We start from the raw sequence: 72,089 nt of genomic DNA, 5'->3' as shown, positions 1-72,089 counted from the left end.
CAAATAAACACATCATCCATCCAGTCAGCATTAACGGAACAACTCTGTTCAAATGTTGTTTTTTATACACTGATGTAATTTGTAATGTGTTTATTTGAAATCCTAACACAGACAGCACAAGTTATGTGGTATCTATTTAGCTTATAGTTAATAATACAATGGGAACACTCACGACTATTTTAGTTATATTATAATTAAATTCTTTTTCTGGTTAAAAAATAAATATGGCCATATTTTTAATATTTTTGATGTTTATTTATTTTTGAGAGAGAGAGACAGACAGAGCGTGAGCAGGGGAGGGGCAGGGAGAAAGAGACTCCAAAGCAGGCTCCAGGCTCCGAGCTGTCAGCACAGAGGTCGACAGGGAGCTTGAACTCATGAACCACATCATGACCTGAGCCGAAATCGGACCCTTAACCAACTGAGCCACTGGGTACCCCATTATGGCCATATTTTTAAAATTTAAATGATTTTATATTTAAATGATTTTATATTACTGATGTAGAATCAAGAACTGGCAGAAGCTAGCACTCTGTCTGGAACAGTGTGTGTGTGTGTGTGTGTGTGAGAGAGAGAGAGAGAGAGAGAGAGAGAGAAGCTACAGGGAAGTATATCATGAATCTCCCAATGAATGACAATTACAGTTTGTCCCAGCAGAACAAGAGGAGATGCTGTTTGTTGCGTAAAAGAGTTTTAAAGATAAAAACGTGGATAGTATGAAAAGACATTTTCAGCAGATATATGGTGAATTTGCTAATAACTGTCCTCTCAACAGGGAAAAGCTGAAAAAGAACCAACAAAACTAGTCACCTAAAATCAGAATTAATATTCTGATTCCAACCCCAAAAAACTAACAGTTTAACAGAATCTGAGCCTGTTAACTCTGGGCTATTAAAGAAGCTATGAAATGGCTTGTATTTTTGTATAAAAGAAAAAAAAAACAATTTTGAATGGAAATATATAAGAGGAGTTATTATTTCAGATGTGTAGATTTCATTAGGAAATCTTGAAGAAAAACCTTAAAAAGATATTTTATGAAAAGTGAAATATATTATGGCAGCAAACAGCCATAATATAAGAGGTTTCTAACAGCATCAGTGATCAATTGGACCTAAACTGGATGTCTTTTTCTTTCCCTTTATTTTATATTGTATTATAATGAAAGGGACACGGTTTAATTAGCCCTGTGGGTATCTTTTGTCTAAAGACTTCCAAAGATGGGAAGAACTGTTGATTCACAGCTGAATGGAATAGATATTTTTGAATCTTCTGTATTTCCAAAGAAGAATTTAAGCTATTTATGAAAGCTATATATGAAAAAAATTAATTTCTATTATGATGAAAGTGCTCTAATATATTGGAATTTTACAAGATATTTTCTTTCCTTATTCCTTGATTTCATTCTATGACTCTACAAAATGTTTCATGAGTACACTTGCTCAGTGTATGTGGGGGTATATACTATGAATCACTGCCAGTTTGGGAAACTATTGAAGAAATACAAGACGAGGAAATCTAATGATCCTGAGTTCTTTGCCAATGGTGGTGAGTTGAATTATGGAGAGTTTTAAAAAGATTTATTGTTCGGTTAATTCCAATTTAAGATTTTTTTGAAACTAAGAAATTCTTGCCAAATATTTAATAATTAAAGATAAAAATGGCAGTATGGTTTATATTCTTTCACTGATATTACACTATAAGTGAATAATATAAATTTGAAGCTCCCAGGAAAAGAAAAGCTTATTTGTGACTAGGTAGACATGTACGATAATATATGTTAAAATCAAAACTGTACATTATACAAATCAACAATATTTTATCCATTTTTATTAACTAGTGCCAAAATATTTGACTTTTAATTGACAATGTTATACAAATTGACTGCAGAAACTACCAGAAGAATTTGAAGGATGCTTTTTGATATTAACCTAGAGTTGATTTTTTATTTATGCAATAAGTCCTTGAATTTAATGTTAACAATACCGAGTTGACATAGAGTTAGTGAATGTGCTTAACGAATAGACTTTGCTTCAAAGTCAAACTAATTTATTTATTTTTATTTTTAAAAATATTTATTTATTTATTTATTTATTTACTTACTTACTTATTTTGACAGAGAGAGAGAGAGAGAGAGAGAGAGAGCGCGCAAGCATATTAGGAGCAAATAGAGAGAGAATCCCAAGCAAGCTCTGAGCAGTCACTGCAGAGCCCCAGGCAGGCCTTGATCTCACAAACCATGACATCATAACCTGAACCGAAGTCAAGAGTTGGACACTTAACTGACAGCCACCCAGGCACCCCTAAACTAATTTTTTTAAAAAAGATAAACCAGTTTTGTTAATGTGGATATTAATATTAAAGGAAAATAATTTTTTGGTACTCAATTCAATTATTGGAAAATTTACATGTATTTATGAACAACTTAAGTATGTGAATCTCATTTTTCAACTGTGTTATGAAATCTAAATGCAGGTTAAGTATTTCTGATGAAAATTTAGCATATTTATTGAGAATGTCTTATAGGCATAAAATACACATTGGGTTTTGAAAAAAAAGCATGTAAAAATACCTCATAATAGATATTTTATATTGATCACAGGTTGAAATGATAATATTTTGGAAATATTGGGTTAAGTAAATATATTGTCAAAATTAATTCCACTAGTTTCCTTTTAGGTTTTTAATGTGGCTACTAAAAAATCTTAATTACCTTATTTCTACTGGACAATATTGTTATAGACAACTCATATTACGATATTGTATTACTGTTAACTCCTTAGTGTTATTTAACTTTTTAAGGTGCCTGACTCATATTCCCTACCAGACTACGTTCTACTTGAGATTAGGGATCGAGTTTTTCTTTTTCATTTATGTACCTTTTACTGGGAACTTTGCCCAGAGGATAGAAGATACAACTAATACCCATTTCTGCACACCTGTGCACATGGGACTTATTGTCAAATGGGAAAACATATATACATAAATCATCAAAATATGGAAACGAAAGAGCTAAAAGATATAGGTTCAAAGGACTATGGCTCTATAGAAGAGGGAATGACCAAAATACCCACTCCAGCATCCAGCAAGCACAGAAAATCCTTACTTAGATGGCTTTGAGGCTAAAGTCATAGTGGAATTTAAACTTTTGAATGTAGAATGGAGTCAGAGCAGTGGGGAAAATGCTAGTAAGAAAGAATACTAATAATGGAATTGAAGATGAAGGAAGAACTATGTGAGAAAATGAATTAAATTTTGTCCAGTGGTTTGGATGGAAGTCTTAGTGTCATGGAAGTTCATGTTGAGAATGAAGGATGTGATGGCAAAGACTCCTATATTTGTTGAAGAATTTGGAAGTAACCAAATATAGTAACATGAAAGCATTCATCTCATCATATCTGCTTTTTTAAAAAGATATTCTTTACCTTGCTATGGTGTTTGAAGCAAGGACCATCTCTTTTATATAGAGGTGTAGAGAAAGCGGGTCTCAGAAGTGCTAGGTTGAGGACGCTCTTTGCTTCTGCATTGGCGCCCTCAAGCGGTCATTTGAAAACAGTAATTTAAGACTATTATCCTTGTGAGGAACACTGGATGTTTTTTAAAAAAGAAAAAAAAAAACTATTATCTATGCAATACGCTTTACAATTATGTACCATTCTTGAAATAATTAGTTTTTTCCAAATATGTCACTAAGATTTCCCCTTTGAAGCTTTTGGTAAATTAATCCAGAGAATCTGTCTTTCTAAACAAAGGGAGGGAACTACCACTTTATAAGTAGATTTTTTTTTTTTAAGGCATTGCAAGATCTACAAGCAGTGATAAAGTGCTGGACTTGGGTGTATTAAGACAAAGATAGACGTGAATCATTAGTCTTTTGACTAATCTCTACATCTCTACAGATGTTTCTGGGCCAAAAGAGGAAACTTGAAATTTTCCATTGTTCAAGGAGCATCCCTTAAATGGCCAAGGTTGACTGTTGGGATAAAGGGCCATCATCTATATCTTTATCTGCATAACGTACTTCCTTAAACTTCTTGTGGGTTGTAGAGATGGGCATCATGGGTCATTGGTAAAGTCTGTCCAAAAGCCAACCTTAGACCTGAGCATATGTTTTTGAATGCATGATACTTCATTTAGTTACATAGACCTAGAAGTCTCTGTTATGATACATGCTAATATCTTACATCACCAAAGGAAAATTTTCAGTTGTTAAAACTTGCACAGTATGTGACTCTATCCCAGTCGTAAGAAATTAACTCAATTCTCATTCTTTTCAGATCAACCAAGTGGATTTCTTGAGGAAATTTTATACCATATTTTTATTTCTGACAAAGTGCAAAATAATGCCACTTTGGTGTGATGAATACAATTTTGCATTTATTATTTCACTTTATTATGAAAGTTCAAAACATTTCAGAGTCTATTACTTCATTAGTCTTGACACAATGACTTTAAGGTGGTGTAATTGTAATTCCTTCTGTAGGTTTTCAGATTTTTCAATTTAGTAGGAGAAGAGCTGCCAGGACTGGGAAATCAAGAGGCTTTAGTAATTGATATTTGGCAGAAGCAGAAAGAATTCTGAGTAACCAACTGGGAATTAACAGATACAGAACATTAAGAATAAAAATCCTAGAAAATTAACTATATAGCTAGGTGATATTTTATACATTGTCTAATATAATTCCAATTTTCTAAAACAACATTATGATACCAAAGTTCCTCTCATTATAGATTACAAAGGAGAAAGGAGAAACAATGGTATGGCAGGGTCCTGTTGTGTGATAATGGTGATGAGCAATTTCCATAAATATTTATGTATTTTTGTGATAGTGAGGTGAATCTAATTATGATTTTTTCATGAGACATTAATTTAATCTGGACTTAACACATCTTAAAAATTTTCCCTGTTGATATCTTGACACTCTGTTGTACCTGATTTGCCCTACTTTTTATTGGTTGCGGATGAAAAACCTTTCAACTAGGCAGACCTCAGTAAGCATTTTGGATCTGGATGAAATTGTGGCATCAAATATCAAAAGCATATTATGCATTCAATGTATGTTTCTTAAGTGTGTTAAGTATGTACCATGTATAACTATCAGCTCCCATATAATCTCTTGGAATAAAATGATTTGGGGGCTTATATTTGTATCAAACAAGTAATATTGGCCTCTGCGACTAACATTTTTCTCACTAGAAAAGCATGTAGAAGATTTGTTTTCTTTAACTTATAATAGTTTACGAAGAACAACTGAAATAATTCATTTGAAAGACGTTTCTGAAATTCTAAAATTCTAAATTCTAGTTGTAATTCACTCCATTTATTGTGTATTACTAGATCAATAAGACCAGTGAATTCAGATAGTTGTCTCTGTTTATAGATTTCCATGTGATAATAAACAACAATCATTTACTAGGTCTGTAGCAAAAAAGAAGAAATGATTAAGTTGATAATCATTGGTTAGTTCACATAATTATTTAAGAAAAGCCTTTTTGGGGTGCCTGGGTGGCGCAGTCGGTTAAGCGTCCGACTTCAGCCAGGTCAGGATCTCGCGGTCCGGGAGTTCGAGCCCCGCGTCAGGCTCTGGGCTGATGGCTCAGAGCCTGGAGCCTGTTTCCAATTCTGTGTCTCCCTCTCTCTCTGCCCCTCCCCTGTTCATGCTCTGTCTCTCTCTGTCCCAAAAATAAATAAACGTTGAAAAAAAAATTTAAAATAAAAAGAAAAGCCTTTTTGTCTTACTGTATTTATGGCTCGGTAAATATTTGTGGCTTCTTTACTTTTGAATTCCTTGGGTCTAACCAACTGCTTGGCACCAAGTAAGTGCTCAATATGTTATTTTAAGGTTGTTAACATATTCATAAACTCTCAGCAATAACCCAAAGTGTTCCAGTAAAGGCTAATGTGACCATAATAGTAGTCAAAGCTATTAGTATTCATAAAAACTGCAATAATGATTTTGTAACAGTAATTATTTTCATAGTATGTCAAAGTTGGTTCAGTCTTAATAATTAAATTACAAAATTATTGGAATGCAGACCAATTAACTGGTGTAATAAGTATGTACAGGAAGTTACCAAAAAGCCAAAGAAAGCTGAAGAGTAGAATGCCACTTCATGTACCTCGAGAATGATATCCTACCATCAATAAAGAAATGGAGAACTCCAACAAGATGAGACTAGATGGTAGAAACCAAGATAAATGCACTCCAGGGAAGTGAATTCATATGTACACCTGGAAAGTAAAACACATTCTTCAATGGACAAGCTAATAATACACTGAAAATGCAGAGGCAGGATGTTATGTATCTTCATATGAATTTTCCATAAAAAGCCCAATAAAATGAAATTCTGAGATGTTCAAGGATATGACAGTGGCAGCTCTGAGTGTTCTACCATACCCAAACTTTATGTGTGAATATGCATATGAAAAAGTAGTGTTTCTGTGGGCTGTGTATGTACAAATACATGAGCAAGCTAAATTTTGTAATTGATAAACCTTTTGAAAATCAGAAACTCTGTGTTTATTGTTCATGTGTCTTAAATCCTGAGGTTTCATTTTTCTGAATACTTTGACTCCAAGTTCTCTGGAGTAAAATGATGAGTTTTCAAATAGAAATATCTATCTATATAGATATAGATATAGATATAGATATAGATATAGATATAGATATAGATATAGATATAGATATGGATATTTATAGGTATATATATAGGTAATAATCTATAAATATAAAAATATAATAATTACTATTAAATGTTTTACATAATAGCTTCTGACTTACATTTTTATGACATATATATGTAGAAATAAGTCCAAATTCTGTAGCATGCCTTTCAACATCCTGTACAACATGTGCCAAGTACATATTCCCAGCTTGTTTCCAAACATTTGCTTTGGAATTTTTGCTTTCCCATTTTTTTCCGTCACCCATAACTAGCTCACAGTTCAACAGCTTTAATCAAAGCTTTCTCCTCTCCCCCAATAAAAACAAGAAAAACTCAAACAAGCAACAACAATAACCTGGGTCTGACACACAGCACAGGCTATGTGAATTCCTTGACGTTTGACATTTTGATTTATGGTTGCACCTGTGTTGGCTCCATGTTTCACTTTCTGGTTTCATTCTGAGTTTTAACCAGCCATATTCATAGGTAACCAAGCTGGAGTTAATGAGATATTAAGAACTTTCCCTTGGGGGAATTCTTTGTGAGACAAAAAAAAAAAAAAAAAAAAAAAGAAGAAGAAGAAGAAGAAGAAAGTAAAAGAAAAAGAAAAAAGCCAAAGCAGGGATTAATGCCTTGGTAACAGGAACCCAGTGAAATGTGATGTTTTGTAAAGGACAAGAGGGTTACATGCAGGAATCAGATGGACATGGTTTGAGAGATGTTGTGGTGGTAGAAATAAGAGAAATCAGACATTTGCTGGATATGGCTAGACTCAGATGTCTAAGCCTGAGTGACAAGGATGATGTCATTCCTATTGATGTAAATAAGAAAATGAGGAAGACAACATTCAGTGGAACGGATTATTTGATCTTATGTCTGGACACCCAGGAGAAAAGGATAATAGAATTCTAGAAATGTAGAGATGGAGTTTGGGACAGACAATGCAATTGTGCATTCCTAAATCAAAGAGGTTAATCTTCTAAGGGAGTAGGAGTTAGGATCTAAAATCCAAAACACTGTTTTGGGTAAAAATAACAACAAAACAAGAATGCTTTCTGTAGGACCCACATTATAAAATATTCACATTAGTGTTAATAATTGAGAATGGAAGAAACCATATATCTTAAGAAAAATACTATGGTTAATAATTTCAGCCTATTCCTACAAGATTATTAAGAACACAATATAATAATCTCCATTTTTTTTTTAAATTTTTTAATGTTTATTTATTTTTGAGACAGAGAGACAGAGCATGAACAGGGGAGGGTCAGAGAGAGAGGGAGACACAGAATCTGAAGCAGGCTCCAGGCTCTGAGCTGTCAGCACAGAGCCCGACGCGGGGCTCGAACTCACAGACCGTGAGGTCATGACCTGAGCCAAAGTCGGATGCGTAACCGACTGAGCCACCCAGGCGCCCCAATAATCTCCATTTATATGAAGACTGAAACTCATCTGAGAAATGTTACTCTTTTTTTTTTTTAATGTTTATTTACTTTGAAAGAGAAAGTGCACACTGGGGAGGAGCAGAGAGAGAAGGAAAGAGAAAATTGCAAGCAGGCGCTACACTCAGTGGGGAGCCCAGTGGGGGACTTGATCCCACAACCATGAGGTCATGACCTGAGCCAAAATCGAGTCAGATGCCTAACCAACTGAGTCACCCCGTTGCCCCATATCAGTTAGTTTTTAAGTGCCTTTTGCTCTTTCAAGCACTGGAACTCTAGGGTGGGTCCGGGAGATTGAAGGAAGTAGTGTGTTGTAAAGGTTAACATGTGGGCTTCAGCCTGGAATTACACTGGATTTGACCTGTGGTCCTGCTTTGCCTTTACCGGCTGCTGGGGGTGTGGCAGAGCAGAGCCTTCTCATTTGCAAAGTGGAAATTGTTAATACTTCCTGGAGTTGTGAATTAATAAGGAACACATGTTGGAAACTGTCTAACATGCTTAGTAAGAATGAAATAAAGAATTTTTTTCTTGGACCAAGGATTAAGGGCATCTGTCCATTTGGGAAGGTTTCAAAATATCTTTTCAGCTTTCCAAGAGAGAGTGACCTAAACTGAAGTTTCTTTTTTTTTTTTATAATTTTTTTTTTTCAACGTTTATTTATTTTTGGGACAGAGAGAGACAGAGCATGAACGGGGGAGGGGCAGAGAGAGAGGGAGACACAGAATCGGAAACAGGCTCCAGGCTCCGAGCCATCAGCCCAGAGCCCGACGCGGGGCTCGAACTCCCGGACCGCGAGATCGTGACCTGGCTGAAGTCGGACGCTTAACCGACTGTGCCACCCAGGCGCCCCAACTGAAGTTTCTTTTTACATGATGGCCCACATACGTTGCAGGGGTCTTTTCTTCATTCTCTTCTGAATTATTCCTGTTTGCGGTATGGGATTTTTTCTTCTGTACAAATACTATCTCATGCTTAAGTGAAGTTTTTAAACTGTCTCAAGACTATTTTACGTAGACCATTAGGCTTTAATGTTCTGACAACACAAAATAATTTAGCTGACATAGTAAACTTGTAATGAGAATATTTGGATATATTCAAAAAAACCAGATTTACTGAGGTATAGTTTACATACCATAAAATTCACCCAATGTAAGTGGGCAGCTTAATGATTTTGGCATATTTACAGTTGTACGATCATTACCACAATTGTGTTTTAAAACCTTTCCATCACCCCCACAAGTCTGCTAATGTCCTTTTGCAGTTAAAGTCAGTTCCTACAACCAGCCCCCACATCCACCGATCTATCTTGTCTCTAAAATTTACCTTCTAACATTTTATATAAATGGGATTATACAACATGTAGACTATTGCACCGGCTTCTTTCACTGAGCATACTGTTTGGGGGATTCATCCATGTTGTGAAATGTATCAGTACCCCTCTTCTGTTTTATTGCTGTGTAGACGTCATTGTATGCAGACAGCATACATATTTTTTGTTTATTCATATACCAGCTGATGGACATCACTTTGGGGCTAGATGAATGATGCTTCTATAAACATAGTGTACATGTCTTTGTGTGAAAATATGTTTTCATTTCTTTGATAGATTCTAGGAGCAGAATATCTGGGTTAGATGGTAATTTATGTTTCATTTTTTAAGAAACAGCCAAATTATTTTCCGAAGTGGCTATGCCAGTTCAGTTCCTATTAGTAATGTAATAGAACTCCAGTTTTCCATATGCTCACCAACACATGGTATTTTCTATCTTTTTAATTATAGCCATTCTAATAGATGAGAATTCATTAGTGATTTTTGCAATTTCATTGTGATTTGGTTTTGCATTTTCCTAATTACTAATGAGGTTCAACATCTTCTTATGTTCTTCTGTGGTTATTAGCAATTTGCACATCTTTTTCTTTCCTTTTGTGGAGACAGTCTATTTAAATCTTTTGTCCATGTTTTATTTGAGTTCTTTGTCTTATAAGTGAGTGGTAAGTAAACACATTTTTAAATGGTAAATACTAAAAATATTTGCATCCTACTGAGCTACCATTCAAGAAGAATAATAAAAACATTGTTATGTGGAGAATTGTAGCAAAATTAAATTAGAAAAGGTTTGTATTTCTCAGGTACAGGATGCATGGGGGAACTCTGCTGAGGGCTAGTTCAAGGACATTCATCGTCAAGGATTGATACGTTCCTTATGGTATGGCTTCTTTCTGCAGGCTTGCAAGCTGGCCTTGCATCTCTAGGAATCATATTCATACTCCAAACAGAGATAAAGGAGAAAGGAAAAGACAGAAGGCCTGTGATGTCTGATTTGGTTTGTTTTTATTTGGATGCACTACTTAGTACACTTCTCCTTATTTCTTTCTTTTTCTTTTTTTTTTTTTTTAATTTATTTTTGGGACAGAGAGAGACAGAGCATGAACGGGGGAGGGGCAGAGAGAGAGGGAGACACAGAATCGGAAACAGGCTCCAGGCTCTGAGCCATCAGCCCGGAGCCCGACGCGGGGCTCGAACCCACGGACCGCGAGATCGTGACCTGGCTGAAGTCGGATGCTTAACCGACTGCGCCACCCAGGCGCCCCTCTCCTTATTTCTTATTGGCCAGTGTTGAGTCAAATGACCATCCCGAACCACTACAGAACTGAGGTAGGGTGGGGAGTGATATCTAAAAGATATTCATCATAGAGTAATTTTTAATAGAAAATTTAATAAACATTAGTTAGAAAGTGGAATTAGCTAATTATTCAATACCCATCACATAGCATTTTATGCTATTAAAATTACATCTAGAAGATTACTTGATGTAATAAATATATTATGTGCAGATATGATATACTAAATAACATTTAAAATGACCATGTTTTTGTTTGAAAAATCCTACTTTTTAAGGTTTACAAGTAAATGTATCAAAATTTTAATGGTATTTATGAGTTTATAGGAAAATTAGGTAGAATAGTCATTTTCCCCCTAATTTTGTTAATTTTCCATTTTTCTCTGATGAATTTGAAATACTTATATTTGTCAGAAAAAAATGCTGCCGTATCTCAACTAAATAAACTTAAAGGAGTGACAGACCTAATATTGGCAGAGTAGAGTATACTCTCTGATGCCATCATAGGTATTAAGAAGAGAAAAGTTGGAAAAAGTTTTAGATGTGTATCTTTCCCAGAAAGTGGGTGTACTTGAGTGAACATGCTGTGGTTAGTAATAAAACACATAAAGACACTGGGAATCTATGTAAGAGGAAGGAAAACTAGATATCAGGAACTAAGATTAAGAATAGAAAAGAAAATGAGAGAAAAAGCCATGCTTGGCTACCTTTACTGCTTCAATGGGTTATTCTTGTCTACTAGACAACCTCGATCATGAAGTCATTATTCTTGTTATTAGTCTCTTGGATTTTCATTCCTTCCAAAAGGTTACACATTCCCAGGGAATAACTAATGAACGAATGAGCATATGTTCAATTTGGCTCCAATTTCTATTGACATCCATCATTAAAGGGCTTTAGGACAGAAAGGGTCTGCTTTGCAGAAGGAGAAGTAGGAGTTTGGGATGGGTATCAGCTAGGCAGGGCACAGTGGGTCTTGTCATAGGAGAATGCCAAAAAGGGGTAACGTCATCTGAGGTGTTAGAATTACTTATTTAGACTTCTATCAGTTAGACACCTCTTCATCTTTCTATTGTAGCAAATAGCCTAGCATCTGGCACATATTAAGCACTGAAAATGTTTATTGAATGAATCAATAAACAAATTAATGAATATGAGAGTTCCCCTCTAGGAGACAAGACAGGATCCTGAGACACAGGCTTAGGTACAGAACACCAAACTGGGGGATCAGCTAGGAGGCACGCGATCAGGTCTGCAGGAGCAGTTACTGTGCTCGGATGCCAGGTCACTCATCACAGCTCCTGAGATATCGCCCCGCCTTCTGTCTTTTCTCCCATCCAGGATCAGTCTTGGATCTCAAAAGAGGAGTAGAGAGGGCGTTCATGAGCACCAGCCAGTGTCTACTGAGCATTAAAAAGCCAGCACTGTGCAGATTCTGGATATGTGTCTTCAACCTGCTTTGAGGTAAATAAATATTTAAGATAAATTTAATACTGTTTCAACTTTGGAAGCAAGTTTTTTCTCTTAATGTTCTTTTAATTAAGTTATGTAACCTTCTGTATACACTTTGTTATAAGTACTTAGTGGGGTGATACCCTTCAACATATGAAGACACAAGTGGATTTTTTTCAAGAAAAAAGAATGGTGGGGTGCCTGGGTGCCTCTGTCGGTTAAGTGTCCGACTTCCATTCAGGTCATGATCTCACGATTGGTGGGTTTGAGCCCATATCAGCTCACTGCTATCAGCACAGAGCCTGCTTTGGATCATGTGCCTTCCTCTCTCTGCCCCTCCCCTGCTCTTTCTCTCTCTAAAAAATAATTTAAAACATTTTTTAAAAAGGAAAAAGGAAAAAAAATCACAAGATATCATAATGGCAAAGGGCTACTGGATGGTTTTCAATATTTTTCCAAAGAGATTTGTTGAAAAATCAAAGAAAACAGAAACCCTTGAGAACAAGGACGACTAAGCTTCCCTGAAGGCCATACTCTAAACACTAACTCCTTAGACCAGACCCTAACCTCAAACAAGTTTTGCTCTCCTTTCTAAGACAAACTTCCAATACATAAGTACTCATAGCTTTACTTACAAGTCAGAAACATCTGGGCATAAGCCTTTCAACTACATTCTTTATTTTATAGCCACTAAAAATTTCATTTGTAGGCAGATGTCATTATAAGCACAGTATGATGAGATAGTAGGTGTAGGTTATAAACATCACGATGTTTTTATTTCTAGGGATAGTCACAGGGTTGTCTTTTTTATGTATTTATTTAGTTTGAGGGAGAGAGAGCATGAGTGGGGGAGGGGCAGGGAGAGAGGGAGATCAAGAATTCCAAGCAGGCCCCTCCCTGTCAGGTAGAGCTCAATGTGGGGCTCAGTCCCATGAACCATGAGATCATGACCGGAGCCAAAATCAAGAGTCGGATGCTTAACCGACTGAGCCACCCAGGCATCCCCACAGAGTTTGCATTATTATGGAGAAGTGATCTATTTTATGAATATTTTATTCATATTTTTGGACTTGATAAACTAAAGAGATATAATAAAACATAAATAACTGCAAAGGGGAAAAGAATAGACTGAATTGTTCTCATAACAGATGTGGCTAAAAGATCCCATTATAGAATGCAATATAATTTTGGTGTAACAGTGACGTTAACCTTTGCTCCAAAGGCAACAAATTCTGCCTCAGGAAATGGTGATGCTGAATTTACCTAAGACCTAGCTGCTCAGTGATACAGATTCAACTAGGTATTAAATTAAAGCCTATTTTGTCTGTTAAAGCAACCTTAAGAGAGATCCAGTTTATCTTATAAACTTTACTTGACTCCAAACTGCTTATTATATTTTAAACTAATTTTGTCTTTCACTTCGTCTTTAAGCTGAATTTCACAAATCTATAAATTCACAAGGGATTCACTAATTATTTCACTTGTATATTACACAAAAACGTATTGGAATCTATTTACTAAAGAATTTTTTTGGTGGCTCTTATTAATGCTCTTCTTTCCCCACACATTTAAAATTGTGTGTTAAATAAACCTTTTGATTCTCATCAATCTTCTTTTTTTAGCTATATTTGCTAGACCTCAGGATGGTTTTCTCTGTCTTGATACAGGGAAATAGATATAGACAGATATATATCGGTTTCATGAAACTGAAAGGTATTTAATTATAGATATGCGCCAATCAACTTTACAGGTACCTACTTCTCATTCCAACTATAAATGGTAGCAAGTAGAAGATAATAGTAAACAGAGCACTAGACCCAGATGGGGAAACTAGAATTCAAGTTCAGAAATTTCCGTGATACTTTACTTGGTTGCCACAGAGAGAAGCTAAGCATGAGCAGAATGGAATAGAAATTAAAATGGGGCTTAGTAGAAAGGAAGAGGTAAAGGCAGTGAGGGGTGGTCAGAGAGCTAGGAAGACAAGCCATAAAGCCAAGGATCACAGTATTTTGAAGGAGGCTGAAGAAGAGGAAGACTGTTAAAAGACCACTGGACAGCTTCAAGCTCCTGGACCTACTAGGACATTTCTGGTTGCCTTTGAGTTCATTTTCAATTGAGTGGAAACAACCAAATTCTGATTGAAAGGCTTTAAAGAGTAGTTGGGGTGATCGGAAAATGAGATCAGGTGAGTGTCGGTGGTGAGGAAAAAAGAGCATTGCTTTGAGGGGACAACCAAGTCAAAGTTTGTTTTTTGTTTTTGTTTTTGTTTTAGTTATGGGAAAATATCTAAGATTATTAGGCAAAGGGTCAGATGTAGAGACTGAGAGACCAAAGAGTAGAAAGAAAAGGAGGATTGGGGCGCCTGGGTGGCTCAGTGGGTTAAGCGTCCGACTTCTGCTCAGGTCATGATCTCGCGGTCCATGAGTTCGAGCCCCGCGCTGGGCTCTGTGCTGACCACTCAGAGCCTGGAGCCTGTTTCGGATTCTGTGTCTCCCTCTCTCTCTCTGACCTTCCCCCATCCATGCTCTGTCTCTCTCTGTCTCAAAAATAAATAAACGTTAAAAAAAATAAAAAAAAATAAAAGAAAAAGAAAAGGAGGATTGAGGCCAAGAAAAGGAGAAGGAGAAGTTTGGGGACTATGGAATCCAGAGTGAACATGTATACTTGAAGAGAGAAGAAACATCCTTGTCAGAGAGGTGGGAAGAAGCAATGGGAGCAAATGTGTAATGGGAAGCAATGGGAGCAAAATTAGTCAGTCTAATTTCACTTAGCATAATTGTGGAATTAGTCAGAGAAAGACAAAAATCATATGACTTCACTCATATGAGGATTTTAAGAGATAAAACAGATGAACATAAGGGAAGGAAAACAAAAATAATATCAAAACAGGGAGGAGGACCAAACAGAAGAGACTCATAAATATGGAGAACAAACTGAGGCTTGCTAGAGGGGTTGTGGGAGGGGGGGGATGGGCTAAATGGGTAAGGGGCATTAAGGAATCTACTCCTGAAATCATTGTTGCACTAGATGCTAATTTGGATGTAAATTTTAAAAAATAAAAAATAAAATTAAAAAAACCATAAAACCAAGAGAAGAACTAATAAAAAAAATTAAAATAAAATGGGAGGGGAAAGGAAAGGAATGTGTGAAATAAAAGGATTGTGTAAAGTTTAAATGGTCAAACATTAGTCATTAAGATAGTATTCTCACTAAAGGGTTGATGGTATTGGAAAACGCTTTGGCAGAAAAGAAACAAAATGTGTGCACAGCAGAATATGATCAGTATCAATTTGATCAATATCAATTTGATAGAAAGAAAGAAATACAGAGAGAAAGGGAGGGATAGAAGAAAGAAGGAAGAAGGGAAGGAGGGAGGAAAGGAAGAAAGGGAGGAAGGAGAGACCGAAGAGAGCTTGCACTTCATAGACAGAAGGCTGGAAGGAGAAAATGGGAAATGGAATGGAAGCATCTCAGCTACCAGGGACCCTTGTGAACACACTTGATTTAGAAGTGACAGTGACTGTAGAAACTCTTCAATTCTGTCAGAGATGTTTTGGGGGATGGTGAATTTTTCTACTTCTGCTAGCTTAGGTTAAGGTAGGGTAGTATTCCTGTAGAACTGAGAAGAGTCCCAGGAGGTTAGTGTTTGTGCAAGATATGCCTTAAGGATTAGATGAATTAATAGTTTGATTTAACTCAAGACAAATGAAACAAAGATACAGAAAGGAGGTGGGGAAAGATGTATTTGTCTTCAAGAGATTGTTGCTCAAATTATAATTTGTTTAACATCCAGTACCAAAAGCATAAACTAAAATATAGTATAGCAACTCTCCCTTCCTTCCTTCCTTCCTTCCTTCCTTCCTTCCTTCCTTCCTTCCTTCCTTCCTTCCTTTTCTTTCTTTCTTTCTTTCTTTCTTTCTTTCTTTCTTTCTTTCTTTCTCTTTATTTCTTTCTTTCCTTCTTCCTTTCTTTTTTTCCTTCCTTCCTTCCTTCCTTCTTTTCCCTCCTTCCTTCCTTCCTTCCTTCCTTCCTTCCTTCCTTCCTTCCTTCCTTCCTTCCTTCCTTCCTCTTTCTCTCTCCCTCCCTCCCTTCCTTTTTCTTTCTCTCTTTCTTTCTTTCTTCTCTTAATTTCTTTCTTTCTCTTTCTTTCCTTCCTTCTTCCCTCCCTTCCTTCCTTCCTTCCTTCCTTCCTTCCTTCCTTCCTTCCTTCCTCTTTCTCTCTCCCTCCCTCCCTTCCTTTTTCTTTCTCTTTCTTTCTTTCTTCTCTTAATTTCTTTCTTTCTCTTTCCTTCCTTCCTTCCTTCCTTCCTTCCTTCCTTCCTTCCTTCCTCTTTCTGTCTCCCTCCCTCCCTTCCTTTTTCTTTCTTTCTTTCTTTCTTTCTTTCTTTCTTTCTTTCCTTCCTTCTTTCTCTCTTTCTTTCTTTCTTCTCTTAATTTCTTTCTTTCTCCTTCCTTCCTTCCTTCCTTCCTTCCTTCCTTCCTTCCTTCCATCTTTCCTTCCTTCCTTCCCTCTGTCCCTCCCTCTCTCCTTGCTTGCTTGCTTTCTAGCAGTTCACCCTTTATTACTGTTAGGCCTGGGTCGCTTGGAGCTGGTGTACTTGGGGACAGCCTTGGCACCCTCACATACGCATGCTTGGCCAGCTCCTCAGGCGGCAGCAGATGCACAGCCAGCTGGACTCCTGCAGTGTCAGTGTGGTTGGGCCTGAGTGCTAGGCCAGCCCGGCGGCCTCAGCAGCCAGCCACTCCATAGGGAGGAGGCTAAATTCAGAGGTAAGCGAATTTTCAAAGGGGTTGAAAACTCCTAACGTGAAAGTAGAAGCAACTCTATAAGCTAAGCCTCACATCCCACAGGAATCTAAGACTCCTAAAAACCTGGGTGATTTTATTTCCACTTAGATACAGTGGAACTTGATGAACTCCAAGGAGATCTTCAGTCTTCAAATTCTCTCCTTCCTCATAATTTGACTTTCAGATATTCAGAATTTTGACATTTAAAACAGATTTCCTGGGGGCACCTAGGGGGCTTAGTTGGTTAAGCGTCTGACTCTTGGTTTTGGCTCATGTCATGACCTCACAGTTCATGAGTTCGAGCCTCTCATGGCGGCGGGAGAGGGGGTTGCTCTGTGCTGACAGCCTGCTTGGGATTCTCTCTCTCCCTCTCTCTCTCTCTCTGTTGGAATAAACTTAAAAAAATAAAACAGATTTCTCTTGTTTAGATATTTTCCATTAAAAATTAGCAGAACTTCTAGATAACATTGGTGGATCCAATGGGCAGATATATTATTAACAGCTTTTGCCCATAGGAACAAAAAGACTAGAAGAGAAGGTGACAGAAACAAAATTCTAGAAGCTGGAAAGTAGACAGACACATGGTCATCAACTCCGCAAGCCACAGAAAGCTCCAAGCTAAGCTGGCGGGGGCTAGAGCCCAGAAGCCAGTTCACTTGTGCTGCAAAAACCTCAGAAAGTGCAGGAATTGGATACATCTGGTCACTCTACACCTGAGGTTCATGTGAGGCTGGAACCAGAGGACTGTAGCTGTGTGCAGAAGAAAAACTGAGATTTCTGTCTCTGAGAGTCCAAGCAACGTATACAGAAAGATTTAGGAATAAACATAAGTCACCCAAGGAAGTTTCTGCATACTGGATTTCCAAATAGGTTTGACTTTTGATAAAATTCAGAAAAACTGTTGTTTCAGATCTTTGGAAGTTTGCATGCATACCCATAACACATGCAAACCCAGCATGGTCCCCACCCCTCCCCACCTTTATATATTGGCAGCTCTCATTATAAAACAGGAGCTAAAGTTTCTAGCTTGAGTCATCCCTCAAAATAGGCAGCTGCCCTCTTCTACCAGCTGATATTTCATATTAAATTGTCCCCCAGATATTTCATCAAAATGGCTTGCAGCATACACCCTACATTTACCTCATGTTCCTTTTGTGGCTCATTGTCAATATGCACAATGGGAAAGTCTGGGCGGCAGCTGCAAATTTTCTGGTTTTCAATACACACAGTGTATTTGTCAGCAATTACATCTCAGTCTTTCTGCACTTGTATTCTCAGTTCAGAGTAGCGACGGCAAATTAATTATTACAATGATCAGGACTGTGCCCTCCCTTCCCTCTAAAGCACACTGAAGCCCGTCCAGCTCACGGATGATTCTGTCTACCAAGAAGCAGAGACGGAGAAACTATAGCTTCCATGTTTTAAAATTCTTCTAAAACTTTATATTCCAACGACCTTTTAAATTTCAGAATTCCAATGAACTATTTTAAGTATGTAAGTATATATTTACCATAGTTCTTAGGTATGTATGCTTGAAAGTCAGGTGATTTGGGTTTGAAACCTGGCTTCTTTATTTTTTTGACAAGTGAATTTGAGCTTCTTAACTGCTCTATTCCTTAGTTTTCTCACCTATAAAATAGAGGTGAATGTAATAACTACCTTCTGGGGTTATTATAAAAATTACATGAAATACTATAAGTGAGATGCTTAGAATAGTACCTGGAAATAGCACAAATTATCAAGATTGTTAGCTGTCTTTTAGATAAGAAAATTGAGGCCAGAAGGGAAGAAGTTCTTTTAACAAAAAAATTTTTTTAATGTTTGTTTATTTTTGAGATGGAGACAGAGGGGTGGTGCAGAGAGAAAAGGAGACACAGAATCTGAAGCAGGCTCCAGGCTCTGAGCTGTCAGCACAGAGCCCGATGTGGGGCTTGAACCCACAGACCATGAGACCATGACCTGAGCTGAAGTTAACCGACTGAGCCACCCAGGAGCCCCTAGAAGGGGAGAAGTTCTAATTACAATGAAGCTTTTAGTAATTTCCAAAAATTACAACCATACATATTTAGAACTATCCCATTAAGATATAGTGACTATTAAGAGTGCCTGGGTGACTCAGTCGGTTAAGCGTCTGACTTTGGCTCAAGTCATGATCTTGTGGTCTGTGAATTTGAGCCCCAGGTTGGGTTTTGTGCTGACAGCTCAGAGCCTGGATCCTGCTTCGGATTCTGTGTCTCCTTCTCTCTCTGGCCCTCCCCTGCTTGTGGTCTGTCTCTGTCTCTCTCTGTCTCAAAACCACCACCACAACAAAAACATTATGGCACAAAACAGACACTCAGATCAATGGAACAGAATAGAGAACCCAGAAATGGACCCACAAACGTATGGCCAACTTTGACAAAGCAGGAAGGAATATCCAATGGAATAAAGTCTCTTCAGCAAGTGGTGCTGGGAAAACTGGACAGCGACACGCAGAAGAATGAACCTGGACCACTTTCTTACACCAGACACAAAAATAAACTCAAAATGGATGAAAGACCTAGATGTAGACAGGAAGCCATCAAAATCCTCAAGGAGAAAAATAAACATTAAAAAAAAAAAGAGTGACTATTAAAAAAAAGGAAGGGGTCACCTGGGTGTCTCATTTGGTTAAACATCAGACTCTTGGTTTTGGCTAGGTCATGTTCTCATGGTTCATGAGTTCAAGCCCCACAATGGGCCCAGCACTGACAGAGCCTACTTGGGATTCTCTCTCTCCTCCTCTCCCTGCCCCTCCCTCCCCCCTCAAATAAATAAATAAACTTACAAAAACCCCAAAGAAATAGTGACTATTTTTCTCCAGATGGCCACCAATTCTGCAAAATGTTGGCATATCTTTCTATGCACCGTTCTCAACAAAAAGCCAAAACAATAGGCTATTGTGGTCATCTTGATAATGAACTCTGAGAGAGAGAACACAACATATATAATACATATATTTATTCATTCATTTTCTCCTTCACTCATTCCACACACGTGCACTGAGTACCTGCAGTGGTTGTTCACATAAACTGAATGCCCCTGAAGGTTCACACCTGTCTCCATTTTACTACAAGCAACGTGGTAACCCCTAATCCAGAGTTCGGCTTTCTGTTTCTATATTTGGGTCCAGGTATAAGAGCTAAGGGTTCAAATTGCAACACTGTCCTGAATGGTTTGAGTCATGCTTTGCAGGCTTAGCTGGACCCTTTCTACTGCTGGAAAAGGTTTCTCTGGGAGTCTGTTGCATCACCTATAGCAACTTCTCTAAACTTGCCTTTGTTTGTTTGTTTGTTTGTTTGTTTCCAAACCCCTCAATTCCACCACTATGCCTCTCACTTCTTGTCAGTCACCTACAGAGATGTTAAGAAATTCAAGGTTATTCACAGAAAACTGCCTCAGGTCTTTCCTGTCCTTCTCAAAACTCCTATCTAGGAACACCTCCCCTTAACCTCCTCTCAGAGAAGCAGATACCCGTCTTTGCAAGGCTCATCCTTTCCCCTAAGTTGTTGATCCTATTCAAGTTCTGTGCTTTATCAATTCCTGTTACTCTCTCCTTCTCACCTGTTCCTTTCTTGGCAGGATCTAAGCAGCACCTTCTTCCCATTTCCAGTGGACCACTAACCCCCATTGTCATCAGCATGTCGTGTCGGCACTTCTGTCGTCCAACCTAATCATGTGTTTTCCACCAAATGATCTAACATCTGCAAGTAAAAGGTATGAGAATTATTTTCAAAACAGAGTTCGCTCAGAATTTCACTGTGCATTACAAGGAAATAATTTAACCTATTTACTCATAATTAGATTTAGCTGCATGTAGATTTAGAATATTATGAGTAAAATAAAATGGGCTGCAAAATAATCTCAGAAAATCAAACATTTTTTAAAAAATTTTGTAAAGTTTACTTGTTCTGAGGGGGAGGAGGGGCAGAGAGAGAGAGAGAGAGAATCCTGCACTGACAGTGCAGACCATGACGCGGAACTCTAACTCACAAACCCGTGAGATCATGATCCAATGCTTAACCGACTGAGTCACCCACACCCCTCAGAAAATCACAGTGTTTTAACAACGTAGTCCACATGGAAAATAAGGACTAGCTTATAAAGTTTTCATGTTAAAGTATTTACTGTGTACCTTTCTGGGATTTGCATGTATTGGACATTCATGTGAAGAAACCATCTCTGTCCTTTAAGAGTTGACCTTCAAAGGATGTTATCTGCTCCTCAACAGGCCAGTGAACCATCATGAAAAATGTACAAGAAATGAGGTTGTATTATGAGCTTATGTTATCATCTTCCAATACTTTTAGGCAGGAAGATAACAGGTATTAGATTCTCCAACACTTCAGCCTGGAAAAAAAAAAAAACCCAAAACTGGTATACAGATGCTGAAGTTACCTGCTTTTAAATATTTATGTAACGAAATCTCAACGGGATGCTAGATGACTCATTAAGATTTATTTGTTTCACTTAAGTTGTGATGATTAGATTTCTGAGTCTCTGACCAGCAACTACAGATCCATAGTTCTCTTTTTCTATTTCATTACTCACTGATAATTGTATTTTGTGCTGCTTTGGAATTCATCTCATAAAATGCTATATGTCCTCACATTGTGCTGTGTTCCTGTTGTTTGCTCCTTCATGACGTAGAAAAATAAAGGTTCATAGGAAAAAAACCAATCTGCTCTTTCTTTAGGACCATTTAAAATCAACTGACATTTGAGAATGAAGCAAAGAGAGAAAATGGTCATGTTTTAATAAAACTGTATCTAGAAAACTTTGCTCTTAAATGACAAAATCCTTTATAATATAAAGGTTTAGAAAATAACTCTTGCTTTCTAAATAGTTTATTTACAACAAATAAATTTAGAAGTCAGCTAAAAGCAAGTTTTGAATTTGAGAAAACTTTTTTTGTATGTATTTATTAAAAAAAAAAAAAACAACAGCTTTTTTCCATACCCAGACATGAAGAGGTCACCAGAGCCGACTTGGCTCCGGTCTGGGCAGCGTGGAGCGCCCGAACTGCCATTATCGACCTCTCCTGTTGACAGTCAAGCCACTGGAGACAGTAGCCTGTGTCTATAGTACCTTCTCCATCACAGCCACACACTCCTTAATCCACTGTAGTTTGGCTCCTGACCAAAAACATTTACAGAAGCTTTTCTCTAAAACCAAGAATTGCTTCTGTGTTGTCAAATCCAGCGAGCGCAGTTTTGTTATAATTTTATTTGACTCGCAGCATCGTTGACACCCTTCTCTTCTTCTGTGTTTTGAAACTCACTCTTGGCTTTTGAGATTCCATCCTCCTGGTTTTCTTCTTTTGTTGTTGCTGCTCCTGCCAGTCACCTGCTTGGCTCCTTTCTTTGACTCGGTGCTCAGCATGTCGGGACTCTGGAACAAACTTTCTTGGATATGACTTGACTCCAGCTGTGAATAGAGGAATGGACAAGTGAACAAACAAATTAAACCATTCACTGATTGTTTTGATTTCATACCACCAAGGGAGACCCTCTGTACCTACAAAATGACTCTCCCCCCAACCTACCAAACGATGCCTGAAATACACTGAGTGGGAAACAAAGTTTTGCAGGCTGATTTGACACATAAAAGGAACTTGGAGTCAGGAGGCTTGGGCAGGCACTGTGTAGAGTGTGACGTTGGTCAGTTCACTTAACCTCCTCAAGTTTGTTTTATCACTATTGTCAATAATAATAACTGTAATAACTTATAGAGTTATGATAGTCATTTGCGATACAGGGTTGTATAAAAATCACGTTTAAGTCATAATGCCCAAAACTTGGGTGTAAGGGTATAATTGTTCCTGGGCAGGTAATAAATACACTGACCACAATTCACTCTAAAATACAAATAAAGTTTCTGTCTGTTAAGGTCCTGGACCTTAGAACAGTACACGTTATCAGTCAATTGCCATCCAATACAGGTAAACTGTAGAACTACTCTGAGTCATTTTCTGGGTCTTCCCTGTCTGTTCCTGATTTGATTTCACTCTTTCTCCAACACAGAGAGAACCCTAGTGCCTGTGTTACTCAGTCCCGCCATGTTCCCAGTATATCTTGGCTTCATCGTGTACTCCTCTGAATCCCAGAACTGCCTTTGATGAGAATTCTCTGCCTTGTCCTTGGTTTCTCAGATGAGGAATAATTCTGACCATTTTTTTTTCATGTCCATGCACTTCGACTCTGACAGCGATAGAACTGAAACATAAGGATGAGGCATTCAAACACCTGGAATGAAAGGGAAGCCCAAATGATATGGCGTGTGCCAGAAGCATAGAATTCACTATGTGCAGAGGAGTGATGTGTGATGCTCTTGCTGAAATATGAAAAAGGTCAGGCTCACAATTCACTTCAGGCTTACTTTTTGATTCTTCTTTTCTGTTTTCCTTTGGAGGAGTCCTATTCTTGTCTCTTGAATTCTGAAAGAGTAAAGGGAATTCTTGTAGATTCTGAAGTGTAGGGTCAGCTGAGAGTTTGGAAGAGAATTTGCCGGGTGGGAAGGAAGTCGCACAGAGATGAACGAGACGAAGCACTGAACATAAACTCCTTCCCTGAGAATTTATCTGAAGGTCAGCTCTACTTTAAAGACCTTCTTTAATCTCTCTGATACACCTGCACACACCTGGGCACTAAATTCTTTTTAACAGAAGTGAATTAAATCTTAACTCTTTCAGATGGATGTTATAACATGGAAATGACTATAAGAAGGATATTTTGGTGCCCAGTTTGTGAGCTTAAAACTTCCATGAAACTTAAATAATTTCTTGACTAATTACATACTTATGATTATGCCCTCATCAAATATGGGGAATCCCTTCAGGTTATCCAGTACAATTATAAAAGGTCTATTTAATAAAACTAATGTGAGATAACAGTGTAATTTTTAATTATATCACTAGAAAGGATAGAAACTTTATCACTAGAAAGGATACGTGCTTAAAATCACTGCTTAACTGTACTAAGGAGATACAGCCTGAAAACCATGCTAGGGCAAAAAAAACTATGTGATTAATTCTTCCTTAGAACAATTTAAATTAAAAAAAAGTTACTCAACATCTAAGACATGCAAAAAAATGTGCAAACAATGGAATTTATACCCACAATTCAACAAACTTAGAAAATAAAATCTTTTATTAATATTTCTGAAGTCAGTGCTAATAATATAATATATATTATATATATAATACTTATTAATATTTCTGGGTCACAGTACATCACTCTGTCACCAAATGTAACCACTGTCCTGAATTTGTTTTTCATTCCTTTGCATTTAATATTTAAATATGTATCATTACCAATACATAGTATTATTTCCCTGTTTTTAACTGTATATAAATGTTTTATACTGTGTGTATTTTTGGAAACTATTCTCTTACTCAACATTATGTTGGAGTCATTGATGCATACAGGCACACATAGCCCTAGTTAATTTATGAGAATGTACATGTATACTGTAAACCCAATTGTACTGTATATGTGCATTTGTTCGATCATCAATAATTCATCGAAACATTGCACTGTTTGAGGTGCTGGGGATATAACACCTAGCTTTTATAAACTTTACATTCTATTTGGAAGAGTCAGTAACGAATAGAATAAACAAGGAAATACATGGTGTATTAGATGGAGGTAGCAATATGAAGAAAAAGCCGGAGGGGGAAAGAAATGGCAGAGAAGTGGACTGCCATTTTAAATAGGAATGCAAGGTCACTTAGATGGTGACGGTTGAGTAAAGATCTGAAAGAGGTGAGGAAGCAAGTCATGTACATGTCTGTAGGAAGAATGTTATGGACAGAAGAAGCAGAAAGTATAAGTATCCTGAGTCAAGGGCATAGCAGGTGTATTCCTGTAACAGTAAAAAGGTTTGGTGGCTGGAATAACATTGGGACAATTGGTAGCTAGTTCATTTATCTCTGCTTTAACCTTTATGATTTCCTTCCTCTGCTTACTTTGGGTTTAGTTTGCTCTGTTTTTAATTTCTTAAGATGCAAGTTTAGGTTGTCTATTTGAGATTTTTCTTCTTTTTGACATAGGTATTTACTTCTATAAATTTTCCTCTAGCACTGCACTTACTACATCCCAGAAGTTTTGGTATATTGTTCTTGTGTTTTCATTCAACTCAAAGTATTTACTAATTTCTTTTGTGATTTCAGTTTGATCCATTGTTATTCAGGAACCTGTTGCTTCATTTACATTTGTCTCTAAATTTCCTAGATTTCACTTTGTTACTGATTTCTTTGTGATTGCATTTCCTTATGAACAGAAAATACATGCTATTTGATTCCAATCTTTATAGTTTTATTAAAACTTTTTAACTGGCCTGCCATATCATCTATCCTGGAAGATATTTCATGTGCTTTTATAGAATGTTTTTTCTGCTATGGGTGAGTGGAATTTTCTATGAACATCTGTTAGGTTTCATTGGCTTACAGTCTCATTCAAGTCTGTACTTTGTGGTCGACCTTCTGTCTAGATGTTCTACCCATTATTGAAAGTAGGATATTGAAATTTCCAACTATTTTGTTTTGTTACCTATTTCTTATTTCAGTTCTGCCAGTTTTGCTTCATACTATCTCTTCCTTTTGATAAGAGCCTTTGCTCCATTTAATTTAATTACTGATATGAGAATTTGTCTGTTATCTGGCCATTTTCTATATCTCTTAATTAGTAGCCTATTGCTGTTAAAACAAATGGCCACAAACTTTGGTGGCTTAAAATAATGCAAATTTATTATCCTGTGGTTTGTGGATCAGAAACATGAAATGGGTGTCACTGGGCTAAAATCAAGGGATTGACAGACCTTCATTTGTTCTGGGGGCTCCAGAGAAGAATCCATTCCTTGCCTTTTTCCATCTTGTCTAGGTTTTTCATGTTTTTTGGCTCATGGCCTCAGTCTCTCTTCAAAGCCGGCAATGACCATCTGAGTCCTTGTCATATCAAATCACTCTGACTTCTGTTACTGTCGTCATATACACTTTCCTGATTCTTCTACTTCTTTCTTCCAACTTTCAAGGACCCTTGTGATTATATTTGGCTCACCGGATAGGATAATTTTCTTATTTAAAGGTCACCTGATTACCAACCTTAATTCCACTTGGAATCATAATTTCTCCATACCTTATGTTACAGAACATACTCAAAGACCGTGGGCCTTAGGACATGGACATCTTTAGCGGGACATTATTCTGCCTACCACAGTGTCTAAAACTTTTTTCTTCCTCTATTCCTTCATTATCTTATCTTTTGTATTTAATAGATAAGATATTCTCTAGTATACCATTTTAGTCTCCGTATAATTCTTTTCATTATATTTTAAAGTTTATTTTCTTAGTGTTTGCCCTGGAGATCACAATGAACATTTTAATATATAGTAGTCTGGCTCAGATTAATACTAAATAAGTTTCACTATCTTCATGATATTATTGTTGTACAAATTACACCTTACCCATTATAAGCATATCAACATACTTTTATGATCACTTTATGCACTCTTTTATTTGTATTTATTTATTTTTAATATAATTTATTATATTAAATAATATAATATTATTTATAATATTTTAATGTATAATATAATATAATATAATATAATATAATATAATATAATAATATATATTGGGGGTATAATATAATAATATATATATTGGGGGTAGATTACTGTGATTCATTGCTTGTAGACAATACCCAGTGCTGGTCCCAACAAGTGCCCTCCTCAATGCCCGTCACCCATTTTCCCCTCTCCAACCACCCCCCACCCCCCATCAACCCTCAGTTTTTTCTCCGGATTTAAGAGTCTCTTATGATTTGGCTCCCTACCTCTCTGTTTGTAACTATTTTTTTTCCCTTCCTTTCCCTCATGATCTTCTGTTAAGTTTCTCAAGTTCCACATGAGTGAAAACATATATCTGTCTTTGTCTGACTGACTTATTTCACTTAGCATAATACCCTCCAGTTCTACCCACGTTGCTGCAAATGGCAGGATTTCATTTTTCTCATTGCCAGGTAGTATTCCATTGCATATATAAACCACATATCCCTTATCTATTCATCAGTTGATGGACATTTCCATAATCTGGTTATTGTTGAAAGTGATGCTATAAACATTAGGGTACTTGTGCCCCTATGAATCAGCACTCCTGTATCCTTTGGATAAATTCCTAGCAGTGCTATTGCTGGGTCGTACAGTAGTTCTATTTTTAATTTTTTGAGGAACCTCCGCACTGTTTTCCAGAGCAGCTGTACCAGTTTGCATTCCCATCAAGAGTGCACTGTCTTTTAAAAATTTTTTTTTAAACTTTTTTTTTAATGTTTATTTACTTTTGACAGAGAGAGACAGAGCATGAGTGGGGCAGGGGCAGAGAGAGAGGGAGACAAAGAACCCGAAGCAGGCTCCAGGCTCTGAGCTCTCAGCACAGAGCCCAACGCGGGGCTCGAACTCACAAACTGTGAGATCATGACCTGAGCCGAAGTCGGATGCTCAACCAACTGAGCCACCCAGGTGCCCCTAAAAAATTTTTTTAATGTTTATTTATTTTTGAGAGAGAAAGCGATACAGAGTGTGAGTGGGGGAAGGGCAGAGAGAGAGAAAGGGAGACACAGAATCAGAAGCACGCTCCTGTGCTGACAGCCCAGAGCCTGATGTGGGGCTCAAACTCAAGAACCTTAAGATCATGACCTGAGCTGAAGTCAGATGCTTAACTGACTGAGCCACCTAGGTGCCCCAGTGCACTGTCTTTTAAATTAGAAGAGATACAAAGAAAAACACATGCTTACTTTCATTTATATTTTCCTATATGGTTACCTTTACCTTTATTACTTTATATGGATTTGATTTATTATCTCGTGCCCTTTCATGTTACCTCACTGGTTCCCTCTAGTATTTCTTGTAAGGCAGGTCTCCTGCTAACAAATTCCCCACTTCTGTTTGTCTGTGTATGCCCAATTTCTCTTTCCGTATCGAAGTTATTTCACTGCCTGTGGCCTTCCTGTCTTCTGCTGAAAAATCAGCTGTTAATCTTTTTTTTTTTAAAGTTTGTTTATTTATTTTGAGAGAGTGAGGGGTAGGGACAGAGAGCGAGAGAGAATCCCAAGCACTGACAATGTGAAGCCTGATGTGGGGCTTGAACCCACAAACTATGGGACAATGCCCTGAGCCAAAATCAAGAGTCAGATGCTTAAACGACTGAGCCACCCAGGCTTCCCAATCAGCTGTTAATCTTATTGAGGATCTCTTGTACATGACAAATTGCCTTTAGCTGCTTCAAGATGCTCTTTTTGTCTTTGACAGTTTGATTATAATGTTTAGATGTTTATCTCTGAGTTATTTGGAATTTGTTCAGCTTTTTACATGTGTAGATTAATCTTTTTTCATTGTATCTGGCCAGCTTTGAGTGATTCTATCTTGAAATATGCTTTCTGCCCCTTCTTCCTTTTCCTCTGGTATTCTTATGTCCATGTTGCTCTATTTGCTTATGTTCCACGGGTCTCTGATGCTTCGTTCATTTTTCCTCCTTTTTTCTTCATATCACTACTGAATAATTTCGACTGGCCTCTATTGAAGTTTGCTGATTTCTCCTGCCAGCTCAGATCTGCTGCTGAGAGCCTCTGGTGAATTTCTTATTTCAATACTTTTTAATTCCAAAATTTCTACTTTTTTTTTTTTCCAGATTCTGTCTCTTTATTGATATTCTGTTTGGTGAGACAGTAATTTCATACCTCCTTCAGTTATTTAGACATGGTTTACTTTACATCTTCGGACATATTTATAGTAGCTAATTAAAGACATTGCCTAGTAAATCCATTGTCTGGTCTTCTAATGAAGAAGTTTCTAAAGACAGCTTTTCTTCTTTGTATATGGGCGATATGTTTCTGTTTCTCTGCATGTCTCTCTCTGTCTTTTTTTTTTTTTTTTGGTTAAAACTGGTTATTTAAAATAATATAATGTGGCAACTCCGAAAATCAGATTTCTTCCCTACCCAAGGTTTGTTTTTGATGTCTGGTTAGTAACTTTTCTTTTTTAAAATTAATTTTGTTAATAGTTTTATTTTTCTTTTTTTTCTTTTCTTTTCTTTTCTTTTCTTTTCTTTTCTTTTTTTTTTTTTTTTGAGAGAGAGAGACAGACAGACAGACAGAGCATGAGCAGGGGAGGGGCAGAGGGAGACACAGAATCTGAAGCAGCTCCAGGTTCCAAGCTGTCAGCAGAGCCCAACGCGGGGCTCAAACCCACAGACAGTGAGATCATGACCTGAGCCAAAGTCGGATGCTTAACCGACTGAGCCACCCAGGCGCCCCAGTTTAATAACTTTTCTAATGAATTCTGTAAAGTATGTATTCTTTGCCACTTGTGGTCACTGAAACCTCTGTTCAGTTAACCTAGTGGTCAGTTAATGATTACACAGAGATTTCTTTAAATGCTAGAACCAGTAAGTCTCCCAGGATTTACCAAGGGGTTCTGTGTGTTTGTGCTGGGCATGTCTTTATTCCTAAGGCAGCTTACTCTACCCCAGCCTCCAATTCCTGCTTGGGCAGAGCCTCAAGGAGATGAATTTTTCTCTGAGTCTGTGCATAGCCTTGACATGCATGTGACTTATAAATTCTCAGAAATCTTTGAGGATTTTCAAAACCCTCTATAAATATTCACTTCTTTCCAATGTTTCCTTTTAAGTTTTTTGGCCACCTTTTTTTTGTCCCAGCTCTTGGGACCACCTCAGACTGCTGTAATATTAAGCAATTGCTACCGATTGTCTTGGAAAATGGGCAAAGTGGGAAAAGCTGTTCACACTGGCTGAGCTCTGAATCAGGCCAAATAAAAACAAACCCTACAAGTAGGTGGTTCTTAAGAACGGCCAGTCAAATATTGGTGATTCTCCAGGGATGGGCCCTGAAAAGAACTTCAAACCTGTTCTGTTTGCTCTAGTGGCTGCTAAGCTGTTCATTTTTACTGCAATTTTTAAAAAGAAATATGCTAATTTTAATTGTGACTTGTGACTATTGTATTTGTTTTGAAATGTTTAATAATACCACCCCATGTTTTACTTACAAAACTTCAGTCCACCTTTTGCTACAAACCTCATATGTTTTGTATGAGATTTACTGTTTATTCATATGAATCAATAAGGAAGCAAAGCCACCTTCCCCCTACCCATCTCCCACAGACACACCTTTCCAGTTTTAAAATGTATTTTATAAAAGCTCTTTGTGTTTTTTTTCCTGGGAAAGAGATCCATATCCAGTTAACCCACCAATAGGTTTTCAGGGCTATTGTAGAACTTGGGGGGGGGGGGGGGTGAAACTGGATGAGAGCAAGTTAAAAAGCCCCAAAGTTCACTACTCTTACTAAGATTCAGCCACTTTTTGAATAAATCTGCAGACTCTTGCAAGCTTTGGGTGAATTTTCAAAGTTCTGAAAGTGTTGATTTTTAACACTTTTGGCCAATGTTCTCATTGTTTTTATGGAGAAACAGATTTTCAGAGGTCCTTACCTTGCCATTCTGGAAGTCAAAACTTGGCCCATGTAAAAAAATTTTTGCTTCCTTGTTTTTGAGTTGTAAGTGGTCTTCCCATGTTCCGACACAAGCCCAGTGTCTGATATATGCATTTCATACATTTTGTCCCAGTCTGTATTTTGCTATTTTACTAATCATGTTCTTCCATGAGCAAAAATTGTAACATTGATGTAGTCCAAGTTATCTTTGGTTAATTTTCTTTTATGATTCTGGCTTTTTGGGGGTGGAGTTATCTAAGAAAACTTTTGCTACTCCAAGTTTGCCAGGATTTTCTCCTGTTTCTTTTTTGAATTTTTTTTTTAGTTTTTTTTTTTATTTTACATTTAAGCTCATCATCCATTTCACGTTAATTTTTGTGCATTATGTTAAGGTAAGGATTTGTGTTTTATTTCTTTCTGTATGGGTATCTCCTTTTTTGTTTTACAAAAAAATTGACCGTTAAGATACGTGCAGAATCACTACAAATGAGAACAAATTTCTGCTTCTTTCGTATCCTTAAATGTATTAAATAGATTCCTTCTCCACCTAATCACTTTTATTTCACCCTGGAGAGTGCCATATTCAATATGGCAAATGTCCTTTATCTCCCTGACCACACTGCGGTCTGTTACCTCTGCTGACATTGCTGTCATTACTCTTCAGAGATTACAGGACTGCCCACATGTTCACATTTGTAGAACTTTATAATAAAATTCTGTGAGCCATGGTTATCATTCATAGTGCATAACTGTGATCTTATTGTCTTAATTTGCTTGTTTAGGACCTACTAGTATAAAAATACTTTTGGTTCTACCTGATGTCAGCCCGAATTTACATGATTACATTCACTATAAGTGCCCTCTGCTCCACAAAATGTGTAAATGTCAAAAGTGAAAAAAGCATATATGGAAATGGATAGTCATTTTATTTCTCTCTACCTTCCACTCCCCCTTCCCAGCCCAAAGGAAAAAAAAAAAAAATCCATTCCACTCTTTCTGAATTTGTCAGGTCAACCTGAATTATATAGGACTAAAATGCCTATTTGTGAATCATGGTTGGCCACCCTCCCCAAGTTCATTAACATCTATCGTATTTAACAATGAAAACTTCTTTGACTCTGGTCTCCCTTCCAGGCTGTGCAAGATATTTCTAATTTCAAAAACATATTCTGACAAAGCATAAAATTAGAATTTTCTAAAATTAAAGTAATAAAATGTGAAAGAAACTCTGCGGGTCAGAATATATGAAGAGGGGCACCTGGGTGGCTCAGTCTAAGTGTCTGACTCTTGATCTTGGCTTAGATCATGATCTCACAGTTTGTGGGATGGAGTCCCGCATTGGGCTCTGTGCTGACAGAGCAGAGTCTGTTTGGGATTCTCTCTCCCTCTTTTTCTGCGCCCCTCCCCCAACTCGTGCTCTCTCTCACTCTCTGTCTCTCCCTCAAAATAAATAAACGTTAAAAAAAAAGAATATATGAAGAAAAACTTTGTTAGATATAATATGTTTGAGATAAAGTGACTTGGCAAATAAAAAAATACATGTGGTATAAACTTACAAACCAAATAATCAACCACTGAGTTGAAACACCTTTCTCAGCTTTTAAAATATTCCTTAATAGATAGAAGGGAATGAACAGGTAAAAGCTAAGAAAAGTCAAGGCAGATGGAATATAGACTTGTAAAGACAGAACACTGAAGAATTTATACCACGGCAACGTTTGTCTTTTTTTTTTTTTTTTTTTTTTACACAGAATAATCTGGAGGTAAAGAAGCATTAAAGCAAAAATATAATAGTGAATCGTAGAGAGAAACTTCAAGACTGACATTAAGAGGGCTAAACCCAAGGCTCACAAGGATTCCTCAGGCAAGAATTGGAGCTGTCTGAAATGAAAGCAGAAGGGGTGAAGAGTTTTGCAGGAAAGGCTGAGAGTAGGCTGGCCAGTTTCCTTGATGTACTCTTGCCTCTGGTCAAAAAACAACTGGAAGGGAAAAACATTTCCTATCTCTAAAAGTAAGGCGTTCTTATAATAGTCTGCTTTCATTCTTCTACCCTGGGAAGTTCTTTCATTTGCCAAACACTGTATTTCTCCCTGTTGAGATCTTAACTGCCATTGGGATAACATGATAAAAATGTTCCTGCAGGCGATTCTTTTGAAGCAAAACCAAACCAAACTAAACTAAAATAAGGGTCGCATATTTCCATGGGTACATGTTTACTTTGCTTTCACTTTTAGGTCCTGTATTATCCACGCCAGCTGTGTTTTAATAGCCAAGATTGCACTTACTTATAATGCAACATATAACTTCACTGAGGGCGAAAGGTTGCTTTTAAGTGTATCAGTCTGGGAAGAGAGACAGTGAGAGCTGTATTGACTCATGATGCTTCCTGAAGTTACTAGAACAGGGCAAGAAAGATTCACTTATGAATCTGCAGCCCCATGTTTCTTCTGTAACTTACAAATAGAGGTGATTTATTTTTTTTTAACTGTTAAAAAAGAAAATTCAACTGAGAAAATTTTAAGATTTTATTGGTTTTATTTATTCAATGATTCATAAGTCAGGCAGTATCCCATCTAGCAGATAGAAAGGAGCTCCGGGAACTGCAGGAAATGAAAGACTTTTATAGGCAGAAGGGAGCAGGAAGACAGAAGTCATAGTAGGCAAAAATTGGTTATTGTAAGGTTACTGTCTGTTAGAGGATGGCAGGGGTACATTGGTAGTTAAGTGGATTACCTAACTAATCAGTGCTGATCACGGGATTCCTGATTGACTGGTGTAAGGTTCCATTTCGGGGAGAGCAGAAAATCTGTCTCGGCTTGGTGATGTGGAGCTTAGAGTAAGCAACTCCATTTGGGGTCAGTTGTCTTGTTGTTAACAAATGCATAAGATTAGGTACACAGAGGAAATTTCTTTTGTAACCCAGAAATGAGCTGGAGCCCCCTTGTCTCTCTAAGTCTAATATCTTCAGATCTCCTTTGGGACTTCAAAGTATTATCCACAATAGCGAGAAGCTTACCCTCTCTTCTGTGCCAGACTCCTTGACTCATATATACTGGTTTGTTTTGTTAATAGCAGCCCAGACATAGGTCTTAGTCTCTTCACATTTTTCCATAAGAAATCAGCACATGGCCTTTTGTGAGACTGATATTCCTCACTGAAGGGAGGACAGGAATGGGTCACTTTTGAATGTATGACTTTCACTGTCTCATTGAGTCTCTCTCCCCTTTGTCCCTTTTGTACCTGCTTCTCTCCCTCTCAGATTGGCCATTTCTCCTTCGGTGACTACAGATTTTTCCTTCTCCTTAGCCCTCTCCAGTTTCTACTCAAATTTGCACGGTCAGATCCATCAGCCATTTCTCTTCATAGAACCCACGCCACCTAAAAGACATTTGTGTTATACATGGTGAAAGCATTCCAGCAAGACCCTTAGACACGAAAGCATATTCAATGGAATCTGAAAATATGAGAATAGATAAATCTGGAAACCAGCCTCAGTCAGCACTATTGGCCTCAGCATTTTACCAGTTGTTGGATAAGTGGATATTTATAAGATCATCCATATGTTTAAGCTACTATATTCCAATACTTTTTTAAATTGAGGTATAATTGAGATATAACATTATATTGGTTTCAGGTGTGTAACATAATGATTTGATATTTGTATTGCAAAAGGATCACCATATTAAGTTCAGTTAACATACGTCACCATACATAGTCACAAAGTTTTTTGTCTTGTGATGAAAATTTTTAAGATCTACTCTCTCAGCAACTTTCAAATATGCAATGCAGTATCATTAACTGTAGTCACCATGGTGTACCTTATATCCCCATGACTTATTTCTTAGGTAAGTGTAAATTTGTACCTTTTGACTCCATTTTTCAGTTCACATCCCACCCCCTGCTTTTGGCAACCACCAGTCTGTTCTCTGTATCTATGAGCTTGGTTTGGTGTTTTTGTTGCTAGTGTTTTATTTTGTTTTTTAGGTTTTATATATATATATATATATATATATATATATATATATATGATCATACTGTGTTTGTCATTCTCTGTCTGATTTATTTCACTTAGAATAATGCCCTCAAGATCCATCCCCTGTTGTCACAAATGGCAAGATTTCATTTTTTCCCATGATTGAATTAGCTAGTATATGTACCACAATTTCTTCTTCCATTCATCCACTGGTGGACACTTACACTATCTCCGTGTCTTGGCTACTGTGAATAATGCTGCAGTGAACATGTGGGTGATTATATCTGTTTGAATTAGTGTTTTCATTTTCTTTGGATAAATACCAGAAGTGGAATTGCTGGATCATATGGTATTTCCATTCTTAGTTTTTGAGAAAATGCCATGTTGTTTTCCATAGTGGTTGCATCAATTTACATTCTCACCAACAGTGTACAAAGGTTCCCTTTTCTCCACATCCTCACCAACACCTGTTATTTCTTGTCTTTTGATAATAACCATTCTAACAGATGTGAGGTGATATCTCATTGTGATTAGATTCACCTTTTCCTGATGATTTGTAACGTTGAACATCTTTTCATGCACCGTGGCCATCTATATGACTTCTTTGGAAAATGTCTTTTCTGGTCCTCTGCCCACTTTTTAATTGGATTTTTGTATTTTTACTATTGAGTTGTATGAGTTCTTATATGTTTTAGATATTAGCCCCTTATCAAGATACATGATTTGTAAATATTTTCTCCCATTCGGTAGACTGCCTTTTCATTTTGTTGGCGGTTTCCTTTGTTGTGCAGAAGCTTTCTAGTTGGATGCAGTCCCACTTGTTCACTTTTACTCCTGCCTCCAACACATTTCGGGGTAATTAACCAGCCTCTCTATCCTTCTCTGAGAATTCTACTCTCTCCTGCCCCAAGAAGAAGATTGTAACAGGCACCAGACGTAAACCTTGAGTCAAAGTCAGGTTTATATGTCTTACCACTGATCTAACACCAGGTACAATTCTATCCAAATGTCCACTATTTAATATGTCAGCTGAACATCGGTAGTGCAAACAAGGTAAGGATATCCTGTTTGAAAACTTTTTTTCATAATTTATAGCATTGAACCAGAAAATCTAGTTCCTTCTGCTTGTCTCAAATATTTCATATTTATAATGTATGTCATGACTCGTAGGAAAGAATTCTCTTGAAATAAATGAACCTATATTAAAATGAGTAAGTGGGGCCTACCTAAAACTTAGAGAAAAATCTTCATCTTACAATCGAGCAATTCAAGGCAAGTTTGTGTCAGATCACTTAGAAGTTGGATAAATCCTGCCTAGGTAACTCCAGTTGTCATGGTCAAGAATGTACCTGAGGTTTACCATGCTAAATTTAGAAATGCAGACCCAAACTTTTCCAGAATTTCCAATAATCTTGTTTCTACTCCACAGTCATAGGCTTTTTGCCTTTGAAATAGTCCCTTAATATAGGATGTGAAGACTATATCTTTCACAGTATCTACTCCATTTTACAGATCTCATTTTTTTTTGTAACCAGGTGTTTTTTCTATCAAATTATTTTTAAATCTGTCTTCCTAGATACATGATTAAATTCTCAACCTCTTCTAGTAGAATAGATTTTAGACACTGAAGTATATAACTCAATTGTGCAACTCAGAATTGACCTCTGGGTTTTGTATGTCTCCAGTACAATTATTTAAACTACTTGACATTAAAATATGAAGCCATTCTGTCATTTTTGAGCAATTTCCTGAATAATTTCCAATTTCCAAGCCATTTGTACACAGGAAACTGCTGATTAACAAAGGTTGCACCCAATGAAGTCAGGAGCCTTTCATCTAATTATGAACATTTCTTATTATCATCAATTAAGTCTGCTGTGACCCTGGAACAACTTTTCATATTTGAAAGCAAACTATGGAAAGGCACTAATGGGGACCAAAAGCATCACCAACCTGCCCACGCAACTAATAGTCAAGATCCCTATCAAAATCTCTGCTGCAGAGATCTCTGGAGAGACATGTGTTTGAAGTATTACCCATCTAATGACATATATAAGAAGACTATACTTTGAGATTAAATGATAAAAAGCATTATAAATACTAGTTATGGGATGAATAAGTTATGGGGAAGGGGTGTACAGCATAGGGAATGTAGTTTATGGTATTGTAATAGTGTTGTATGGTGACAGATGGTAGCTACACCTGTGAACATAGCATCACTGTATTGCACACGCGAAACTAATGTAACTGTGTGTCAACTGTACTTGGATTAAAAAATTTTAACACATATTAAGTCTTTAAAAAGTATCTACAAAACTTTTGACTCAAACAGATGAAAATGTGAGATTACAAATCCTGAAGGTAACGAGTTAATAGATATATTTTCTCTCATAATGGAGTGCCGTCCAATATCAGTGATACTGATTCAGGATAAAATATTAATTTCTTACTGATCATTTTAGGGAGGCTGACCCAGTTCTATTTCTCTATTTTGAATTTTATTCTGTATTTACTATATGAGCGATAACATCACTGTGTGACTTGTATAGAATTTCCACATTTAATTTCTTTGTATTCTCTTCTTTTTGAGCTCACTTAAACTCTCAAGTGTCTGGGTTTTGGGTATGTTACTGAGCATGTTATTTCCTTGACTTTTATCAATAGCTTTTCCTACGACGTGTCTTCTTCTGAGGTCACTTCTGAAGTTCGTTCAAATCTCTTGCTCTTTTGTTACTGTCTATTGCCAATGTAATCATCTTGCAGAATGGGGACACTGGGTTACATTTGTTTTACATAGTTCTAAATTCCTCTCCTGGGTCACCCTGTCAATGTTTGAATGCAGTTTAGGGAGTGTTCCCTCTTTCTCATTGGCATCTTTAAGTATTCAGCCTCCTGGCCTTCCCTTTTGAATTTTGCCACATCCAACAAATATCTTCAGGCTGGAGCAGTGCTTCCAAGCCATATTGGAGCCCTAAGCAAAAGGAAAAAGATGTGTCCCTATCTACATTTAACAGAATAGCCTTATATTTGAACCAAATGGAAAAGGTAATAAATAATAGCTCTACAATTTAATAAAATTTGACTATCTAAATTTCTGTGTTGCCTGATCTTTTTTTTTTTTTTCTTTCACCATTGTCAACCCTCAGACTCCCCGGCCCTAGGTTGAGACACTTCCCACCGAGCAATAATGCTGTATGTAAAACAATCTGAACTTATTTAAAATTTCAATACCTTACTTATCAGATTTTTTCATTAATTTTAATTTTTTAAAAATACTACATTAGGGGCGCCTGGATGGCTCAGTCAGTTAAGTGTCCGACTCTTGATTTCAGCTCAGGTCATGATCTCACAGTTCGTGGGTTCGAGCCCCAAGTCAGGCTCTTCATTGACAGTGTGAAGCCTGCTTGAGATTCTCTCTCCCTCTTTCTCTGCCCCTCCCCTGCTCATGCTCTGTCTCTTTCTCTCAAAATAAATAAACTTTAAAAAAAGGTTAAAAAAACACTGCATTAAAATATTATTTATCTTGATTAGTGAAATTTGTGGCACTCTTAAATGTTGTGCCCAGCTAAGTGTGTCACTGACCATACCCTAATCTTTGTTCTGAGCTTGAAATTTTCTTCAAAATAATCTCTGAGCATTCAGCATGGTACATGCCTTTAATTTTTCCCTTTGAGGGAAGAAAACACGTATTTCTTTCCCTGACATTTCAATGGGTTCAGCTCCTTGACCATCATTACTCTTTGGAGAAGTTGGAGGTGGGAAAGGAGGAAAAGGTATATCACCTGGTACATCAACCAAATTACTTATCTGTGGTCCCAACATTTTCCTCCCTTTCTGGCCTCTCTCCCTGAGTCTCCTTAGATACTCAACCGCATCTAACCTGGTCAGTGAAAGTTGAGTTCCAGGATTCCATTCCAGACCTCTTCTCCCTTCCCACCCCCCCCGCCCTTACTCTGACTCACTAGACTTTTTGCACCTTTGTCTCAGCTTTCTGGACCTCCTTTCTCCTCAGGACGTTATGTAGCCATCTGCTGTCCTCTCATTGCAGCCATGCCCTTTCAAGTTCTCATCCTTTGGGACTAGGAGAACAATACAACTTGGGGCACCTGGATGGCTCAGTCGGTTGAGAGTCTGACTCTTGGTTTTAACTCAGGTCATGATTTCATGGTTGGTGAGCTCAAGCCCCACATCAGGCTCACTGCTATCAGTGCAGAGCCAGCTTCCGATCCTCTGTCCCTTTTTCTCTGCCCCTCCCCCACTTGTGCTCTCCCAAAAATAAATAAATATTTTTTTAAAAAGAGAGCAATGAAACTTAATATTATCAATTTTTGTATACATTTAATCAGAATACTATCCTGTTTTCAGAGAGGTCCAGATCATGAGCTTACTTTCCTATTTTTTTTTAAAAAAAGCAGGGGGAGGGGCTGTTAGTATCAGTTTTATAACTTGAAGTCAGAACTTGATTACCGAGTAAGAGCAGAGGACAATTTCTGAATGGCCATTTCTAAACACTATTTTTCTCCCTGAATCAAATGAGTCTCGAAAAACAGACTTTCCCCTGAGTCTATAAAGAGGTTTAGTACTCCTACACCAGACTAATCTTGTAGACTCTACACATTATTTATTGTAAATATATTTACACCCCTTCCATCATTTTAATACACATATTATGTGTTATTTGCTTCACATTTTTAATTTTGTATAATTTAAAAGCATTTTATTTTACAACATAATTGCTGCAGTGAATTATTATTACCCATAATTTTGAGTACATTGTGCAATTCAAAAATTATTCACAGCTCAGGATCAGATGTAAATAATTTTCACTACTGTTTTTTCTTCCAGTATATTAGCTGTGTTAATAATCAGCTGGACAAACCTGTTAAGTGACTGAAGTTTCTGGGTTTGTTTGGTTTTTGTTTTTGTTTTTGTTTTTCTTTTTTTTTAGTTTCCCCACTACAATAATGAGGACATGATTAATATCCACCTCACGGGCTACTGAGGGATCCAGTGAATCAACATGTGCCAAGTGCCCAGAACACTGCCTGTTACACAGAAGTGCCCAACCCAGCAAGTGTTAACCACCATCATTATCATTATTAATATGTATGGGGTTCTTTCATGTCAAAGTTCGTTTGTCTTTTCTTGTCTAAATTGTTTCTCGTGTTGAATAAATTGTACTGTTTTGAATTCAAAACAGATCTCAATTATCGTATTAATCTTTCTGCCTTGTGAAATGAATTAATAAAAAGACATGTCATAACTTACCAAAAAATAGGGTTTCTCTTACTTTTTTATTGAAGACCAGGATTTTCTGGGGTAAATAGAGTCCCAAATGTGATGAGTTTGTATTATTAGAGAATAGAAATAAGAAGTACAGGGTTTAGGGTGTTCTTTTTATTATAACGTCTTTTTTTAGGTGGAATAGATAGGAACTACTGATTAAGTAACAGTCAAAATATGCATTTAGAAGGAGATAGGACACAAAATTCTAGAGTTCTGGGTATGTCTTTTCTGACTAAGAAAAGCCATTTTATAGTCCTTGAAATTTGGAGGTTGGGCAAGATAATTTTTGCTTTAGAAGTCTGGACAAGAATGAAACTTAACCTTGGAAAAACTACATTCAACAGAATTTCATTTACCTAATCATGGAAATTTAGAGCATGAAGGAATCTTAAAAATTGCTTGGTTTTACACCTACCTTGTGTTTGAGTGGCAGTGAGATCACACACAAGCATACGGTAGTTAAGGTAGACTTTGGTCGTAACAACTGTGAGCCTCAGCATATCTAACACTTCTTTTTTTTTTTAATGTTTATTTTTGAGAGAGAGAAAGAGAGTATGAGTGAGTGAGGGGCAGAGAGAAAGAGGGAGACACAGAATCTGAAGCAGGCTCCAGGCTCTGAGCTATCAGCACAGAGCCTGAAGCAGGGCTTGAACTCACAAACGGTGAGATCATGACCTGAGCTGAAGTCGAACGCTTAACCGACTGAGCCACCCAGTTGCCTCTCTAAAACTTGACTTCTATATCAACTTCTGTGGGGTTGAAATTCTTAAATTCATCAACAGTGGAGTTTTGTTTCTAATTTCCCATCTAAAAGACTGTGTCTTCTGTTATATAATGCAAGTGACTTAGTGGAACACATTATTTCAGTAAAATGTTGACATTCTGTATATTTATCTTATCTCAATATTTCCTTGGATGAAACTTTTATTGTTAAGAGAATGAGTTCTTAAGTTTAAAATGGAAGAATAACTTCCAACCTTTTTCATAAAGAAATATCTACATTTGGAAGAATTATTATAAAGAATTCTCTCCATTATATCTACAAATCAAGGGTAGAGGATATTTTGGTCACCACAATAACAAAGACAGCTACTGTTTATTAAGAGCTTCTGGTATGCCCATGGCAGAAAAGAACAGCTTGCACAAGAGTGAGACCAGGTGTCTACGGAATCATAATGGGACCAGAGTTGCCTCCCTACCACCAATATGTGGTGAGATTAGATCAACTTGAAGATTCCTTAGCCTCCAACAAGAGCCAAACTGAAAAGGTCTAAGCTCTCTTGTTTATTGCTTCTACATCTGAAGTTCAGACAAAAGCTACTACATTGACCAATCCTTGTTGATGTGACTACCTTAGCTCCTTTTTGCTTCGGAAGACACCTGTTAGCTCTTCTTGACTTCCTTATTTTTTACTGCCTGGACAACCTCTTATTATTTTTCCCATGGCCTTTTTGCTACTATGTTCTCTTCTCAGCCTAGACTTCTTTTCTTTATTTGAAGCCAGAATTAATCTACTCTTAGAGGGAGAGATTCTTGACATGGAATTAGCAATGAATTTTTGGGTATGACACCAAAAGCACAGACAACAAAGAAAACAGACAAGTGGGACTACATCAAACTAACAAGCTCTTGCACAGCAAAGGAAATAATCAATAGAATGAAAAGGCAGCCCATGGAATGGGAGAAAACACTTGCAAGTAATATATCTGATAAGGGGTTAATTTCTAAAATATAACCACTCATTCTGAAACCCCACACGTACACACAAACACCACAGAAAAACCTAAAAAAAACCCAAAAAACGCACACACACACAAAAACTCTTGAGATTATAGTGATCAAAATATTCTCTTATATTTTCCTCATATAAACAACACTGTAGGTTAGGAGATCATATCTAAAATTAAATCAAAGTATTCTTACATCCAGAGATATATATTTAATTTATTAGAGAACATTTTAAGCTGACGTCAAGCATTGTAATATAATTTTCTTGATGGGGGAAGTATAATATGACAAACAAAACACTTGAGAATGTTTAGGTATCCTCTCAAATATATTAACATGATAAGATAAAATTTTAGTCCTCAAACTGGAACAGAGCAGTTAAGGTAGCAGGCACTGGCCGATAATCAGCTAAGGCTTGCTAATTAAATTGTACTGCAGCAGATAACAAAGCAGTTGATGATGCCCAGCATATTCCATGATTGTCTCAAATTGCTGTTACTTTTGAAACAGAGCAGTAGCTTTCCACTTGAGTATTTTCCAGACCAAAAAGAACTGTTTGTATAGGCGCATACGCTTACAGGTGTTTGGTGGCTATTTCTAAGTATTTTTCAATCAAGGTTTTAATACACACAACAAGCTTTGATGGTTCCCACCCCCCCCCACCTCTGTGAATTGGCATTGTCAAGTACACAATCACAAGATTAAAGTCAGAAACCTGAAAAATCCTGTCTCCACCAGGAATACAGAGGTGTACCTCACTTATTCACCTATTGTCACATGCCGTGGGGTATTAGAATATGGTGCTAATAGTGAGTTCTAACTCTCAAGAGGTAGCTGCACTGTAAACCAGTATCAAACAAACATGTTTTCCACTCTAAAGAACTCACTGAATATGGAATGTGCTGCCTTAAGAAGGTTCTTTTCAACACTAGAGGTATTCCAGTATACTCTAGATAACGGTAGTATACTGTAGATAGAGGTATTCCGTCTATACACTAGATGTAACTGTGATGTCGAATTGGAGTTTCAAGCCCTAGGTGATGGTTAAACATGTTTTGGCTGACTTATCAGTCCCATTGGTGAGAACCTAGTCACCAAACACAGAAACTGTAAGTCTAATCGATCTGTCTGGGTTATGCTGGCAATATTCAATATAAACAATGACGTCTCTGTTTTTCTCAAAACTCTTTCCAAGAAGGCAGAAAATCAGTCACATGAAGTCATTGATAAAGTGAAAAATGACCTCAGATTTGTATAACACTCTTATCTTCAATTCTAGATCGCCTGAACAGTAGCAAACCAACTTATTAGGAAGAATCTATCTAACATGCACCATGTGGTAGATTGTTTTGTGAAGCAGAAGATCCGGGTTATATTTTATACTTTGTTTTAGCTGATGGTGGAACTTATGGAATGATTGTCTCGCTTGTTATATCCTTTTATGTCACCATAAACTTCACCTCAAGATGCTTATCACAATTACAAATCTCACATTTTAAGAAACTGTTTGATTAATGGCTGAATCCCTCAGCCAGACGGAAGTCCATGAGAACAGGAACATTGCTAGGTATCACTGTGTGTTGTATACCCAGCATTTAGCACAGATCCAGGCACAGCTCAAATATTTGCTGAATACGTGGCTGAATAAATTAAAGTTTTCCAGACCTCAGTTTCTCTGTATGTATAATAGAGAGAGAGTTGTGGACTTCTGTTTCATGGGATCTAGCTTTCAGAAGCTTAACAACTATTTGGAAACAGAAGACACATGTATGAAACTAGAGAAGAAAGAACAGCCTTTCTCAAGTGTTCTCTTGTGGGTTATTGAGTTCAGAAAATAAATAAATATGTCTGCAATTTGGATAACAGAAAGGATTTAGGAAGACATTTCTAGGTTAATGGTAGAGAAATGACAAAAGCAAAGACACAGGCAAAAATGAAGACAGGATGTTCAGGAGAATGTGCAGATATTTTCCATATCTGAATGTTTGTATGATTAAGATCTCAACCTATCCTATTAATATTTGTTACACTATGTAATTAAATGATGGAGCAAATGTCATAGCCCAGATCTTTGTGGCTTGGCTTCATCAGAATTATTTAATTGTATTTGTTGGCTCCTGGAAGTTCAGATTACAAACATCACATCCCAAATCTTGGGGAGATCAAATGACAATGCAATACTCCCTGAAGAAAATAATGGCCATCTCCATCATGCTGTGTGGAGGCAGGTTATAATAATAGAGATGTTTGCCTTCTTTCAAAGATAAAGGGGAAAACTTCAAGTGCTTTAAGCCTGAAAAGCAGGTAGATAGTAACAGTTTATAATAGTCTCTGAAATGACCAGAAAGAGAATTCCAATTGCCTGAATGATTGGAAGTGAGACTTGAAGTCAGAAAATTCAAAGGCTCTTTACAAAGCCATGCCCCTCACATTTATTTAAAGATGTATGTGATCAGAGGCACACAATTGTACAAGTCCAGCAGCCTTTTTGCTTATCCAAGAGAATATACAGCCGCCTGGCACAATGGTTTTGATTAATACCACTGAAATCAGAAAGGAGAAACCCAGGTGAGGATAAAAGGCAACTAAATGCACACACAAGTACAAACAACTCCATGAAGAGTGTAGAATGAGGACTACTTCTTATTTTTAGGTAATTTTCTTAAAAAGAAAGTCAACAACAACAAATAAAAAATAAAAAAAAATAGAAGAAAGCTAACAAAGTATTTTCAACAAGTAAAAGCCCATGTGTACGTTCCATAGTTTTGACTGGTGGTACAAGGCACATTGAAGAATAAAATTTAAACTAAGAATTATTAGCAAGAAAAGTACTTTTTAGTGAATCTTGGTTTATCTTTCACTTTTGGGTGTAAGGAACTAGTTTTCACATTGGACAAGACTTCAAGTTGTGAAAACCTCAAAACCTCTATTTATAAATCTCCTGTATTACAATATTCCCCAAATCTATCTTTTTGTTTCTCATATATGCTTGAACACTAAGTTACAATGTGTCTGCAAATCACCCCTTCAATATTAGTAGGATAAAGCAGAATAGCTCTTAGTGCTCTGGGTCTACAGAGAAGGGGGAGTTATGATTCCTAGCCTTGGGAGAATTCACAGAAAGCTGTGGGAACGACAAGAAGGTAGCTAGTAGAGTAGAGCAGTGTTGCATTGATGAGTGTACATTGAAGATTATAGCAGTTAGAGGAGAATGATTCCTGGGCTCCCTCCACCAGGCCCTCTGGTTTAATGTGGACTTTGTAGAATGACCGGAATTATTAGGGTTGCAGAAATGGCGGATGGAAAAGACAGCGTAAGAAAGGTGTGGATGTTGGATTTGGTGGTTTCGTTTGGGTTACTAGAGAGTAGGACAGTCTGGTTAGAACCGGAGATGCATGGGGACGGGGAAGGGGAGGCAAGATTGATTTTTCAAAATTAAGATCATGAATAAAATGAAGGCGCAAACACCGTTATAATTTAAAGCCTTCTTCAATATTACAGATACCCTCTTTTTTCCTAAGTGTTAAGTTTCCCTATGATATCACTCTAACGTTGTGGGGACCAATGATTTACAGGCGTGGATCGCCTTAAATTCAATGATTTATCTGATTTTGGAAGATGCAGCCTAATCGTAGAGTCCTGCCTAGAGTTCAGAAGGGAATTCTGAGAACAGTGTTCTTAGTAGTAAGCCTTCATCTCCAGTGGGAAAATCGTGTTTGTATATAAGTATCATTTTTAGTATCTGCAAATGTCATGCAGACCTTTTGTTTTTCCTTCTGTCACCTGCACATAGTGCATATTTAGTTAGAATCCCCTCCAACTTTGAAAGATCTATTTACCCTAGTGCAAAAATATCCTTAGTTGCCATATGGGTTGTATAGACTCATCAAATATATTCCCCTCTCCTAATGTTAAGATATGGTAAGGCAGTGGGTTAGCAATTCTTTACATGCTTTTAAGGCTGATAAAGAAACGAATGGATAAGTAAAGCAACTGCCCATAATTTCACATTAGGATATGCCTATTCCTCTTTCTGTTTATTCCCATTTTGATTTATCTACGTGCATCTATAATACACGTACAATTTGCCAGTTTGTTCTTTCACCTGACACCATATGATAAATATTTTTCCATAATTCTATAGTTTTAAAAATAGCTATCATACTTTTAAGTGCTTCTTTTAAACTTCCTCAGTAATTTTGAAGCACTGATTGTACTGTTTTCACTCATTTTTGCTTTCATAATGCTTAATTCAATTCCTAATATTTTTTCAATGCTACAAGTATGTATTTATATTTTATTTTTTAGGTTACTTTCAATTCTCTTCTAGAGAAGATAAGGTGTGATCTCAAAGCTATATGTCTTCTCATAGTTTATTAATTAAATCCCAGAATCTGAAACCCCAATTATTTTATTCTTTCATTTAAATTATTAAAAATTTAAAAATTGTTTAAATTTGAGAGAGTGCATGAATATGATAGGAAGGTGGGTAGAGGCAGAGAGAGAGAGAAAGAGAGAGAGAGAAAGAGAGAGAGAATATCTCAGGCTGAGCATGAAGCCCAACCCAGGACTCAATCCCATAGCCCTGGAAACATGATCTGAGATGAAATCAAGAGTCTTAACCAACTGAGCTTAAGTTGGCTTAACCAACTGAGCCACCCAGGTGCCTCTGTTTTTATTCTTAAACAAGCTTTGGTTTGTTATTTAGACTAGTTATTTAGACTAATCACCAGCACCTCTTATCCTTGTAGGACCCTTATTTTATTAAGCAATAACCACGCACTTCAGTGACTTTGCTCTATAATGAGGACATGGTTCCAGTGGTCATCAAAGATATTGGTTTTTCCCCCTGTTCCATAATATAATTGGAGAGTTTACATATTATTTAGGTTTGGGGTTCTGGATTACACCAATCTGTGTATTTTAGAAAAAGAATTCTTAGGTGAGTAGTTATCTGAGATCTTGCAGTTCAAGAATACCTACCTACTGCTTTCACATACAAATGACACATGGCTGAGTGTTTTAGTTAAGATCTGTTTCCTTTCAGATACCAGGCCATGAACCAACATTGGTATCTGTGATGAGGTTCAAAAGCGTCCTAATTTTAATGGTCTTGAAAGTACATTTTCTTTGCATAAAGATTTGAAGAATTTTTAAAATCTTTCAAGTGTGAACATTTCACCAGATTATGTATATGTGCTGACTTACAATTGATTTTGCTTGCAATATCAGAAACACTTTGAATAGCCAACAATATTTTTTAGTTTGCATACTGACTATAAAATCTTTTTCATATTCTGTTTTCTTCCCTGATAATTCCTACAATTTGCATGTTGGCTTTCTACATTTTATCTTCTACACCTGCCATTTTTTGTCTTGTTCTTTTCACCAATTATTTTTTTCCCTATTTGTTCTTAGCTTTTCCTTTTACCATTTTCTTTCTCTTTGGTGGAATTGATTCCTCTACATACCACTTCCAATGGAAATCTTACTTGTTCTTTTGCAAAATTGATTGCAATTTCTTTTCATAGCTGTTTTATTGTCCTGAAAATACATCATATTTTTGCTCTAAAATACTGCATCTTGTATATTGGACCTATTTCTAGAGTGAATATTAGCTCCAGGATTTTTCTTCCTTCTTTCTTTCCTTTTTCCCCAGAATTTTCACATTGATCTAGAACATTTATTCCTGCCTTATTCATGTTTCATTTATAAATCTGATTAATTCTTAGAGGAAAAGGCAACATGGACCCTTGCTTCAAAAGTCTCTTTCTTTGACCAGTTAACAACAGAATGCACTTCCATCCCATCCTCTAGGTTCCTTGTTAGGCTCAGAGTTGTTAGTGACATTTTTAGAGTATGAATTAATGACATGATTGTAATGGAGAAAGAAGTTGAAAAACATATTTCTTGAATTCAAAATTGAGGAACACAGAGATTTAGCTTCCACCATTATTATCACAAAGTGCTTCTCCAAGATCTTATATTGGAAAAGACTAAATGGGTGCTTGTGACCAGCTTAACCACGTAGGACTTTCAGATTCAGGAAGGAGATAACTTTGGATTCAAGAACTGTTTCTAATGAATTTAAAATTTTTTTATTATTTATACATGCTATAATTTTACATAACTGTGATTATACACATTCAGAGAAATGGCAATAAGCTTTTTCTTTTCTCCCTTTTTACTTTACTTCCTCCACCTTGTCTCTTTTCTTTTCTTTTTTTTAAAATTTTTTTTCAACGTTTTTTATTTATTTTGGGGACAGAGAGAGACAGAGCATGAACGGGGGAGGGTCAGAGAGAGAGGGAGACACAGAACCGGAAACAGGCTCCAGGCTCTGAGCCATCAGCCCAGAGCCCGACGCGGGGCTCGAACTCACAGCCGCAAGATCGTGACCTGGCTGAAGTCGGATGCTTAACCGACTGCGCCACCCAGGCGCCCCGACCTTGTCTCTTTTCTTATCCCACCAACTTCACACAGCTAAGTCATATTCACAACCTAGTACATATCAATTCATACTTTCTCCATGTTTTCTTTTTTAAATTGGGATGAATGGGGCATCTGAGTGGCTCAGTCAGTTGAGTGTCTGACTCTTGATTTCAGGTCAGATCATGATCTTAGGGTTGGAAGATCGAGCCCTGATTTGGGCTCCATGCTAAGCTTGGAGCCTGCTTGAGATTCTCTCTCTCCTCTCTATACCTCTGCCTCCTCCCCCACTTTCTCTTTCTCTCTCTCTCAAAAAAAATTAAATAAAAGTGGTATGATATTTTACACACTTATCTGCATCATTACACACTCAGCAATTCCTAGTGGCAACCTAAGTGGCATGATTTATGCTTTTTAATGGGTGCATAATATAAAGAGTATATAATGCTTCATGGCATGGGTATACCATCATTTACCCAGTTTTATTCCCTTATTGATGTGTTTTACCATCTGAGCATTTTTATGCTGGTATTTTGACTTCTGTGGGATAGATTTCCAAGTGGACTTTTGGATCAAAGGACAAAGTATTTTTTTTTAACTTTTTTTAACGTTTATTTATTTTTGAGAGAGACAGAGACAGAATGCGAGTGGATTGGGACAGAGAGACAGGGAGACGAATCTGAGACAGGCTCCAGGCTCTGAGCTGTCAGCACAGAGCCCGATGCGGGGCTCCAACTCACGAGCTGTGAGATCATGACCTGAGCTGAAGTCGGACACTCAACCGACTGAACCACCCAGGCTCCCCTAAGGGACAAAGTATTTTTAATTGAATAGATGATTGCATATTACTGTCTTAAAAGACATTATATATCATGTAACAGTAATGTATTAGAATACTCTTTCTCTGATCCCTGTCAGCCATGAGGTTCTTGTAAAGTTTTCTTAATTGTCTAACCAATAGAAAATATATCTTACTAATATTGCATTTCTGTGACTTTTAGTTCGAGTATTTCTTCAAGTTTATTAGACATTGGATTTGGTCTTTGATGAATTGTCAGTTACCCTTTTCTCCACTGGGGTTTTTATTTGTTAATGCCTACATTATACTTTAGATAAAAATCTTCTGTCTTTTGAATTAAAAATTGTTTTAACAGTTAATTGTTAACTAGTTGTAGCTAGTTAATTATTTATCTAGTTGTAGCTAGATAAACACAGTTGTAGCAACTGTGACTCATAATTCATTTTCTGCCTGCACATCATCGCCTGTATTCTAATCGGGCTTATTAACGAGATGATCCTCAAACTTTTATTCATTCTAATCTCCTTCCAGAACACTCTGATTTTTTATCCTGTTAATTCTTTCCAATAATACACAGTCCTGATTTACTAAAAATGAATGGGGAATAGATAAAAAACAACTTAGTGATATTGAAAGAAATAATCCATTCCTACCTAAGTTCTGGATTGTATTTTCAAGAGCCACCACCTGGGTGGCTCAGTTGGTTAAGCATCTGACTCCTGATATCAGCTCAGGCCGTGATCTTGAGGTGGTGGGATCAAGCCCCGTTTTGGTCTCCACACTGAGTGTGGAGCCTGCTTGGGATTTGTTCTCTCTGTCTCTCTTTCTCTCTCTCTCCCCTCCCCCTCCCCTAAGCATGCATGTGCATGCATACTCTTCCTCTCTCAAAAATAAACATTTTTTTAAAAAAGAGTTCCTTTCTTTTTAAAAAAGAGATAATATTTGTGTTTAGCAAACATAAAATAATTTTGTTTTCTGGGGTGCCTGGGTGGCTCAGTAGGTTAAGCCTCTGACTCTTGATTTCTGCTCAAGTCATGATCTCATGGTTCATGGGATCAAGCCCGCGTCAGGCTCTGCACTGACAATGAGGAGTCTGCTTGGATTTCTTGCTCTTTCTCTCTCACTGCCTCTTTCCCACTTGTACTCTCTGTCTCTCTCTCTCAAAATAAATAAATGAGCATTTTTTTTAAATAGTTTTGTTTTCCATAAGGAAAAATCTGAATAACTTTTAAGTGTGAGCTCTATCTTGAAAATCATCTTAGATTCCATTGAGGTTGGGAAAATTAGTATTTTTTCAATCTTTTGACCTCGTAGCTGGTGTGGTGTTCTGTGCTTCTATACTATTTATCATTTGATCCTTACACCATCACCATGAAGGTGTTATTATCATGATTTCATGGTAGAGAAAATGGAGGCTCAGAATAACTTGCCAAGATTACACAGCTAATAAATATGTGAGCTGGGATTCTATCCAATTCTGTTCTCACCTCTGTAGCCTCCCTGTGTAAGTTTAACAGAACAAACAGTTGAATCTCAGAATGGAGGACCAGAACTGAAAGAGCTACACACAAATAGTTCTGACAATTGCCCACCTACCTGCTCTGATGGTTTCAAACATAAAAAAGAAAATTAATGTACAGGGCCCCTTTTTTATTTTGTTGAAATCCATCAAACAAATAACAGATGAAATTTATAATAACAGAATATAGGGCCTATCTTTCATCTTATAATGAGAGAAGGTGAAGCCATCGGTTTGGTGGCCTGGATTTCCATGAATTTATTAAAACATTCCACTGAATGTGATAATGTTAAAGTATCCCCTCTAATGACTCATATCACTAACAGGGAGAAGTCGCTGGAAAAGGGACTTGGTCCCATGCTGGTCCATGAACTGCTTTTTACACACTGACTGCAAGATAATTACATGATATAACAGTACAGTTTTAGAAACTTTACAAAAATTTAAGAGGATACTCCTATATTTGTTGAACTTAATAATAAAAAATATGGGAGTGTATTTTGGATTTTTTTTTTTTTTTTAGTTTATCTTTAAGGGCACCTGGGTGGTTCGGTCAGTTGAGCATCTGACTCTTGATTTCAGCTCAGGTTGTGTCTCACACTTTGTGAGATTGAGCCCCATGTCAGGTTCTGCGCTGGCAGCATGGCGCCTGCTTGGGATTCCCTCTCTCCTTCTCCTTCTGCTCCTCCCCCATTTGTGCACTCTCAATCTCTCTCTCTCAAAATAAATAAATAAACATTTTTTTAAAAATTATCTTTAGAAAAACACCTGGTCCATACCTGTTACATGGTAAATAATAATCGCATCTTTAGTATAATATTTATTAATATTTTATATTACAGAAGTATGGTGTGTGATAGATAAGGAAAAAATATGTGGCCTTGTATTAGAAGAAGCACTGGTTTAGAGCTTTGCCTACTGGTAAACTTCACTCCTGAAAGAGATCTTGGCTCTATCATTTTAACACAAGATCTCCTCCCCAGTTGCTAAGGCAAGAGAGAGAAAAAATTCCACCTTCCATGTGTTTTTATTTCATTAGATATTCTATTTTATATATATACATATATTTATATTTACATATATTTATATTTATATATATATGTGTGTATATATATATATAGTGTTGTGTCATGGGGGTCTGAAAGATAGATAGGTATATTTGTTATAAATCTCATATTTAGAATGTAATGTCTATGAGTAACTTGGTTATTTTGTTTACTGATCTGTCCCCAGAACCTAAAACAGTGTCTCACACATAGCACTCTGAATTTATAAATTAATTATCTTTCTAATTTTACTTTTTACTTACCTTATGATTCTAAGATCTATTCATGTTATTATTTTTGTATTGGCTTATTAGTTCTGGCTGTATTGTTTTCATTGTACTCATATATCATATTTACTTCTCCATTCCCCTGGATACATAGATTACTACTAACTCTTTCATGCTGCGGGCATTGTGCCTATGAACACTCCCACAGGTTATATCTCTCTCTGAACCTTGGATGTAAAGTGTATGAATAGTTGATTTTACTCAAGTCTTCAGATTGTTATTCAAAGTGGTTGCACCAGTTCGCTCCTCATAAAAGCGCCTGACTGTTGTCAATTCCCAATGTCCTTGATAGCGTCTGACAGGTGTAAAATGTGAACTCAGTGTTATTTGAATTGTTCTTCAGCCACTTTCCCATGAAATATCCTGACATATTTTTGTTGACTCTTAGGAGCACTTTTTTTTTCCTAGTATTATTTTCTCTTGATTTTACACATTGCAAAAATTTTCTATCTTTCTGTATCCTTGGCTTCTGTTTACTTTAAACTTCTGCTTGCCAATAACTTCTACTTACACATGGGTTTTTGTTTGTTTGTTTCCTTAATCATGACTTCTACTGTCACAGTATCTGGGTTTGTCCTTTCTCTGTGTCTTCAGCCAAAAAACCCCTCAATATCCAACTGGATTATTCAATCATTGTCATTCTGTTGAGCAAAGCTCTCATGTTGCTTCACCTCAAAGGCTGTTGGTCTAGCTTATAATTGGGATTTGGATTATATAATATTTCATGGAAAATCAGTTATGAGACTAAGGTGGCAGGATTGGATTGTTCCAATATGGCATGTTATGTAGAAAAGAAATGGACGTGCACATCCTTTAGGAAAGGATGGCGAACATGACAGACATTCTGAAACTTGGGATTTCAGTACTAAGCCCCTTGCAGTTAATGAAAACTCTTAGCAAAATGGGTAACAATGTCCAGTTTGTGTTTTCTTTTAGTTGTTATTTTAAGTTTATGTGAATTGATTTCCTATTTGTTTTAGTTTTACATCGATTTTTTAATCTTTTTGGCAATTATTTGCCTGTACAGTATGAGGTAGGGATTGAAAAGTAATTTATTAGATACTCCACCTACTGATTTGAAGTGCCACCTCCATTACGTATTTAATTTGTGTATAGTTGACTTTTTGAACTCTGTTCAGTCAGTCCTTCTCTTTTGTTATCAGTACCACACCATTTTAAGTACTGCTGCCGTGATACGTTTCCATTATTCTCTTGAAAAATCGTGGATATGTAAGAATTTTTACAAAAATAATAGTATTTTAAGATACCTGTTTTACTGTGTGTTGGAAAGCACCTTTATTTCATCTAGGGATCAGTTTGTAAAGTCAATCAGACAAAGTCACAATTTCCTTGTAAACAAGAATCAAATACGGATATTTGTTTTTATTTTTGTTTTTATTTATTTTTTTTAATTTTTGTAATATGAAATTTATTGTCAAATTGGTTTCCATACAACACCCAGTGCTCATCCCAACAGGTGCCCTCCTCAATACCCATCACCCACCCTCCCCGCCCTCCCACCCCCATCAACCCTCAGTTTGTTCTCAGTTTTTAAGAGTCTCTAATGCTTTGGCTCCCTCATTCTCTAACCTTTTTTTTTCCTTCCCCTCCCCCATGGTCTTCTGTAAGTGAAATAAGTCATACAGACAAAGACAGATACCATATGTCTTCACTCTTATCCTGAGAAACTTAACAAATACGGATATTTGTTTTTAAAGTGAATCTAATACAAAAGTCAAATTTTAATTTAAAAGAATTTTATGGGATTCTGTGAAACTTTTCTTCATGAAGTGTTATTTAACAAGTAATCTACCCTTGCAATTAAATAGCAACAGAGAGAGATAATGATTCTAGACATGATTTGGGCGAACTATTGGTAATAATGGCATGAAAACGCTAATACCATCCATCTCCTTGCCGAGAGATCTGCTTAGTGTCTATGCCTGGCTAGCATACAGCTCTCACCAATTAATGGCAGTGTTTCTTATCTGAGTTCATTTAAAAGCACTTTTAAGAGTCCAGACAATGAGAAGTCGATAGCCTTAGATGCTATCTCTGTGGTACATAGGCATGAGTCACGCTGGATGATTTCACTCTAAAAAGGCAAGGACACCAGAGTGTAAGTGGCCTAGAACCCCAAATATTCACTATTTTGATTCATTCATAATAATGCAACTATTACTCATCTTTCTTCTGGGTACTTAGGGTACGTTGTTGGGTTTGAAGTGAATGCAGGATATACAAGTGGAAATGCCAGGTAGGACATTAAATGTACGGACCCGAATCTCTACAGAAAGGTAAAGACCAAAGAACTACATTTGGGAATCCTGGAGTCAATGACATCAACCAGAGAGAGTATATAAAACTAAAATAGAAGAGTACAAGATGAAACTCTAAGGAAAACCAAAATTTAAGGGGTAGTTAGTAGGTAATAAAGTAAACTACGGAAGTTTTAAGAGAGAGAAAGGTATGAAATCGAGAGAAAGGAATGCCTGTCTTCAAACACAAAGAGGTTTCATTGAAAAGAATCCATTGGATTTTAAAATTAGTTGGTCATCTGTGAACTTATTCCACAAGACATCTCAGTGTGGGGTTGTGAAGATAGCCAGCTTGAAGAGGGTAGAAGAGTGAATGGAAAAAAGAGGAAATGAAGAAAATATTGCTTTGCATTGGGGTGGAGGGAGGTAAAGGATACAAAATATAGTTAGGTGTGAGGCGAATGTGGAGACAAGAAGTGTTTTTTAAGAGAAACAGTCTTGAAGAAGCTGACATAAATACAGTCAGATAGAGAACAGGGAGAACATGTGTTAATAATCCAAGGAATAACATACGGATGCTTCTGAGGAAATGGAAAGCAAGGTGACCATCAGCACAGATAGATTTAACTATGAACAGGAAGAATGTCTGTCCTGCTGTGAGTGATTATTGTGGCATTAAACATGTTCAGTGGGAAGGGACGGAAGTTGAGGATATTTTCCCATGAACCATGAGGTAAAATTGCCTGCTGAGAAAATAAAAGTAGAGGTAAGATGAATGGCTTGATGATGGTTATGTAGCTATGACTCGTCATTGAGGACTATGTGAAAGGGGTTGGAAAGTTATCCAGTTTGAGCCTACGGTTGGAAACCATGATATTCCATGTTCACAGTCTCAGTGTGCTGCCCCGTCATTTTCACCAGTGTGAGCGTGGAAGCAGGGCCAGGACAACAGGTCCAGAGATGGAGGTCTGTACCACAAAGTAAGAAGGAATTCAGGAACATGACTTTCTTGATCTGAGAATGTCTACGTGATTCAATACAGGTCCAGCTGAGGGGGAAAAGTACAGAATAGGAACAGGTTTGAAAACTACAGGGAAACAGAGAAAGTGGTAGTGAATGTGTATGGAATTGACGTCAAGGAGAAATGGAAGGATGAGAAGTTTGCACTAAGAACTCCAGAGCGTGGAGCCTGCTTCGGATTCTGTGTCTCCCTCTCTCTCTCTGCCCCATCCCCTGCTCAAGCTCTGTCTCTCACTGTCTCTCAAAAATAAATAAATGTTAAAAAAATTTTTTTTAAATAAATAAATTTTCAGAAGGTGTACAGACTTAGGTGATACCATGATAGGGCCTGTAAGAGACTAAGTTTATTGGACATATAAATGTTTGTAGTTAAAGGGGTCAAGAAACTTAAGTCTTATTTCTATTTCTAACAGCTTAGTTATTCTACATATTTAATTAGCTCTTGCACTGAAAGAAATAAAGAAGAAAACTAAAATGACTGGGTAAAAATTTTTAAGATGTTTCAAGTACATTGAGGAGCTGAAAAAAAGAGAGAGAAATCTTGAAAGGCCAAAACTTAAGTGAATTAGACAAGTCAGAGGGGTGAGTGGAACAGCTCTTAAATGGAAGAAAGCTCTTGCCTTGAGGACATTTGGGATCCTGGGTTAACATGAACTTTGGATATGGTGGTTTTGGGGACAGAAAGGTCAGGAGATAAAGCCCAAAGACCACTAAAACTTGTGAAACTATGAGGATAATCAGAAAAATAAAAATAAATGATTGAACTCTGAATACTACATTTATTATGTAAAGATGAACAAGAAATAGACCCACTGTAGAGAAGGAATCTGAAGGAACACAAGTGGTTTCTCAATCCTGGGTGTGATAGGAAGTGACGTCAACTCTCATGGAGGCTTGCCACCTGAAGCCACAGCGTAGGGGGGATCCAAACATATAAAGTGGTCCCCACTGGGAGGCCTGGGTGGCTCAGTCTATTAAGCATCTGACTCTTGATTTTGGCTCAGGTTATGATCTCATGGTTCTAGAAATCGAGCCCCACGTAGGGCTCTGCACTGATAGCACAGAGCCTGCTTGGGATTCTCTCTCTCCTTCTCTCTCTCTGCCCCTCCCCTGCTCACACATAATCCACACGTACTGTCCCAATAAGTCAGCCAAAAGAAAATGCAAATACCCTCAGAATGAACCCTAAATCATTCCAAGCCTAACTTTCTCACACATGAAATTCCAATAGATAAAATCTCAAAGAAAAAAACCAAAGGCAAATCACAAGGCAATATGAGTGAGAATCTGTAGAAATAAAAGACTGAAGAATGTTTTCAAATATTGTTTCTTCTGATCAAGAACATAATATAGAAAAGTTCAATATATTTTATATTTCTTTTTTAAAATGTTGATTTATTTATTTTTAAATGTTTATTGATTTCTGAAAGACAGAGAGACAGAGCAGGAGCAGAGGAGGGACACAGAAAGAGGGAGACACAAAATCTGAAACAGACTCTAGGCTCTGAGCTGTCAGCACAGAGCCAGACACGGGGCTCAAACTCATGAACTGGGAGATCATGACCTGAGCAGAAGTCAGAGGCTTAACTGACTGAGCCACCCAGGCACCCCTGTTTATTTACTTTTGAGAGAGAGAGAGAGAAAAAAAACAGAGAGAGAAGACAGAGAGACAGAGCACGAGCGTTCGAGCAAGGGAGGGACAGAGAGGGAGGGAGAGAGAGAATCCCAAGCAGACTCCTCACTGTCAATGCAGAGCCCCATGTGGGTTCATGAACTGAGAGATCATGACCTGAACCAAAACCAAGAGTCAGACGCTTAACTGACTGAGCCACCCACCACCCCTAATATATTTTTAAAAACAAAAGGAGAGAGGGGAGCAAGAGAGAAACAAAAAGATTCAACAAAGGCAAAGAATAGATTATCTTCAAAGGAATAACAACAAATCAATGGATGATTTCTTAACAGAACAGCACAAGCCAGATGACAGAGAAAGAAGTGTCAAACTCCAAAACTTTACTCAGTTAGTACTTCCAGGTTTCACACAATCGTTTAAGCTTTTGAAATGCTTAGAAAAATCTAGTGAAATGTATAATGTGTTGATTCAGTGTTCATGGTTATGATGTAAGCTTTTTATTAATAAAAGAGTTAAAACCAATCTTCAATATCATAAATCTAATTCACTGGCAGCAGCTCTAAGAACAATGAGAAATTCAGTTTTCTCTTGGCTGTAATGAAATTTTGAGTTTGTGCAACGAACCAATGTACGATGTTTTCCTCTAATGAATTAAAATTATGATTTTTCAGCTGTACTCTCTGCAAGAGCCAAGTTAACCTCTACTAGAGCCTATTCTCCTTGTTGTTTTCTTATATTCATGATTGATTACCTAATTCAAGGATTCCTTTATTTTCCCTTTATTTTTTTCCAGAAACATATCAAACCGTGACCTCCTTCTTTGTTCTGGTTTTACCAAGTATGGCTTTGTTCTCAGGTTTCAAAAAAGCTAGATTATTCAAAGAAATAAGCAGCAAAGTATTCAGCACTCCGTTGTTTCAAACTTTTAGCTTTATACCCTGACAGTTCAGATTCATGGCAAACATTTCCGCTATAATAATGTGTCTGTTTCCAGGCTGTTAGAGTGGACCCATAATCCTTTCTCCAATTCCCACACCTGTCTAGTAGGTACTGGGAGCTCAACAGTAGAAGGGGTCTAGAATTATTTTTGCTCCCTGTGACTCAATCAGAAAGTACAGAAGGATAAGGATAGGTTCATTTATGATTACATAACTTGTGCAATTTTCATTGGGGAAATTATGCAACATAAGCATTAAAAAGTATTAAGACAGTGGTGAATACATGCATTCAGGAAAGATTCTCTAGATTCTGCTAACAAGTTAAGATGCAATATTTTGTAAATTCTAAATTTAACAGTAATTTCCATTGCCTATATGTTCAATTTAACCTAAAGAGGTTAGAAAATAGTAGAAACTAATTTTTTAAAATTCCATTATGGCTTAAAAAATAATTTCAAGTATTCTTAGTGAATGGAAAAAGTTAAAAGTGGTAATCTTTTAATGAATGGGCAATAAATGACTCTACTTACAAGTAAACAAGGAAAAATATTACTTGTCTTACTCCATGAGAATTAAATGGTATGTGATATTGAACTTCATAATTATCTTGCCTATAATCCATTTTTAATTTTATAATTCTCTTAATATTATACCAGAGTTTTCCAAGTCACTGCAAAGTCTTTAATCTTGTGACTTTACATATTATTCAACCTAGTAAATCTATAGTATTTTGATTGTTACAGTTTATCATTGTAAATACTATGGATTTCTTTGTGAATTTGACATTTTACTCTTCTTGCTTCTTTAAAGTAAATTCCCAGGTGTGGTATTGCTGAGCCAAGGGGCATGGACAAAATTTCTTTTATTTCCAAATTGTGCTCAAGAATGTAACCACAGCAGAGTAGAAACACATGGGCTAGGGAAGGGTGAGGCTGGGTCCCAGGGAGGAGGAAGAAAAGTGTTCCCCAGGTTAGGATACACTGGGAAGGGGATAAGAAAGAAAGAAAGGCCATGCACACAAAGTATAAAGAGAGACGGAACTCTTTGCAGTTTTGCATTGGGTTAGCTACAAGCTTTCTTTCTCCAGGATATTAATTAGTTCATAACTAGCATTCATACCAGGAATAAAACTAGGATCACATGACTTTTGGTAGAAAGAAATGATGAACTTTGAGTTGAAAGAACTGGGCAATGATCAAAGAAATTCACCAAGCTATGGGACATTCAGGAAGCAAAGTAGATGTATAATGCCTAAGCACTGACTGATAAATTCTTACTAAAATATATAGCAAAATAAAAACACATCAGGTAATAGGTTGTAATTAGGAAGAAGGAAAAAATAAGAAGTTTTATTGAAGGTGAGGCCATTCAATTGAAATCCCAAGCCCTAGGGAAACATTCTTAAAAAAGCAACATTTCTGTCCAGGGTGATAGAGCTGATAGGCGTGTGCTCTTAAGTTTTTTCTAAGGAGGCTAGGCTTGTCAGCTGATTATCAGCAGGAAGCATCAAGGTAAGGAGAGCCATCTAGCAGATTTAAAATAAAAAAATTGAGGCTTCTTCACACAATCAGAGCGCTTATGGAAATTGCCGTGTGGAATTTTCAAAGAGGATCATGAGGGAATTCGTTTGATTTAAGACCCAGGGAGTATGAAGTATGAGTACCAAAGATGCGTTGTCATTGTGCCTGAGATGAGATGTAGGCTCATGGAAGCTGGCGAGACTCAGAGTAGAGAACATAAAGGGCTTACAAAACCTTTCCTCTGTGTTCACTCGTCTTGAAAAGAGTAAAAGGTCTCTAGACAAAAGAAATGAACCAAAAGGAAGTTAGGGACTCAAAATCTGCATCAAGAAATCGTCAGCAATAGAACATGACAGAGGAGAGAGGACTCTCCATTTTTTACTAGATAATGATGATTTTAATAGCTACTACTTACTGAACACTATCCCCGTGTTGCATGATCATAACCTCTCCTTCATTTAGTTCTGTGATTAAGCATCTTTTTTTTCAGAAACCAGGAAACCAGGATTCAAAGGTATTGGTTAATATAAGATCACATAGCTATTAAGTGACAACAGAGGGATTTGAGCTCAGACCGTTTTGCTCTAACGAGTCCATTCACGACTCCTATGAAATACTGAAATTTCTAAGAAAAACAAAATACATTCCATGCAGCATGTAGAGATTTATAATAATTATTAGAAAGTCAGGAACGCTTGATCATGGAAAGAGCAGATATCATCATCGTTTACCTACTTCTGACAGGATAATAAACGTAGCAAGGCTTCAGAACGATGTTCTATTACAGATCAATTGGGAGCGAATTATTGCTTTAGGACATTTCAGAATAGATGACCTCTCCAGTCCCTTCGAATTAGAAGATTCTAGAATTCTAACATCTTTAAGACTTAAGACTCACTGGCTTAGGGACAAAATTGTTTTCTGATTCATTGCAACCCTTTCACTGTTTGGCAAATGTAGGCTCATATTGAAGAATATTCAAGGAAAATAAGGAAAAAGCATTTGGAGGAATAGTTTGAGAGACTTTATTTACAATGACATTATGAATTAGGGATTTTAGTGGTATATTTTTAGTATGTATATTTGTATGAAAAAGGAGTAGTTTAGGTGGTATGGCCCCTTTAGGTTCCTTCTGTCCCCAGGCTTCCATGGGATTTTTGATAAAATAGCTGTGACTCTAACTCTATTACTTGTTAATAGCAAAGAAGCATTTAGCAAATAGTGTAAAGAACAGAATGCAGGATTTACAGGAAAGAGAACTCAATTCCTGCTCCAGTTCTGTTGTTAACTGACTCTATGACCATGGACAAGTCTGAATTTTCATTGATCTCAGTCTCCATATCTCAAGAATGGGCTAAATAATGTTATTTTCCTTTTAGTGTTAATGTTAATCTATTTTTTATTTTATTTTATTTTATTTTATTTTATTTTATTTACACACGAGAGAATAGAGGGTGAGCAAGAGGGGCAGAGAGGCAGAGGGAGAGGGAGACGGAATCTTAAGTGGTCTCCATGCCCAACGCTGAGCCCATCTTGGAGCTCCATCCCACAATCATGCTTGGAGCTTGGTCCCACAGTCATGCGGTCATGATCCGAACAGAGTCAGAGGCTTAACCAACTGAGCCACCTAGGCACCCTAGTTAATCCATTTTTAAAAAATCGATCCATGGGCCACCTGGGTGGCTCAGATGGTTGAGTGTCCCACTTCAGCTCAGGTCATGATCTCCCGGTTCACGAGTTCTAGCCCCACATCAGGCTCACTGATGTCAGCATGGAGTCCGCTTCAGATCCTCTGTTCCCCTCTTTCTGCCCCTCCCTTGCTGGTGCTCTCTCAAAAATAAACATTAAAACAATAAAAATGAAAATTGACTCATTTTGCTAGACAGCGTACTAGATATAGTAGGGTGTGTTATGATGAATAAGATATTGTTTCTGCCTCAGCTTAAATTCAAGAACAAGGATGCCCAAAAGAGAGTAAGAACTAATAATTTTAGAAGCATGAAAAGGACATGGGATAATTGTGTGCTGGACCTAAGGAAGGAGGAGGTTTGAGAAAGTATTATTCAGTAACATTTACCAGAGAGTGGTCAAGTAGAGCAGGGATGGATTTTCAGTAATGGATTTAGATTAGATTTCACTTTCCGGCTGTCCCTGAACAGTTTAGTCTATGCAAGGACTGTGCATAGGAGCAAAAGCAGTACTGAAAAGAGTCAAAGAAGAAATATGCTCAAAGGAAACAGGAGAGGAGGTAGAGACGATTCATCACAGGAAGTTAGTCATGGGAAGGAGAGAGGAGGATAAAATTGCTTAAGGAGGAGTTTGGGTTTCTTAACTAATTTTATCATTTTACATAATATGTCAGTGGTCATCTTCTCTCTTGAGATTGTTACTGATTTTTCCTAGTGGCTTAATTAAAATCATTTCTGTTTTTAGCTAGAGTGTTACAGCTGATCCTTGAACAGCACGGGTTTGAACTGCTTGGGTCCATTTACACATGACTTTTTCCTGTGAATACAGTACACTATTGTAAGTGTATATTCTCTTTCTTATGATTTCCTTAGTAACTCTTTTATCTAGCTTACTTTATTGTGAGAATATAGTATTTAATACATGTAACATACAAAACAGGTGTTAGATTGACTGTTTAGGTTATCAGTAAGGCTTCCAGTCAACAGAAGGAAGCTATGTATGCAGGGATCAGAGCCCCTAACACCGGCATTGTTCAAGGAGCAACTATACAAACACAGAGAATTGTAGCAATTTCCAAAATTACTTTTTAAAGAAAATGTTTGTTTATTTTTGAGAGAGAGAGAGTGAGTGTGAGTGGGGAATGGGCAGAGCAAGGGGGAGAAAAGATTCAAAGTGGGCTCTGTGCTGACAGCAGAGAGCCCAACTTGGAACTTGAACCCACAAACCACAAGATCATGACCTGAGCCAAAGTCTGATGCTAAACCGGCTGAGCCACCCAGGCTCCTCCCAAATGACTTTTTAATGGAAATACTCTAATGAGTAGGACAATATTGGGGGAGCAGAGCCCTAGTAAAACTGCTCGTGAGCCTGACCCTACCCACAATTATCCATTCCCTTAACTTCCTCATTTGCATTTCTACATTTGAACCTGTTTCTCAAATCACATATCAATATGTTAATAACTTTATATTGAGAATTTCCTTTGTGCTAAGGATTATACCAGCACGTGAGAGGCCAGGAAGCAAGTAGATGGAAGTATGGAAGTTCAAGCTGGTATTGTCTATCTTAGAAAACACACCAAAAGAAAGACTGCAGAACTTAGGAATTTAAATGTAGAACCACAGTGTTCTATAGAAAACATATTACTTGTCCATTAACAGATTTAATTAGCTACAAGAGTTCAGAAAGAAAATACCAAGAATTAAGTGACAACTTGGTCCTTGATAGGAAGGAGAGCAGGATAAGTGGACTTTCTCTGAGGATTAAACACATGTGGATCCAAAACAGAGCAATCCAAAGAAGAGCATTGTGCTTGCACGAATGACAATGGTGCCTTTTGGCATAGGGCATGTGGTGCAGGCTACTGACTTGGCAGACCTTTCTCTGTAAATTCAAACATCACAGGTAGCACCTTCTGGGGAGAATGCTCCTCTTAGCTGAGGGTAGCGAATATGTTTCTTTTCTCTCACTGAGCAGGGGAAATCCAGTGCGTTTCTTCTGCCCATTAGGGAGCATATTCCCAGCTGAGTGGGCAAAGGTAAACTCCTTAAAGATCATCATGTTTCTCAAAGTTATTTCACATTTCCTACCCTTAGATCCTTAAGAAAGAAAAACATATACCATGCATTCTTTAAACCAAATCTCTTAATGTAATTTACCAAGCTACATTAGCAAATAAGTGACATGTACCAAATTTGCTTGTGTTCTGTTCTGGGTTTTGACATTTAGATGTATAGGTCCAAGATGTCAGTCTTAGGTGGTTGCGTAGGTGGGGTGACAGGTTAGTTTTGTGTCAGGCTTGAGGAATGTCATGTAGGAAGGCTAGCTTCCTAAGACCCTATAAGCCCAGAACGAATGATAAATATAAATGTTTATCCTTTTTGAATCCTCTAGAGAACTGAAGGAATACAAACAGAAGATTTGTTGTCATTTTTGAATCATCTAAGCTCAAAAGCCAAACAATGCCTCTTTATCTTGAGAATTCTTTTGAATATGGACCCATTTGGCATCCACAAAGTCGCCATCTTGACTCATGCATCATACTTCCTAGACAAGGGAAAGAAATCTTAGTTTAGGAAAACATTTCTTTCTTGCCAGCTGGAACAATTTCTTGTTGGAAGGGACTAAATGTTGTGTTAAAAATCCCATCTGGATTCCCTCTTGATTAAACAAACACTACTCTCAAACAGGACCCAGGTTCAAAACTCTGAGAAAATCTCAGAGGTGAGATTCTCTGGGCCAGGGGATGGTAAACGGACTAAGAATTCAGCGTTCTCCACAAGGCAAGCTGTCTCCCACAATAACAAGGAGTTGCAAGACCACGGATACTATCAAAATGCAATAGATAATCTCAGAAAGTTATCAGGAAATATTGTGTGGCTCTCTGAATATGTCTAATTCTGAATGGAAACCTGAAAGAATTTGGGCCCTTTCAAAGCTAGCTGTTTGTGAAATGAGTCTGAGAGTCTTTACCTTGACCTCACTTCTTTACTAGTTCAACATCCATGTCTAAAAAAAATCAAATGAAAAACAAAACTCAAAGCTCAGAAACTGTCCCCACGCTCCACACTCATTTCCAGCTACCATCCTGTGTCTTTGACCATGTCATTCACACCCAAGCATTTTGAAAGATCAGTTTGCCCTCACGGTGCTTGGTTTGTGCTCATGGCATGAACACTTTCGAGCAAAACAGTGGCTTATTCCTCTCATCACCTAACTTTAGTCTACATTTTAAAACCTACTATGAATCCTTAAAAATATTTCTTCTTTGGGGCACGTGGGTGGTTCAGTCAGTTAGCATCCGATTCTTTATCTTGGCTCAGGTCATGATCTCACTGTTTGGGAGATCGAGCCCTGCATTGGGGTTCTGCACTGGCAGTGTGGATTCTCTCTCTCTCTCTCAAAATAAATAAATAAGCTTACAATAATATTTCTCCCCTAGTGAGCAGTGTTATATGCCAAGTTGTATTCATAGGGAAGGCATGTTTAAGGTCAAAGATTAAATGATGATATGAGTTAAGACTTGTTTCTTTAAAACAACAAAAATTCCTCTATTTGGGGAATATTAATTTTTTTGCCTTTATTTTTTGCTATGAATCAGAAGAAGAGCCACACAAAGGGTCATGGTTATGGCCCTGTATTTCTGACTTGGAGCCAGGAAATAGCATTCATCTGTGAAAGAAGTCAGTTACTGCCAAATTAGTTCACTGACATTTGAAACAAGGATGGAGAATTTAAAATGGTTAACCTAACACATTATAAACAGAATACTTGGAACTGAATAGCAGGAACTGTATTGTGTTGGCTCAGAAAAGTCTGAATTGGGAGAAGATTAAATTTTGAGGTCACAGAACATGGAATCATTTTTTTATGCAAGTTTCCAAATGTGATTGTGTCTGAAAGCCCCTCACTTTCAACCCAATGCACTTTCCCACATTTCTATAATTGATCATGAGAATCACAACTTGGACTTTTCTTTCTAACTTATCCATTCCAGAATACTTTATTAGAAAAATATATCTTCAGTGGGTTTCTTGGGGAAAAAGTATACAAATATATGATCTACATATATAATATTTATACACATAAAAAGATTTACAGTTTTTTTGAACATTTAACTTACACAAATTCAATTTTACTTGTTCTCTCTTTTTGGCAATTAAAATACTATAGACTACATTCCACGTATGTACTCCATGTTTTGGTAAATATTGTACATTGATAAATCCATTTTTAGGCATAGGTGTGTATTATATGTAAATATAATGAATCATGTGTAAAGTACATTATGGGCATATTAAGGGATTTTTAAAGAGGAATTTTGACGTAATCCTATTTTGAGCTTATTTTCTAACTTTAAGAAATAATCTTTGTGGCGCCTGGGTGGCGCAGTCGGTTAAGCGTCCGACTTCAGCCAGGTCACGATCTCGCGGTCCGGGAGTTCGAGCCCCGCGTCAGGCTCTGGGCTGATGGCTCAGAGCCTGGAGCCTGTTTCTGATTCTGTGTCTCCCTCTCTCTCTCTGCCTCTCCCCCGTTCATGCTCTGTCTCTCTCTGTCCCAAAAATAAATAAACGTTGAAAAAAAATTTAAAAAAAAAGAAATAATCTTTAAGTAAGCTATAACCCTACTCTAAGTGTACCCTTGCAAATGGTTTATACAGTTTCTACTTCACAGCTACATTTATAAGAGAGTTTACTCTTTACTTCTGTGTATTCCATTTTCTATTCTACATATAAGTGAGAACACGCATTATTTTCTTTCTGTGTCTGACTTATCTCACTTAGCATAATGTCCTCCCAGCACATCCCTGTTATCACAAAAGGCAAAATCTCCCTTTTTAAGGCTGAATAGTATTTCATTGTATATACGTACATCACAGTTTTCTTATTCATTTATCATAGACTTAGGTTGAAAGTCTCCCTTTAAGAAGTCAGCATCACTGGAAAAGAAATGCTCTTCATTTTACAGGAAGAGAATGTCAATGTTGAGAGTAGAGAGGGAGGTAGAGGGCTGTGGAATCTCTTATAAAGGATCCATTAGAAGAATATTAATATCAACTTTATTATATGTTTATTTTAGCCATTAGTCAATGACTGACAATGAGATAACCACGTGCAACACGTTGACTAAATATTTGCGTTTATTATTCTTTTCTGGATAAACACCACTTACCCCATTTTATCCATCCTGAGTATTCCTGTGATGAAATTTCAATTGATGACTCTTTGATCTTTGAAATATAGAAAAGATTGCCTTGAATTCTACGGCACCCTAATGTATGCCTTTTAAAAGTCCAAAGTTCCCCCCCAAATTTCTGTGAATTCTTACTAGAGTGTGAGTTGATAATGGGTAGAATATACGTATACCTCTGGCTTCAAACGTCTGCCCTAGTCAAATTAATTCAGGTTTAGATGTTTGGTTTCTATTTGAGCAACACGCTGAATCAAAAATGAAATGTATCATACAAATCCTATCTGTGATTCCCCCCCCGCCAAACTGTTGCCCAGACATTTGGAAATAGAACAGACATAATAATTTGGTAGAGGAGGACAGAGGAAGGCACAGGGTTACAGAACAACATGAATGCTAGTCACTCGGTTCTCAAGTCCTTCAATTGTGCAGCTTGGATGTGCCTTCTGCTTGTTCTCTAAGCAGTGCCCAAGTTCACGGCTCTTTGCTCTCTTTTCTATGGCTCTTTTCGTAGTTGTCATTTATTCCCTCTCTCAACGTATAAACAAAACAAAACAAAAGAAGAACAAAAACAAACCCCCCAAAATCTGAATCACTCAGTTACAAAACTGGTTATTATTTCTTATGTTGCCTTGACCCCTGATGGTACCTACATCCTGGAGGTCTGAACTTTTACTAAAGCTGTTTAAGGCATTCGTCTCTACAAAGAGTGTCACTGCCCTGAAAAGAATCCGTATGCCAAATTAAGGTTGTAAAAATTTTGCCAGTAAATACTTCTCTCCCCTGCTCTGTCTTATATAGATCAACTCTGGATAACATGAGAGTTTTCCAAATTAAGATGGTTAACAGGATTTTCTCAGGTCTTTTAAAAAAAATTTTTTTATGTTTTATTTATTTTTGAGAGCAAGAGAGACAGAGCACGGGCAGGAGAGGGGCTGAGAGAGAGGGAGACACAGAATCTGAAACCAGGTCCAGGTTCTGATCTGTCAACACAGAGCCTGACGCAGGGCTTGAACTCACAGACTGTGAGATCATGACCTGAGCCAAAGTCGGACGTTTAACCGACTGAGCTGCTACCCAGGTGCCCCATCTCAGATCTTTTAGTTTGTAAATAAATGGATTGTTAATAAGAGTCAGTTCCAAATATTACCTTCAGATGTGTGACTGTTCTTTTCATCTGAATTTAACAATATATAGGGAATGGTAATCATATATGAAGAATTGGCTAAAAAGTATTATATCTCACTTCACATCCCTCACAAATAGTATATTCACAGGATTTATTCAGTGTAGATGGTCAATATTTACCAAACCTATTTTCAGTTATGACTACCTCAAGGGCAGATACAATTCCTTGTATTCATATTATTTTCTCATATTCCATGACTATTCTTTAAACTGGACTAGAGGGCCCTGCTACATCACAGTTTGAAAGACAGCATTTGTACAGATAAACCTACAGGAAATTGCCTCATCCAGGTACACAGGAAATGATATTTTCATGTGCCTGTTTTATCATCATCGAGAAGCACTCAGAAGTACCTGCTCATATTTTTCTGTTCAGAGACAACACAGAAGCTTTGCTGATGGCTGAAGAGAAACCAAAGAGGGTGAGAGCAAACAATTAGAATGGATCAAGGCTATGGAGAGGAGCAATGAAAAGAGAGTGTGGCTATGAAAAATAAGACACAAAAGAAACGATTGAAAACACAGGCACAATTAAAAGAGTGTATAAAATTAAGAACATAAAAACATTTGCTGTATGAGTAGTGTTTAAAAGCACAATTTGGGGGGAAGGTGGCTTTGATTTCCCTTCTGACCCCAGCAGTTATGAGCAGGGTGACTGGGGGCAGCTTAACTTACTTCTCAGTGGCTCAGTTTCTTCATCTGCAAAATGGAGGCAATAATGAGACCTCCCTTATAGATGAAATAAGCAATGCAAATGAAGTGTTAAGCAAGAATTTGGAACCAGGGAGAATTCAAAAATATTATTATTATTCTGGTTCCAATAACAAAAATACAGCTAGATTATATAATTATGCAAGTTATAAAGTATGGCTTTATTTTGTTTTGTGTTTATCCAGAAGAATACCATTAGCCACACAGGTAAACAGTGATGTCACATAGCTCTGTCAGAGACTATAAAACAGGCACTATTGTTGTGCGAATGAAGTAGCTCCCAATGCAAGACTTTTTTTAAGTCAGAAAGACACTATAATCCACAGAACATCACACCAGAAGGAACTTGCACAATCATAGCAGAGACGATGATAATTGCCTTGCCGGACCTAAATTCCTTCATGAGTTAGTTTGCTTCATTTACATCTTAGGAGAGAATTTTTCTCTGAAAATCTGCCTTCTAGCTCCTGCCCATATGTGAAGTGAGACTCGGTGGCTCTGTTAGTGTATGAACTCTTTCCTCCTTATGTAGACCCTCCCGCCCCCCCCCCCCCCCCACTTCCCAGTAGGGTCATGTGGGTCCTTAACCTGGGTTTTCTCTCTGGTGGCCATGAGAAGTCAGGGCAGATCCAGAGTACGGCAAACATTGCCTTGTGAAATGTCTCATCTGAGATTTCTGCATGGCTTTCAATAAAAGCTCCTTCGGAGGGGGGTGGTAATCAGGAGAGTCAAGGTCCTCAGGAACAACATTGTCGTAAGTCTCAGATCCCACTTTCCTGTCAGGGCAGGGCTTTGGCTTGGGAGAATTGTCTAGGTTAAGAATTCAGTCTTCTTTGAAAAATCTGTCATTCATCCAATTAGAACAAGTGTCTGGTCTCAGCTCTGTTGGCCTCCCATCTGCAGGACATCACTGTTTCTGTCGATGCAGCTAAGGAGGCTCCCAACCACTCATACTTTGTTTTAAATTGGGGGTCAGTATACCTGAGCCTGCCCTCTTCAACACATCAATGGCACTTCCTAGAGCCATTCAATTCTGTAGTCTTGAAATTCCCTTGAAATTCTCAAATGCTAAAGACTTTTTACCAGCTAGTGCACCTTCTCCCATCTCTGTCCTGCCAAAGTTCACCACAAGTGAAAGTATTAGCAATCCCTCTGCTGTAGTATGCTGGTGCTATGGAAAGCCTGCTTTCCACCAGGGATGGCGCCCTGATCGCCATCTGGCCAGTGATTGGTCGACATCTAGAATTCCATTCTTAGAGTCTGCTTCTCAGGTCCTCTTCTAATACCAACTCCCTTAGGTAGACATTCCTCAGATCAAATCCTGAGAGAAAGATTCTTGCATGAGTGATCTGTTGAGGAGTGCTCCAGAAGGGGAGTAAGGGAAGCAGAACAGTAAGAAAGTAAACAAGGCGGTCCTCTTGGCTGGAAATGGGACTCAGGCTATCCATTCCCATGAGGAGCTATAAATCAGGAATGATACCCCAGAGTTGGTTCCCTCTTTTTTTTTTTTAATTAATTAATTAATTTATTTTGAGAGAGAGAGAGAGAGGCAGAGAGAGAAGAAGCAAGAATCCCAAGCAGGCTCCACACTGTCAGCAAGGAGCCTGATGCAGGGCTTGAACTCATGAACCATGAGATCATGACCTGAGCCAAAGTCAAAAGTTGGACATTTAACCAACTGATCCACCCAGGCACCCAAGACTTGGTTCCCTCTTAACACAAAGGAGCTGATTTTTTGTCTTCTTGGATCAGTCAGTCATTAACCTCTAGCAGTTTTCTGAGAGTAGGGAGCAATGGCCTGGTAGAAGAGGAAGTGCCCATTCAGCAGTGGCAGGGTGGGGGGGTGGGGAGATGAGTAATTGTACTGGTGAAGGTGATCTGGGTGGACCCCAACAACATTGCATCGAACAGATTCCATGAGGTCAACCTGACACTATTCCACTCTTCACTGATGTCCCCCCTCATTCATAACTCCTCTACCCTTAGAGTTCATTCTTCACAGGGAGTTTAAATTTGTGCATTTTTTTATATGTACATCAATAATTATATATATGATAATTTGTCTCTCCAACTCTATTTCTTGGCATTTGAAGGATAAGAGTTGGGTAACAGGTTGGATTTTTCTCACAGTTTAAGTCACAGTGTTGAGCCTTTGGTTGAAACATAATGAACACTGGGTGATTAAGAGGAGTTGACAAACAATCTATGGTATATAATTAACTATCGGGGCACCTGGGTGGCTCAGTCAGGTAAGCGTCCGACTTTGGCTCAGGTCATGATCTCACGGTTTGTGGTTCTAGCCCCGCGTCAGGCTCTGTGCTGACAGCTCAGAGCCTGGAGCCTGCTTGGGATTCTGTATCTCCCTCTCTCTCTGCCCCTCCGCCTCTCGTGCTCTGTCTCTCTGTCTCTCAAGAATGAATAAGCATTAAAAAAATAATATAATTAAAGCTGTATTTCTTCTAAGATTACAGTAAATGCTATACTGATTAGAGACCACTGGATGAAGTAGAAATAAATTGTATCAAGCTGTCTATTTCTCACCAGCACCCCAGCGGATTCCCTTTGGCTTCTTAGGACAAGAGATACAAAAGAGCAATCTTCATATTTGTTCAACTTACTACAAACAATAAACTTTAAAATAAAGCATTTATTTTATTTTTTAAATTTATTTATTTTGAGAGAGAGAGAGTGTGTGTGAGCAGGGAAGGGGCAGAGAGAAAGGGAGAGAAAGAATCCCAAGTAGGCTCCATGCCATCAGCACAGAGGCCAACACAGGGCTTCATCCCATGAACCATGAAATCGTGAGCTGAGCCAAAATCAAGAGTTGGACACTTAACCAACTGAGCCACTCAGGTCCCTCTAAAACTTTTACTTTAATTAAAAATTTTATGCATTTTATAAATAAAATGAAACCTCATCAAAAATAAAAAAAGAAATTGAAAATTAAAAATCAATGGAAAATTTAAAAAATCAATGGAGAATCAATAGGAAAATATGAATGAATAATGGAAACTATATTGGTAAGGATCAATATTTTATACAGAAGTTAAAATATTTGAACAAGAGACATAGGAAACTATCTACTATGCTTCATTAGGCAAATTGTAAGAGAAAAAGAGTAAGAGATTTTATACTTTTAAAAATCTAAAAACATAGGGACACCTGGGTGGCTCAGTTGGTTAAGCATCTATCTGACTCTTGGTTTTGGCTCAGGCCGTGTGATCTCAAGGTTTGTGAGTTCAAGCCCCACATTGGGCTCCACAGAGTCAGTATGGAGCCTGCCTGGGATTCTCTCTCTCCCTCTCTCTCTGCCCCTCCCCCACTCACCCTTTCTGTCTCTCAAAATAAAAAAATAAGCTTCGAGAAAATTTTTTTAAATAAATAAAAAATAAAAATCTAAAAACATTGTGTGTTTTATAATTGCTTGTATTTGATTAAGACAACAGCCATAGATTTTTTTTTCCAGTGGTGAACAAAAGATAAGAAAGTAATCAGAAGTAGTAACTATATTTTTAAACAAAGCAAATAGAAATTGGTGATGATCCAAATACATAAGGCAATTGAGAGAAAGAATAAATAATGTTCCAGAACACTCTTGTAATTGTCACACCTGTAAACTAGAAGGAATGGGCGTAATTCAATTTCATAAAAGGGAAAAATTCTAAATACAATCAAGTAATTTGCAAGTGTTTCCCACCTGACCTTTTAAACAGTTAAATATTTTAGACATTGAGGCAAACCTTCAATGAGACGCAAATGCATTATTCAAGTGAGCAGGTGTTTATTTCTGCAGAGTTGTTTCAAAACCTCTCAGTGTAGAATAAAAGGAAACATGTTTAGCTCACAAAGAACAGTTTTAATCACCCTATCATGATGTCACTACACAAATAAAGTTTTGTTCAATTACTGTCTTTCCACGGTCCAGCTCCCATGGACTTCTGTCCATGGGTAACTGATAACTTCAGTTATCCAGACACATTTACGGGAAAATAGGGAGCACTATTCAATTTAAGCACCTGAGCCAGCACAACTCAAACCCACGTAGCAAAACTGCACTATCGGCGAAGAGTTTCATGCCATGTTGCCAAAGAACACAGCTTAGCTTCAGCATATGAAGATCCCAGGAGGTCAGAACCAGCTGGGACACATGAGGAGTGTAGCTGAACAGCCGAGGTCAGCTTCAGTGGCAGTGACCACACTTCAGTGTGCTCATCATGCCCCAAGGCACTATTATAAACTCGAGAAGACTGAATAAGGAACACATCAGAAATATTTTTCAGGGTTTGCATGAAAATGTTGGTGGCAAGACTCTGCACATAATCCTGGGATACAAAGATTTCACAAATAGAGACTATATCAATCAGGGATTTTCTCTGGAAACTACAGAAAGC

Source organism: Prionailurus bengalensis, chromosome B2 (assembly GCF_016509475.1).
Source record: "Prionailurus bengalensis isolate Pbe53 chromosome B2, Fcat_Pben_1.1_paternal_pri, whole genome shotgun sequence".
NCBI lineage: Eukaryota > Metazoa > Chordata > Mammalia > Carnivora > Felidae > Prionailurus > Prionailurus bengalensis.
This window is presented reverse-complemented; position numbering follows the sequence as displayed.